Source organism: Myotis myotis, unplaced genomic scaffold (assembly GCF_014108235.1).
Source record: "Myotis myotis isolate mMyoMyo1 unplaced genomic scaffold, mMyoMyo1.p scaffold_m19_p_11, whole genome shotgun sequence".
NCBI lineage: Eukaryota > Metazoa > Chordata > Mammalia > Chiroptera > Vespertilionidae > Myotis > Myotis myotis.
The window spans coordinates 35502636-35574724 of record NW_023416315.1 but is presented as its reverse complement, the minus strand read 5'-3'; the positions used below and the strand labels follow the sequence as shown (position 1 = coordinate 35574724).

Sequence of the window (72089 nt, the reverse complement as noted above, 5' to 3'; positions counted from 1 at the left end):
GTAGAGTTTTATCTATTTTACAAATGGAAAAAGTACTTTTTAAGAGAGTAATTAATAATAAAACTAAAGAAAAATAACCCTAAAATTTTAATCTCTATTCATGGTGGTAGGATGGGAAAAGTGATTTATTACACTTCCATGATAAACACATTTCCTGAGAATTTCTTTTAAAATGCTGTTCTTTATTCATCCTTGCGATTTTTAAAGAAATGTGGAAGCAGAAGGAAAAATATATATATTTTAAGGAACGTATTCAAAACAAAATTTTACTTATATGCTCTTTTGTGTCTATTAATAAACTTTATTTTTTAGAAGTTTTATGTTTGTAGAAAAATTATGACGCTAGCGTGGAGAACCCCAAATAGCCTACACCTCATTTCCGCTATTATTACCATGTTACCTTAGTATGTATGGTCTGTTTGTCAAAATTAATGAACCAATATCAATACATTATTGTTAAAGTTTATACTTTATTCAGATTTCCATAGTTTTTACCTAATGTCCTTTTTCTGTTCCAGGATCGCATCCAGGATATCATACTACATTTAGTCATCATGTCTCTTTAGGCTTCTCTTGACAGTGACAATTTCTTAGACTTTCTTGGTTTTTGATGACCTTGGCAGTTTTGAGGTGTATTTTGGTCTTAGCTCTATCTCTATCTCTATCTCTACCTCTAATTCTATCTCTATTAGGTATTTTGTAGAATGTTCCTCTATTGATATTTTTCTAATGTTTTTCTCAGGATTAGACTGGAGTTACAATTTTTGGGAGCAAGACCACAGAGATAAAATGCCATTTGCATCCCATAATATCAAGGGTGCTATCAACATAACTTACCACTGTTGATGTTGACTTTGATCACCTGACTGAGGTAGTGTTTGTCAGGTTACATGCTCTTTTGAAATTTTATATCATTCTATAGAATTATCTCTTCATTAAAAATGTTAACTTTAATTTTAAATGTAATTTTTCCAAACAGCAGTAGAATTAGCACTAGCTATCACTGAACAGATTACAATACATAAGAGATGACATTGCATATTTCGGAGAGTGTCAGGAGGAGGAGTTACACAACAGAAAAACTGGTTTAGTGAACCTTAAAACTCATCATAAGTACAATTCCTATGGAGCAGGTCGATACTATCAGTTCTTCACTAGCATATTTTACTCTGCAAAACATGTTGCAACCACTCATAGGTTATTTTTCCCCCAACTTCCCTACGAGGAAGCAAAGTAGAACTTCCTTGGTTCACTTTCAACAGAGGAAAGGATTTGGAGCCAGAGACTGTGTTTGATTTTGAGCTTAGCCACTTTCTACTGTGCCATTTTGCAAAACTTTTCAGAGCACTTCATCAGTAACAAAGAGCAGTGGCCAAAATGTAAAAGAACAGAACAGGAGCAATGTGAAGTAGGTTGGGTAAGGAGGTATGTATTAGTACAAGGTGGAGAATATGAATTTCATGGCTCTTATATACCCATAAACATATTTATTCTTAATGCCCATATGCTTTATGGCACAATAGAAAACACAAAGCAAATATTTTGCTAAGGCCTCTTGATGTAGTGGAGACTCAAGCCCATTAAGTAATCATCTTACCATCTCACAATCAGCTGAATAAAATTTCAAGAGCTCAGGATTTGGAGTCAAAAGACTTGGGTCTGTCCTGAGTCTGTCACTTTCTACTGTGTGTCCTTGGGCACTTACTTAAGATCCATTAGCCTTCTTGTAGTTGGCTATAAAATGAGTAATAATGTGGGGATTAAATAAAAGCATCTAATACATCAATGAATGCTAATTACATCTGAATTTTAACTGACTTTGGAGAAGCTAGGGGTCAACATGACTCTGGGACAACTAGAAGAAAGCTACAGAGAATTCTCAGCTGTACTTTCAGTGGAGGAATTGGGCTTATAATATTCTAGAAGGCCAGTATTTTGATTTTTTGTTTAAGGCTAGTTCTTAATTTGACTCGGTTATTTTAGGCAAGACTGTTTTCAAAAGACCTAAGTGATGTTATTAACAAATGGGTTACATCTTCTCTTCACAGAGTTAAGCCTCTAATTATACCTTGAGCTGATTTATTAGTACTACAGGCTTAAACATTTCCTAACTATTAAGACTGACTAGAGACTCAGGATAACTGTCCACATGCAAGGGATCTGAATGGCGAAAACACCACAGAAGGAGAGGTGATATTTTGTGGATGAGTCACAAGGAAAGGCTCAGAGAAAGGTATTAATTAGGGTAATAGGAAATTATAACAAGTAAAATATGGGTTAAGTATCAGTGAATTTCCCTTAAGGACATACTTCCTAGGATAGAAGGGAAGAGCCTTCTAAAGGAGGCGATTAAAAACTCCAAGCTTAAAACTTTTTAAATGAGACTGAACAGAGTCCTATGAACATTATAGAGAAAAGAATCCTGCCCCAGTGTGGAATGGGGTGTGATGGGGTGATCTAAGAGATTTTTTTCACTGCTAAGGGTCTCAAGTCGCTGATCTGCCCAGTAATTGAATATGTTGCAAACCCTCAAGTACACAGTTTCTTCCTTTGAGTGTGTAGCTGTCATTTCTATGGATACTATTTCCTTTGGGGCAACTTTCCAATATCACTCATATTAATATAAAACTGTAACTCTGCCTTCATTTCATATATATATATATATATATATATATATATATATATATATATATATATATATATATAATTCTTCCAGCAAGGAAATTTCATTTCTCAAGATATAAAGAATAAACAGTAATTTTAGTTTCCATTATTTACTTTGCACCCGTATTTCATTTAATAGCCAAATCCACCTCCAAATATCTCTGAAATCACCTACTTTTCTCACTACCTTGGTTTGTCCTATACTCATCTATCTCCCAGATTATTATAACAGTCTCCTGAACTGACTTGCTTCTCGTCTTATCTCTCTTTCATCCATGATTCACAGAGCAGCTAAGGTGATCTCTTCAAACACGAATCTGTTCTAAAAGATTTAAAAAGGAGAGGATGTGAAGAAAAAGGAATCTTTGTGCACTGTGGTGAGAATGTAAATTGGTGTAGCCACTATGGAAAACACTATGTAGGTTCCTCAAAAAATTAAAAATAGAACTACCATATGATTCAGCAGTCTGCTTCTGGATATTCATTTGAAGGAAACAAAACACTAACTTGAAAAGATATCTGCACCTCTATATTTATTGCAGCATTATTACAATAGTCAAGATAAGGAAACAACCTGAATGTCCATCAGTTGATGAATGGATAAAGAAAATGGTGTGTGTGAAAGAAAGAGAGTACTGGGATATTATTCAGCAGTAACAAAAGAAGGAAATGTTGCCATTTGCGACAACATGCATGGACCTTGAGGGCATTATGCTAAGTGAAATAAGTCAGACAGAGAAAGCCAAATACCATATAATCTCACCTTTATGTGGAATCTAGTCTAAGCAGCAACAACAAAACAAACTCATAGATACAGAGAACAGATAAATGTTTGCCAGAGGCAGGGTGGGGAGGTGGGCAAAATGGGTGAAGGATACAAACTTTCAGTTATAAAATAAATAAATCCTGGGAATGTAAATTACAGCATAGTGACTATAGTTAATAAAGCCTTATTGTATATTTGAAAGTTAGTAAGAAATTAGAGCTTAAAAATTCTCATCACAAAAAAAAAATGTAACTCTGTGTGGTGATGGATGTTAACTAGACAGTGGTGATCATTTCAGAGCATCTATAATAATAAAAGCATAATATGCTAATTAGACCGGACAACCTTCTGGATGAAACCGGGGCTGCAAGGGAAGCCCAGGTCCCAGGTGCCTGCTGGAGGTTGCAGGGAAGCCTGGGTCCCGGGTGCCAGGGGGAAGCCAGTGCCGGCAGCCGGGGGAAGGAAGGCCTACTCTTGCACAAATTTCATGCATTGGGCCTCTAGTGCTGGGGTCCATTCCCAGCAGGTCCAGGGGTTCCCCAAAGGTGTGGACGGAGTCGTCGAAGAAGGAATGACATAGAGACAGCGTTCAGTTGATCAGCAGCCTAGCCAGGATCTCTAGCCAAGTTCTGGTCAGGATCTCCAGCGAAGTTCTGGTTAGGATCTCCAGCCAGGTTCTGTGTCCATGTTCTCTTGCTATGTTCTCCAGCCAGGTTCTCCAGGTTCTCCAGCCAGGTTCTGTAGCCATGTTCCCTCGCTAGGTTCTCCAGCCAAGTTCTGTCCAGGTTCTCCAGCCAGGTTCAGTCACCAGGTTCTAGTCAGGTTCTTTTGCCATGTTCTATCCAGGTTCTGTAGCCAGGATCTGTCTCTAGGTTCTTCAGCCAGGTTCTCTCGCTAGGTTCTGTCTCTAGGTTCTGTGGCCAGTTTCTGTCCAGGATCTTTTGCCATGTTCTCTCCAGGGAAGTTCTTCTGTCTCTAGGTTCTGTGTAGGTTCTGTGTCTAGGTTCTGTGTGTAGGTTCTGTGTCTAGGTTCTGTGTGTAGGTTCTGTGTCTGGGTTCTGTGTCTAGGTTCTGTGTCCTGTTGTCTTGTTACACCTGTATTTATACCAGTTGATTCCAATCCTATCAATCTCTTTTCCAAAGGTTAGGGCGTTTCTTATCTCCATTCCAGGGAGTAAAGATTATGTAGTTTAAGCATGATTGTTCATAGTTAAAGTGATTAATTACCCGCCTGGCACTTAGTTAAGGGGTTTTATTCCCTCCCTAACTTCAGGGGAAAATCCCTACCTGGGGAAACAACCTTTCTCAGAGAGGTGACCTTGGTTAAAACACATAGTGCCAAGAAGGTGAGCAAACATATTAAGAACAGTATGTCATATATGCCAGGTCCCTTGAAACAGCAAGGATGGACCGGCTCCCGGCACTCTAGTATACAAATATTGAATCACGTTGTATACACAAAACAAATATGTTATATTTCAATTATATCTTAATTTTGAAAAATCCAGACACGAATCTGATTATGTCATGCCCTTATTTAAACACACCACCTGTCTTCCTGCTGCCTTCATATGAGTTTCAGATTCTTTATACAGAGCATTCCTCTCCAGGCTTATCTCCCTCCTCATCCTGTCTCACATTCAGCGCCCCAGCCACCCTGGATTATGAGCAGCTCTCCAAATACACTGGCTCTTTCTTCCTTATGTTAGTTCCTTCTATCCTTAATGCTTTCTAATAGTCCTGTTTCACCTGAATAACTCTCATCATACAGATTTAACCACAGACAACTTGTTCTCCAAATATCTTTAAAGTGTCCCAAGACAGGATTAAGTCCCCCTCCTGTGTGCTTCCAGGCCCCCTATGTTCACTTCTCTGCAGCTCTATCGCACTCTAATATTCCTTAAGAGATTATCAACCAGCATGATGGACAGGGACTGGGTCTTTTTCACTGTGTTATCTTCAACACCTACAATGCTTGGCACCTAGTAAATACAATGTAAAACTTTGTTGACTCAATAAATGAATAGCAAATCTTCCCATGGGAGAAGTAACACATTGATTCAATAGCATAAAAAGGAGACTAGTTAGGGAAAATTACCTAGGGAACTTTGTAGAGGAGATGTAATTAAGACTGGGCAGAGAAGTTGGCATTTAGGGTGAGAGAATCTGAATGAACAAAGGTAACTAGATGAGAATAGGCATAGGAGGTTTGTGAAATATTTTAGTCTGGAGTCATTGGAGTGGCGGATGTATGTTCATAAAATGAAGAATGGCCAAACTGTTAAGGATGTTGAACGATAGGAAGACTTTAGGCACAGTACAGTTGGAAATTGAGACCCATTCATGATTTTAAGGAAGACTAATGTGGGAAATGCATACAGGAAACATTGGAGAAAGATAATTCTGCAGGTATCACAAGCAACTAAGAGGTTGGTGTGCCATAATATATGAATAAGGAGATGTGGTAAGTTAAATAAGTGTTTCAAATATTTACTCCCTTTCTCTCCCACTCTTCATCCCCCACCCTTTGGCTCTGGATAGAACGTTAGTGGGGACTTAAGAAGCACTTGTGTGATTGGACTTGCTTCTGTAAGAGAAAAACAGGTCCTAGTAGCCTAGAGAGAGAGAGAGCTGGGAGCAGCCAGCCCACAAATACATGATAAATGAAAAATAATTGCTTTAAGCCATTGAATTTTAGGGCATTTCTGATAGTAATAGTAACTGATACAGAGGATAAGGATGTGATAGTGGTATAGAGAGGAAAGAATTACTAGAACATACTTTGAAGGAAAAATTAATAAGCTGAAAAAGTTCTGGTCATAATGAAATTTAGATGTTAAAAATGCAAAAGAATGGCCCTGGCTGGTGTTTTTCAGTGGTTAGAGCATCATTCCATGCACTGCATGGTCACTGATTTGATTTCCGGTCAAGGGCACTTATCTGGGTTGCAGGTTTGATCCCCAGCTCCTGTTGGGGCATATGTAGGAGGCAACCAATCAGTGTGTGCCTCTCTCACATAAATGTTTCTCTGTCTCTTTCTCACCCCTTTCTCCATCTCATTCTCTGGTGATAATTAACAAAAAAAGAAAATGCAAAAGAATAGCTTTAAAAATGATTTTTTAATTGAGTAAATTGAGAATATCTGAACAAGAAAATCTGAAGTAAATGAATAACATCATTATTCTTAAGAAGCAGTTGCTCAGGTATATTCTTTCTCTTTGGGGGGTGATTTATTTTTCTATTCAGCAAGTGGATGCTTCATGCATTTGCATTCACTTATTTGGTGAAATCCTTCTTTTGGAAAGTATACCAGCCAGTTAATTATCTACTTAGAAAGGAGGGAGGATGATGTCATTGAAAACCATTTAATCTTGTGGATTTACATAAAGGTAGAATGCAAATAAAATAACATTTTCTGAATAGACCCCTGCACATTTCACTTTAGGAGAAAATAAAAATTGACTGCAGCTTTCTGGTAATTTTTTTTTTTCTTTTGTAGACTATAGGTAATTTGAAGTGACTAATCCAGCTGTCTTTACCCAATTATCTGGCGTGCTTCTGGCAAGAAACATGTTAGTGGTAGAATTCAGAGGGGACATTACAAATAGAAGAGCGAAGAACCATATAATTCTTTGCTTATAAGAGTCATCCATTGTTGTTGGAAAAATCTCATTACAACATTTGAATTTTGGAGTCAAATCAGTCATCCTTGTCTAGATTTAATCCTCTGACCATGGAGGAAAGTGTTTCTTTTTGCCCCTCGACCAAACTTCCTGCTGCAAATCTGCTTCACCTGAGTCCCACTGCATGGATTCACATTCCCGTGGGCAAGCAGCTTTTGATTATTTTACATGCAGAGAGAGGGAGGGCAGGCAGGAAAGAGAGAAAGAGAGAGGGAGAAGGGTAGGGAGAGGGAAAGAAAAGAAGCAAAGAAAGAGGAAAATGAATGAAAAGTTCTCTACAGGGTTATTGAAAGCCAGTAAATATGGCTGAGGTATATGTACTTGTCAAGAAGATCATAACATCTTCCCCTGGTTATATTCTTTGAAAAATATTTTTATTGATTTTTTTTTCTTTTTCAGAGAGAGAGAGAGGAAGGGAGAGGGAGAACGACAGAGAGAAACATTGATGTGAGAGAGACACATCGGTCAGTTGCCTCCTGCATGTACCCCTACCGAGGATTGAGCCCACAATCTGGGCATGTGCTCTGACAGGGAATCAAACCAGTGACCTTTCGGTGCACTATATGATTCAACCAACTGATCCACACCAGCCAGGGCTACATTCTTTCTAAAAAGCTACACACACTGGCACAAAATTGCCACCTCAAGTCTGTGAAATACCCTCTTCTCTCATCGTAGAGCTCAAACTTCCTGGTTGAAAGACTCAGCTTTAACAAATATGGCTGGGCATACATGTTTTCTTAGACACATTTTGTAAGTGAGGACTGGGATACAGCTGGTAGTACCTAGGAAGTGCTTGGCTGGTTCTGTCAAGAGAGTGAACTATCTCTAGATGCTGGCTTTCTCCTAACTCATTCCTGTTGATACCAAAAGAAAAAGAAAAAGAAAAAGAAAAAGGTCAAGGGATCCTAGAATCTGCCATTGAAACTCTGGGAAGCTCCTAGAGGACAGAGGAGGTTAGGTCCAAGTGTGAGGGGCATGGCAGCCCAGGGAAGAGGGCCCTTTTGTGCCCTGGATCATCAGTCTAGCTTGGGTGGAAAGTGATAAAAGCCACATTCAGTAGGTCAGCCCTTAAGCATTTTTTCCTCCCTCTCCCCTTCTCCTATTATCTTGGCCTATGTCACTACTCTTTGTCAAGAGCTGTCTCTTTGAATTGCAATTGCCTATCCCATGGGAAAGGAGATAGGAATTGCATTGAATCATTAAATTGCTTTGGGTAGTATGGACATTTTTATTTAAAAAAATAAATAAATAATAAAAGTGCTATATGTGTGGAAACTAGACAGATGGATAGTATAGATATAGATTACTAAATAACCTTTAGGTTAAAGAGGCAATCATAGGAAAGTATATAAAACAAATAGAAAGCACTATGTATCAGAATCTGGGATTTAGCTTGTGGTGTGAGGTCTAAAATTAATATTCATTATTATGTACTACCTTGACATCTGAAAGGGAGAGGCCTCAAAAGGCCCAACCATGAGTTTCCCTACACTCACCAGATAAGTTGCAATGGGAAAGGTTCCCCACCTGGCTTGTTCCCCTATCAGCTGGAGTAGCTGCTCCTCACCTTGTCCTCAGCCAGATGGGTTTCATTCCCCTGACAGCTCATGGAGTTATTCAAGGAAGCCAATCACATATCCTCCTTCCAGAACCCCTTGCTGCTACAAAGCCAGCCTCCGGCCGACTCTGCTCATTCACTCTATTACCAAGCACACCTCTACTGGTCCTCCATGGTGTATGGTACTCTCCTCTCCTGGAGTATGAGTATATGTGACTAACACACTGCTGTCAGTCTCATCTGTCCGATGTCAGACCTCCTGTATTCAGCCACATCACCAATGGGAGTGACTCTAAGTCAATCAAAACACAGCTAATGTGGAATGTAGAGGAACTAAAAAGATTTACATATATTTATCAAAAAATAAGAATGTCTGAAAACAAATGAGCTAAGATTTCAACCAAGAAAGTTATAAAAGGACAACAGAGTAATCTCAAAGAAAAAAAAGGGGGAGGGAGAATATTAAAGTTAAAATAAAACAATGAAAAAGAGAATAACCACAAGAAAACCAAGGTAAAATATGAATTTTGAGAAAAAAGATATAAAGAGTATAATTGGCCCAAGAAGAAATAGAAAAGTTTAATAGAGTAGTACAGTTAAATTTTCATAGTAATCGAAGCATTTCTACAACTTTATAGTTGAGTTTTACCAAGTTATTAAAGAACTGTTGAACTTTATATGAGTTATCCCCCCCAAAAAAGAAAACAGAAAAAAGGGAATGCTGCCTAAGTAACTTTATAAAGCCAGTCAACCCTTGATTTCAAATCCAGATGAAAACAATATAAGAAAGAAAAAATATGTAGGTCCACTTGACTCATAAATGTAAATGAGAAAATTCTGAATAAAATTTTTAGCTAATGGAATCAATCAGTGTATTTTACAAAACAGCAATATGATCTAAAAGTTTTTCCTGCCAAAACCGGTTTGGCTCAGTGGATAGAGCGTCGGCCTGCGGACTGAAAGGTCCCGGGTTCGATTCCGGTCAAGGGCTTGTACCTGGGTTGCGGGCACATCCCCAGTGGGAGATGTGCAGGAGGCAGCTGATCGATGTTTCTCTCTCATCGATGTTTTTAACTCTCTATCTCTCTCCCTTCCTCTCTGTAAAAAATCAATAAAATATATATATATAAAAGTTTTTCCTCTTGGAAACACATAGATGGTTTAACATAAGAAAATCTACACTTTAGTAAGTGACTAAAAGAAAAAAAGTCTGTTATTCAAATAGCTATGAAAAATAAATTTATAAGAAACTATTTTTTAAACTTACTAAAAATTTAGAAATTTTTTCCCTAGATCAAGCCTATCTACTAATAATTTATAGCCAATATTTTACCTTACAGAGAAACTTTAAAGGTTGGTTGCTATATCATAATATTTGATATAATACCAGAAGTTCTGGCCAAACAATATTTGAAAACAAAGTAAGAGGTATAGGATTAGAATGCAACAAACAACTGGCCTCTCATTGCCTCTTACCCACTCTGTCCCTCTGTGAAAAGGAAATGACTGGCTCCCCCTCAACCACTATGCAAAACTTAGTCCCACCCAGTGCTGCTGCAGTGGGCTGCCCAACTCTGGGATTCTTTATCAGTATCCCCACTTTGTTCACAGATCTTACACCATGACCTCCAATCTGGGCTCCAAGAGTAATCATGTGCTATCAAAACCCTCATCTTTTACTTTGCTTTTCAATTTATTCAGAACTGAGATGGGGAAGAGGGATATTCTGAATTGTGTCCCTTCAAAGATCCCTCCGCCAAGAGATGATTGGTAGTTAGGCAGATAATTGGGAGAGGACGGTCTAGGCAAAGGAAACATCAGAAACAGAAACAAGGAATTATGAGGTGGTGGATACATAGGAAACTCTAGTTAATTCAGTAAGCAGAACCTAAAGTACAGGCCTGGGAGTTTTAGGTGATGAGTTAGGCTGGACAGAACACAGAGGCCATATCCAGAAAGGCCTTCTCTGCTACCCTGAAGAATCTAGAGTTTCTTCTGACTGATTGTGGTCAGTGTGGAGGGGAATTTGAAGGGATTGTGGTGAGACAAGACTATTAGGGGGGCTGCTGTAGAAGTCAGCTCAGGGGAATCTGCGGACTGCGTAAGGACAGTGGTGGTACAGATGGAGCTGTTTTATAATATTTATGCATGTGCTTTTGGCATAAATTTAAAATTGTGTTCCTAGTTGATATAAAGCAAATTCCCAGTCATTGTATTAATTATGAGGTTAGATTGCGGTGGCAAATAAGAAGTTTTTCTCCATTTGTCTCACAAAAGTGCCCAAGAGAGAATTCCTCACTGAAAAGGATACCAATCTTGAATATAATTGACAGAACTGACTAAAGAGTTAGTGAATCCAACCTTGGAGGAGGAGTTTGATTTGGAGAAGAAAACAATTCACAAAAGTGCCAATTCCATCCATTTTCACTAAAAACAGACACAAAAAAATAAGTCTAAGTAAAGGCTTAAAGGTCTTAGTGCCTCAGTCCATTCAGACTTGCTATAACAAAATACCATACACTGTTATAAACCCAAGCACTTCCCAAACGCCCTACCTCCTCATACTATCACATTGGGCATTAGGATTGCATCATATGAATTTTGAGGGGACACAAACATTCAGCTCATAGCAAATGAGCTGGAATAAAAAGGAGATTTTGATGATGAGAATTAAATATTAGACTTACTAAGCAAATTGTGAAATTTTCTAATATAGAGACCTTTAAAAGTAGGACTTTTTGCATATGGTTGAAGTGTGGCCCTTTAAAAGATATAAACAGAGCCCGGCTGGTGTGGCTCCGTGGTTGAGCATTGACCTATGAACCAGGAGGTCATGGTTCAATTCCCGGTCAGGGCACATGCGTGGGTTGTGGGCTCAATCCCCAGTGTGGTTCGTGCAGGAAGCAGCCAATCAGTGATTCTCTCTCATCACTAATGTTTCTATCTTTCTCTCCCTCTCCCTGTTTGAAATCAATAAAAGTGTATTTTAAAAAATAAAAATTAAAAATACATATATAAATTAAAGTGCTATGCATATATGCTTTATACACCATTGATTTTTATTTTGTTTATAAACAAAAACAAAAATATGATTTTGAATTTACAGTACAGAAAATACGTTACACTCTGGAATTTTGTTAATATTATCTTAGATTTGTTCTATTCAAATATATATTGAGTGCCAACTATGTACTAAAATGTGTTCTAGGTCATACAGTATTGAACAAAAGAGATAAAATCTCATGCAATATGAAGCTTTCAATCTTGTTCATCAGCAAGTGAAATAAATTAGTAAAGTATACAGGTTTTTAGATAGATATCAATGCTAAGGAAAAAAACTGAAAGAGAAACGGAGATCAGATATATATGACTGGAGGGAGGGGAGAGGGTGTGTACAAGTTTAGTCAAAATGACCAGAGGAGGCCTAATTGAAAAAGTGATTGAGTAAGCTCTGAAAGTTAAGGAAGAAAGCCATGTGAATCTCTGTGGGAAGATTGGCTCAGGGAGAGGGATTAGCAAGTGCAAAGGCCCGGGAGGCAGATACATGCTCAGTGACTGAGAGGGTTATAGGGGAGAGCAGAATGAATGAACAGAAGAGAATGGGGGGGAAGGTTAGATTGAAAATGAGGGCAGATCATGAACATCATTAGAAGGCTTCAGTTTTTATTCAGAGATAGGGAGACAATGGAGTTTAAGTAGAGGGTTAACCCTGTAGCACTCTAGGTACCCCTAAAAGTAGACTGTAGGTGCCAGGGGCAGATGCAGGAAAATCAGTTAGAAGGGTATGGCAGTAACCCATGGGAAAATGATAGTGACTACAGTGTCATGGGACATTGATAAGTGGTTAGATTCTGGATATTTTTTGAAAGTTAAGTCAATAGGATTTCCTGATGGACTGGATATGGGATGTAAAAGAGAAGAGTCAAGAAGGACTTTAAGAAGTTTTACCTGAGCAACTGAAAGAATAGGGTTGACATTTACTAAAATGTGAGAGAAGGAGACTGAGGATGCACATATAGGTGGTTTGAGATGCAGCTTGGCATAGATGCTTCCACTATACTACAGAGTGTTAAGAGCACAACAGATTATCTAATTCTTCTCCCCCTTTTTTTTTTTTAAAACCCACTTAACACAACCTTCCATTGACCTATTGCTAGAAAACAGAACAAAAAACCTTTTTTATTTCAAGTTTTAAAATTCACACGACAATTCTGCTTTGCTTTAATTTTACTCTTTAGTTTTATTTTGTCTAATAAAATGAAATATGCATTAAAATGCCTGGCACATGGTACATATTGAATAAATATTTATTAAATGAATGAATGGTAGTGGGGAAGCCACAGGGCAATTACCCTTTCCTGAAAAGACCACACAGGAATTGGGGGAGAGCATGGCAATATTGTTAGAGTCTAAATAGGAAGCACTATTAATTTTGGGCATTTTCAGAAAATCAATGAGAGATGAGAAATCCAGAAATCCTTTACTTCTACAGACCCCAGATATTTGGACAAAAGCCTTCAAACAACATATTCCATTAAAGGAAAGAAAAAAAATTTGAAGAGACAAAAAACTATTTTTTTCTTTCTTAATTTTAGCCTTACAACTCAAACCAAACACAAAGGATTGGCAGTGCTTTCCTTCCTTCCCTCCCTCCCTCCCTCCCTCCCTCCCTCCCTCCCTCCCTCCCTCCCTCCCTCCCTCCCTTCCTTCCTTCCTTCCTTCCTTCCTTCCTTCCTTCCTTCAAAAAACAAAGCCTTCCTATGGTGAGAAGCTGAAAACTCAACAGTGTTCCAAAGCCAACAAGAGTGGTTTTGCAGCATAATGGGCAGAGTTATTAATTTAGGGGCTCTGCAGCTGTAAATTGACTCACAGGTAAAATAAAATGTAATCTTTGGGAAGAGAGCTGAGGATTCATGTGCAAGACAGACCCATTAGATAAGATTCATAATCCATGCATAAGGACCCTTCTGAGCTCCCCTCTAGCGGGAGTGGGGGGCGGCGAGGCAGAATCTCTCACAGGAGCCCCCTAGAATCTCTTAACTAACTGCATTCCCTGAAGATGAATGGGAAATGGGAAGCTGTTTCTTGAAGGGAGTTATTTAAGTAGGGAGCCTCCCTGGCTGCTACGCAAAATGCAAAATGTCGTGGGGTCACTGGGAGGACTTGACCTCTAGGCCAATTGTCTGTGAGGACCAATTGTGACTACAGTGGGAGAGCTACTATGCAGGAAACATCCCTATGCAGCAGGACTTGCTTCATTGGGGGTTGGGTGCTCACTGGGTCTTCCCCTTGAGTGTGTCGCTTATGGAAGTGTAGAGTTGTAATCTGGTATGGTCTGCAACTGACCACTGGCTCTTGGATCTCCAGGAAGGTGCAGTCACCAGATCTGCAGATTCCTCCTCTTTATATCAGGTTTGGAAGTGCCCAGATGAGGCTTATCTATGAAGCAAGGCAGGCTGGTGCTGGTGTGGGTCTGGGGCCTTTTATTGATAGGTTTGGGGCTCCCTGACCCAGCTGCAGCTTGTTGGAGGCATTTTAGTCTGAGCAAGGACAGGCCATTCATATGCAAAAGCCGCTGCTCACAGCTTGGGTGGGGTTGTAAATTGGATGAGGGGGGTCTTAGGGAATCACCAGGGCAGAGCAAACAGAAATGGCTGCCAGTCAGCCCTGCAACCGGGGAGGTCCCAGCATAGGAACAATGATCCCTGCAAGCACCTCCATCTGGGAGAAAGCTGTCCCCAAGTTCCTGCTCTGATGCCAGACAATCCAGTTCCTCCTCCTATGTGTCTGTGTCCCCCAGAGCCTTGCCCTGGTGCTGGAGCTCAGAGGAAGCAGGATCTTGTAAGTTCAGCTCATGGAGCCAGGCTTCTGGTGTGGGGCTGGGACCCCCTTGCTCCTTATGGATTTCCCTCCCAATTAAAAAAGCAGCACACATGGATGCCGGATCAGCTTGTTCCTCACCTCTGCTCTGCCTACCAGTCTCAGTGTGCTTTTTTCTTTACTTCTCTAGTGTAGGACTTCCATTCAGCCAGCTTTCTGGCAGTTCTTGATGATGGTTGTCCTATATCTCAGTTTTAACTTTGATGTGGTTGTGGGAAGCAATGAGTACGGGCTTTTACCTACGCCACCATCTTGGTTCCATACTATATATTTGCCTTTTTTAAAGGTGACTATTCAAGTTTTTTAAAAATTATCATTCTTTTAATTGTTTTTGTAGGAGCTCTTTCTATATTCTGTATATGACTTATTCATCAGATATATGTGTTACAGACTTTTTTCTCAATCTGTGGCATGTTTATTCACTCTCTTTTTTTTTAACAAATGGAATTTAAAAAAATTGTCACCATTAAAAGTCTGAATTTTAAACAGATTCTGCGGGGGGCGGGGGGGGGGGCGGTGTTCATATCCATCAGCTCATTTGACTTTGGCAGCTGTCTCATCCCCAGTAGCTTTTCTAGAACTGCTAACCTTCACCATGGAGTTTCATGAGTTTTCCCAGTTCAAACTTGGGCTGCTTCAGCATTTTGACTTTTCCAACACAGACATCATGGAGTGGATAAATAGGTTGACAAGTTTTTCTATGTCTTTTCCAATGCTATCTGGAGTCAATTTATTGACCATTTCTTTCAAATCACTTATCTGTACCTCTCTGGTCATGATTTCCATCATCTTCTTTTGGACTTGATGGACCTGTTGATGCTGACCATAAGAGGTCTTCCAAAACGAATTGTTGCATTTTTTTTTTTTAGTAAAATCAACACAGGATAGATGAAGCAAATAACCATCGATAGTTTTTACATCAACATGAGCTTCAATCATGGTCTGTCATTTTTTGACCCTGGAGCACATTTTGTCATGGGTAAGATCATGCCATGGAACATCCTCACTAATTAGCTTGAATTTTCTAAATGCAACTTCATTATTCTGCAGATCAGTAAAGCTCACTTCAAAAACATGACTCTTGAGACCATCAGATGCAATTTTGGTTTCTTGAGTTCTCGTGACCAGTGTTATTCTAATTGTTCTTACGTTGAACATAGCTAGTGCTTTCACATCACTCCAATCTTTCTTAGAAAATGGACCAACTACTTTCTTACTGGCTCCCATTATACCGCCTTTTGTGAGGTGCTTGTTCTTGCTGACACCATGGTGCTGCTTATTTATTCACTCTCTTAATGGTGTCTTTTGAGGACATTAAGTATTTAATTTATAAGTATTTTATTTTATGGTTAGTGTTCTAAAAAATATCTTTGTTTTTCCAAGTTTGTGTAGATATTCTTCAGTGTTTTCTTAGAGAAAGTCTGGATTCCTCATGTACTTTGAACCATGAGCCATTGTGAGTATATTTTTGTGAGTGGAGTAACAGAGAAGTTGAGGTTCATTTTCCTTCTCATGTTTATTTCTGAATATATATTTTAGTTGTTATATCACTATTTGTTAAGACTCTCCTCATTGTTGGCTTGACTAAAATTCAATTGAGGGATTTGTGAGTTTATTGCTGGACTTTCTCTTCTATTTATTTACTTATCTAATTGTCTTTTATTTATCTGATTGTCTATTCCAGTGTTTTTCAACATCTTTCATTATCACACCCCTGAAGAGCCTTTCTAGATATTTTTATTCCTAATTGCCCCTTTCCCCCATGAACTTTTAATATCGAAGGTATACTATACAACTGTTCATGTACTGTATGTACAAATGTGCTTCCTATATTAAAATTTTTTAAAAAATTTCCTCCAAAAACCAATTTCTACCCCCTTGGGGGTGATATCACTCCCATTGAGAAAGCATGGTTTATTCATGTACTATACCACATTGCAGATTAGCAGCCCATCTTGAAATATGGTAGTATAAGTCCTTCAAATTATATTGGTTGTTCTATATCCTTTGCTTTTACAATAAATTTTGGAATTAGCTTGCCAATTTCATCTTTAAAATGTGTGGTGAAATTTCACCTCTGGCCATGATGGAGTAATAGGAACTAGATTTACCTTCTCATCTAAAGCACATGGAAAACTTTACAAGATACATACACATTTTTTTCAGACAGTGGACAACAGATATAACAGCCCTATTATTTCCCCCAAGAGAACGGGAACAAACTGAGCCATATGATCACCTCAGCTTACTGCTTTGAGGCACATTCTGACTTGTGGAACAGGAAGAAGATTGTCAAGGAGAACACAACAACTTTGCTGAGTTGAAGAGATAGAGATGAGATTTTAAAGAATCTGAGGTGGCTGGAAGTTCCAGAGGGAGGCAGTTAAATAGAAAATGAACTTCAGAAATCTGTGTAGAGTTCCCCTTGGGTTTTTGCTGAACACTAAGACCTACACACATAGAGCAAAACTCTCCGAGTTCAGGCAGAGTACCAGAATCATGAGCCAACTGCTCATTACTCACACAGGGCTTGGAATTATTTGAGTTCCCACCAGCCAAATTGGAGATTCCTCATTGATTAATCAGATCATTCAATAGACATCCCAGAAGGTCACATTCTTTTTGTAGTGAGGGCTAAACTATCTCCACCATAATAGGTACTCTAGAACCACTCTATAAATTCTTTAAAACAATCAAACTAAAGTAACTTAACAGTTTATCAGAACTAATCCAACTGTCTTTAAAGAAAAGCAACAATCAAAATCACAATGAGATATCACCTCACACCTGTCGGAATGGCTGTTCAACAAGTGCTGTCGAGGATGTGGAGAAAAGGGAACCGTAGCGCACTGTTGATAGGAATGCAGATAGGTGCAGCCACTGTGAAAAACAATATGAATTTACCTCAAAAATTAAAAATGGAACTGCCTTATGACCCAGTGATTTCACCTCTGGGAATATATCTGAAGAAACCCAAAACAGTAATTTGAAAGAATATGTGCACCCCTATGTTCATTGCACCATTATTTACAATAGCCAAGATTTGGAAGCAGCCCAAGTACCCATCAGCAGATGAGTGGATAAAAAAGCCGTGGTACATATATGCAATGGAATTATACTCAGCAATAAAAAAAGGAAATCTAACCTTTCGTGAGAGCATGGATAGACCGAGAGAGTATTATGCTTCGTAAAATAAGACAGTCAGAGAAAGACAAATACCATATGATTTCACTTATATGTGGAATCTAAGTAAACAAACAAGCAAAATAGAAACAGACACAGATACAGAAAACAGACTGACAACTCTCAGAGGGGAGGGGGGTTGAGGTCTGGGTAAAAAGGTAAAGGGATTAAGCCAAAAAACAACAACTCATAGACACTAATAAAAGTATGATGATTCTGCCCTAGCAGATTTGGCTCAGTGGATAGAGTGTTGGCCTGCAGACCGAAGGGTCCCGGGTTCGATTTCGGCTAAGGGCATGTATCTAGGTTGCAGGCTCCTCCCCGGCCAGTGCCCTGGTCAGGGCTTGTGCAGGAGGCAACCAATCAATGTGTTTTTCTCACGTTGGTGTTTCTGTCTTTCCCTCTCTCTGAAAATCAATGAAAAAACAGTGCATGTCATAGCGACTGGTTGTTTGGTTGTTTGGTTGTTCCGCCGTTTGGTCTATTTGCATATTAGCCTTTTATTATATAGGATGTTACCTCAATAAATTCAATAAAAAGTAAAAAATAAATAAATGTATCACCATATTTGCCTTAAAAAAGGCAACAAAATCCAATGCTAAACAACGTAACATCCACAATAACCAGCAAACAAACAAAAACTCTTAGACATGCCAAAATCAAGAGATAGTGTACTCTGCACTCTGTATTGTACGTATGTTATAACTCAATAAAAAAGTAAAAGGAAGGAAAACAAATGTTTTGGTAAAAAATATTGTTGGAGGAAGCATAGGACAATGCATTGTGTATCAAACTTTCAGGATTATCCTGAAGGCTTGTATTATTAAATCACAGATCACTGGACCAACCCTAGAATTCCTGATTGCTTGGTCAATTTTGGAGCCTGAGAATGTGAATTTCTAGTAAGGTCCCAGGTGCTGCTGCTCCAGGGAACACACTGGAAGATCACTGGGATAGTGTTTAGTTTTAGATTCTAGGGTTATTTAAACCTACTCAGTCATATACTAACCTTGAGATCTTGGTTGCATTTCTTGACCTCTCTAAGCTTTGGTTTCCTTTTTTGTTAAATAGGGACAATAATGATACCTACATCATATGATTGAGTGAGATTAAATGATGTAATATAGCTATTATTGGCCCATATTAAGTGTGCAATAAAAGTTAGCTACTTTATCATTATTCATACTGTTATCCTATCTAAAAAAAGAGAAACGTGGTAATTAGCCGTACGTCCGCTACCCTTCCCATTGGCTAATCAGGGCAATATGCAAATTAACTGCCAGCCAAGATGGCGGCCAGCAGCCAGGCAGCTTGAAGCTAACATGAGGCTTGCTTGCTTCAGTGACGGAGGACTCCAACGTTCCCCGCCTGCCTTGCCGGCCTCTGAGCTTGCAGTTTAAGAAACATTGTTACAAATATAGAAGCTAAACAAAACCCCAGAAACCTGCTTTCAGCCAGCCAGGATCTCAGAGCTGGAGTTGAAACAGTATTTCGATTATAGAACCCAAACAAACCAGATACCTGCTTTCAGCAGCAGAGGCCTCAGAGCTGGAGCCAGAGCTAAAGCTGGCCCAGAATAAAAAGAAAAAGAAAAAAAGGAGCGGCTGGGAGCTTCAGTCACCTGCCAGCCTGAAAACAGCCCTCAGCCCCTCACCCAGACTGGCCAGGCAACCCAGTGGGGACCCCCACCCTGAAGGGTGTGTGACCAGCTGCAAACAGCCATCACCCCCTCATCCAGGCTGGCCAGGCACCCAAGCGGGACCCCCACCCTGATCCAGGACACCCTTCAGGGCAAACCAGCAGGCCCCCACCCATGCACCAGGCCTCTATCCTATATAGTAAAAGGGTAATATGCCTCCCATCACCGGGATCAGCGGAGCCGCGAGGCCTCCCATCACCGGATCAGCGGAGCCGAGAGGCCTCCTGGCACTGGGATCAGCGTGACAGGGGGCAGCACCCAAACCCCCTGATCGCCCTCTGGCTCTGTGTGTGACGGGGCGGGGCCACAACCTCCCTCTCTGCCCTGCTCTGTTTGTGATAGGGTAAGGCACCCCAACCCCCTGATCAGCCCTGCTCTGTGCCTGATAGGGGGGAGCTCGCCAACCCCCTGATTGCCCTGCAGCTCTGTGTGTGACAGGGTGCAACACGCCCCCCCCCCCCCCAAGGGCCCTGCTCTGTGTGTGACGGGGTATAGCCATAACCTCCCCATCGGCCCTGCCCTGAGTGTGACAGTGGCAGTGCTCCAACCCCCTGATCGGCCCTGCTCTGTGTGTGACATGATAGAGCCATAACCTCCCCATCAGCCCTGCCCTGAGTGTGAGAGTGGCGGTGCCCAAACCCCCTGATTGGCCCTGCTCTGTGGGTGATAGAGGGCGGCATGCCCCCCCACCCGCGCCCCACGGGCCCTGCTCTGTGTGTGATGGGGTGGAGCCATAACCTCCCCATCGGCCCTGTCCTGAGTGTGACAGTGGCAGCACCCCAACTCCCTGATCGGCCCTGCTCTGTGGGTGATAGAGGGTGGCGCCCCAACCCCCTGAACCGCCCTGCTCTGTGTGTGACAGGGGGCGATGCCCCAAGTCCCCTATCGGCCCTCCTCTGTTAGTGACAAGGGGGAGCTCCTCAACCCCCTGATTGGCCCTGCTCTGTGTGTGACAGGGGTCAGCGCCCCAACCCCCTGATGGGCCCTGCTCTGTGCATGACAGTGGGTGGTGCTGCAACCTCCCCATCGACCCTGCCTTGAGTGTGACAAGGAGCGGCGCCCCAATCCCCCAATCAGCCCTATCCTGAGCGTGACTGAGGGTGGCATCGCAACCTCCCAATCTGCCCTGCTCTGTGCATGACAGGGGGCGGTGCCCCAACTCCTCAATCAGCCCTGCTCTGAGCCCGACCAGGGGCTGCACCTAGGGATTAGGCCTGCCCTCTGCCACCTGGGAGCAGGCCTAAGCCAGCAGGTCGTTATCTCCCGAGGGGTCCCATACTGCGAGAGGGCACAGGCTGGGCTGAGGGACCCCCCCTCCCCCCCGAGTGCACAAAAATTTGTGCACTGGGCCTCTAGTCCTATCTAATAATAGAGAAACATGGGTAATTAGCGTACGTCCGCTACCCTTCCCATTGGCTAATCAGGGCGATATGCAAATTAACAGCCAGTCAAGATGGCAGCTGGCAGCCAGGCAGCTTGAAGCTAACATGAGATTTGCTTGCTTCAGTGATGGAGGACTCCAACGTTCCCGGCCTGCCTTGCCGGCCTCTGAGCTTGCAGTTTAAGAAACATTGTTACAAATATAGAAGCTAAACAAAACCCCAGAAACCTGCTTTTAGCCAGCTGAGATCTCAGAGCTGGAGTTGAAACAGTATTTCGATTATAGAACCCAAACAAACCAGATACCTGCTTTCAGCAGCAGAGGCCTCAGAGCTGGAGCCAGAGCTAAAGCTGGCCCAGAATAAAAAAAGAAAAAGAAAAAAAGGAGCGGTTGGCAGCTTTAGTCACCCGCCAGCCTGAAAACAGCCCTCAGCCCCTCACCCAGACTGGCCAGGCACCCCAGTGGGGACCCCCAGTGGGGACCCCCACACACCCTGAAGGGTGTGTGACCAGCTGCAAACAGCCATCACCCCCTCACCCAGGCTGGCCAGGCACCCCAGTGGGGACCCCCACCCTGATCCAGGACACCCTTCAGGGCAAACCAGCAGGCCCCCACCCATGCACCAGGCCTCTATCCTATATAGTAAAAGGGTAATATGCCTCCCAGCACCGGGATCAGCGGAGGCAAGAGGCCTCCTGGCACCGGGATCAGCGTGACAGGGCACAGCGCCCAAACCCCCTGATCACCCTGCGGCTCTGTGTGTGACGGGGCGGGGCCACAACCTCCCTATCTGTCCTGCTCTGTTTGTGACAGGGTAAGGCGCCCCAACCCCCTTATCAGCCCTGCTCTGTGCCTGATAGGGGGGAGCTCCCCAACCCCCTGATCGCTCTGTGGCTCTGTGTGTGACAGGGTGCGGCGCCCCAACCCCACCACCACGGGCCCTGCTCTGTGTGACGGGGTATAGCCATAACCTCCCCATCGGCCCTGCCCTGAGTGTGAGAGTGGCGGCGCCCCAACCCCCCGTATGGGCCCTGATCTGTGAGTGACAGGGGGCAGCGCCCCAACCCCATGATTGGCCCTGCTTTGTGCGTGACGGGGTGACGCCGTAACCTCCCCATCGACCCTGCCTTGAGTGTGACAGGGGGTGGTGCCCCAACCCCCCAATCGGCCCTACCCTGAGTGTGACTGTGGGTGGCATCGCAACCTCCCAATCTGCCCTGCTCTGTGCATGACAGGGGGCAGCGCCCCAACTCCCCAATTGGCCCTGCTCTGAGCCCGACCAGGCGCTGCACCTAGGGATTGGGCCTGCTCTCTGCCACCCGGGAGCAGGCCTAAGGCAGCAGGTCGTTATCTCCCGAGGGGTCCCAGACTGTGAGAGGGCACAGGCTGGGCTGAGGGACCCCCCTGAGTGCAGAAATTTTTGTGCATTGGGCCTCTAGTATATATACATATAGTTTGCTATTATTATTATTATCACTAAGATCAAACTAATATTCTCTATATTTATTTTGTGGCCCTAAGTTATCAGGCCTTGTTTATACAACTGTCTTCTAAAATATTCCTTTGGGGCTAAAATTTTTCATGCTGGGTTTAAGCCAAATGATGAGGTTGTTTTTTTTCAAGGTAAATGAATAGAATCTGTATGTCTTATTGAGTTACAGGAGAGGGGTGATTGGGGGGGAGAGAGAGGGAGCATGGAGGTAAGAGAGACAAATCAACTGGTTGCCTCCTGCATGTGCCCGAATGGGTATGGGAGCGAACCTGAAACCCAGATACATGCCCTTGACTGGGAATCAAACCCAGGACCTTACAGTGCACCTGCTGATGTTCTAACCACCAAGCAACACTGGCCAGGGCCAGCTCAATAGCATTTCATTCACTTAACCCCAAAAGGAGATTTTGATTTAGTTTTAAAAGATAAATTTTAACTCTGACACCTGAGTTTCCATGTGGTATAGTAGGTACATCACTGTTCAAAATACCCCCTCCCTATGGAATTTGATGTCACACCTGGCCAGGTGACTTGCTTTGGTCAATGAAACAGGTAAAACTGATATGTGCCATATCTTAAAAAAACAAAACAAAAAGCTTTAAGAGCCCCCCCCCCCTTTTTTTGTACCACAGACTATGTAATGTCCTAGGTGTGGAACTGTTCCTTCAGTTGGGGTCCCATAATGAAGACAATAAAGTTAAGAGCCACATGTGGCCAGTGACAAATGAATAGTTTAAGGAAGAAAGAAACCGTTCTTTTGGGGGGACTAACTCACTGAGATTTTAAGGTTGCTCTTTATTGCAGCATAACTTAAACTAAGCCAATACAGACAGGTATATATGCATTACACACAGACACAATGATACTCTCTAAAAAAATGGGGCTTTCGTTGGCCATTGCTAGGGTTTTTGTCTTCTCTCCTCAAAGTAATTAAGGGTGAAAGGCAGGGAAAAGTAAGAAGGAGGATGCTGTTGGTAGGTGGGAAAGATCAGATCTCTGAGTCTACTTCCAGATTACTTTTTGCCATTTTTGAGAGCCCATGGTTCATTAAAATCTCACTTAGTAAAGCCTGTGAGAAATTGAATGATTGTCCCTATCTGTGTACCACTAATAGGCCCAGCCCAATACTGAAAATGGTATATATTTAATTAATTATGCCTGGACAAATAGATGACTGATAATGGTACTGGATTGTGATATAGTCATGAAATTAACACCATGCATATTTTCCTAGAGAAAATATTCTAAGAGACTCTTTGGTTAGGGGGTACAAAAAGGGATGGGAAAGGTGGGGAAGGATAAGGAAAACTGGATGGTACCAGCCAAGCAATATGGATTAATTATGGGAAAATAAAAAGATGACAACAAAACATAATGGCTAACATTATTGTTTAACAAAGTGTCAAAATTATCTGGGAACATTTCTAATAATAATGCATGTCACTCAGCTTTAAAGAGGCTAAAGATGATCTATAGGTCTGAAAGGATTAAGCCACATGTACTTTTCTTGGGTTATAATTTCAAAGAATTTTATAAGTCGGTAGAATCCATTAAGTGGACTTTCTTAAAGTAAAAATAGTTAACAATATTTTATAGGTGAGAACTTGAGTATTTATATTAAATATATTTTTTGGCTTTTATTTTTTTAATCATATTTTTAATAACCATGGTTTGGGCTCATCAAGCAACTTACACTATTTTTTAAAAGTTTGAGGTTCAATAAAATCTAACTTGCTTTTTGTCAAGCACCTTTTCCTTCTGATTTTAAAAACCATATGTATTTTAAGGGAAATTTAACCCATGTGTTTTTTATTCATTTACATTTAAATAATCAAAATGGTGTTTTTTATAAGCTAGCTAATGTCAAAGAAGCTTTTTGGGCCTTTTAAAGAAACTTTTATTCTAAAAACAAGAAGCAATGATTTGCCAAGTGTAAATGCATTTCAACACCAAGAGACTTGTATTCATTTGTAACTGCAAACCTCTGGTTTCTATATCTGGCAGAGATAGATCATTCCTGTTCTGTAACGTATTGGGGCCTAGACTCCCCAAAGTTAGCTGGAATTGTGATGAAATAAATGTACTAAGCCTGTAAAAATAAGAAAAATGGCGATGATAGTTAAAACGTTTCAAGAAATCATTGGTGCTACAAGAGGCTGTGCGGCCAAATAGAAAATGTTTTCCTGCATTGGCTACACATTTACTGAGTTTCTATTATGGATATCTCACCGGGGTGGGGGGAAAGATGCTAAGGTAAACATTTTGGAGGCTCCTTACCCTCAAGTTAAGGAGAGTAAACACGGAAATTCACTTTCGTTATTTATTAAAATAGAGCCATAAAAGTCCAATTGAATGGTATTTTGATGGAAGGAGAACTGAAATTTGGGTTTTGGAATTTTCAGAGGTGAGGGTAATATCCTCAGGGAATTATATTAAGAATGAGAGGGGATAGACTTTATCAAGCAGATGGTACTGCATTTTTCTCTCTCCTACCTTTGTTTTTCCCTAGGTAAGTAAGTCACTCAAATGTCAGACCAAATCACAATGGTCTGTAAGCTGTTCTGTACTGAAGCTTAGTAGCCACTTATTTTAAATCTTCAGATATCCTCTTTAAACCTGGAGTTGACTTAAATGTCAGATGAATAGGTTCCTCACTACTCTCCACCCTGGTTCTCAGTAGCTTCTTTTTCAGGCCTATAAATAGGAATAGCTTCCACAATATGAATCTTTCAGGGGATAACCAAGATAGCACTTCACTCTTTGTCTCATTCTCTGGAAATTTGCTCTGGACAAATAATTATCTATTTACTTTACTGTCCCCCTCCTCTTAGAGAGATGGGGAGGAATGAAGGTTAGGAGGAGGAGATAGGAGAAGGTTTGCTCCAGAATTTGACCTAATCCAATGCAAAGACAAAACTCCTAAAAAAAGACAAAACTCAAGTTTCATGGCTTCTGCCTTGTCTGTTTCTTTTTAATTTTAACATTACAGTTGACATTCAATATTATTTTTCTGCCATCTTGACTGGAACTCATCTACCAATGTCTTTATGGACATCAGTGTGTACCTAGAGTAAGGTGGTTCTTAGGTAGGTGCTGCTTAGCTAGACAAAGTAATGAGCCTCATTTCTTAGACACACTGCAACTTTACATATTGTCAAAGGAAAAAATGACAATTTATTGTCTTATATAATTAGGATTGCCACATATAATTGTGCTGGCTGTGTAGTACACACCCTGTGCAATTCTATGGAGGCTCTGTGTGTAAATGAAATCTCCAGGGAAAGATTCCAGACATGCCTGGTTTCAGATGGTCATATGATGGCATAAATGATCTCTCAATTTCTCTCTCTCTCTCTCTCTCTCTCTCTCTCTCTCTCTCTCTCTCTCTCTCTACACACACACACACACACACACACACACACACACACACCTCCCAATGCTTTTTTCCCTTTATCCTTAGAGACACATGCATTTCTATCTAAAAAGGGCTAACAGATGGTTTTATTAGGAAATGAGCTTAAGAACCTCTGCCACTTTGTTAGATGAGCATCCCTGAGCACATCATCCCAAAAGAAAAGAATGTACAACTAGTAGCAGAGCATGGTGATTCTTATGAAAAATTGAACTTTTGTCCTTTGTCCTTTCCAACCTAGGGCACTATGATGGTTAATACAGTTTCATTAAAAATCCCGGCCTAATTCTCACTGGCCTGGCTTAGGTCATGTGCCTATTCCTGATCCAAATATAGAAGCTGGGAGGCTGGAGTGTTCTGATGGGCAAGGCCCAAGTTTTAGTAAATCCAGAAATTGAGGGGTGGACTCAGCCCCACCCTAACCACATCAAGTAAGAGTGGAAAGGGATAGTTCCCATAGAGAATCAATAATAGAAGGCAAAATGACAAATGTCTATAACTGCCACCTGATATTTTACATTTGTTACTGAGCTAAGTTGTCCCAAAAACTATCTCCATATATTCTTATTCAAATTCACCTGCTTAGTTTCCTACTAGCATTCAAGGATGTTGAGATAAATTTGAATTGTTATTCTGTCAGCTTGTAAATAACTTTCATTAAGCTATTGGAGAAGATGATCATCTATAACTAGGTTACAGTTATTGAGTAATAACTGACCAAAAATTATTGTGACACTCAACTGGCTTCATGTTGACATAATTTCATTCAACAATTATTTACCAAATACTAACTAGGTGCCAAACATAAAATTTACATTTATTAATACTCCTGGTTATTATTGTTTCATCAGCTTCAAATCCAGTTACATTTATTATTATCCAGCCCATATTCTTCTTATATTCTGTTTATATTCTATCCAAGGATATCTCCTGATTCAATTTACATAGACATTTTGAATGTGAAATTATGTACCAGAAATTGTGCTAGCATTGGGGCTACAAAGAAGCCTAGAGTGTCCTAGAGAAGAGAGATGTGAAACAAAAAAGATTAAAATAAAGTGTGATAAGAGGGACTATGATCATCTTATTATTTGGCATACCTACTGCTAAAAAAAATTGGTCTGTAAACTTACAATGTATTTTATCCTATTAAAACAGGATAGCCCTAGTTGGTTTGGCTCAGTGGATACAGCATTGTCCTGCGGACTGAAGGGTCCCAGGTTTGATTCCAGCCAAGAGCACATACCCAGGTTGCGGGCTTAATCCCCAGTGTGGGGTATGCAGGAGGCAGCCAATCAGTGATTCTCTCTCATCATTGATGTTTCTATCTCTCTCTCCCTCTCCCTTCCTCTCTGAAATCAATAAAAGTATATTTTAAAACAGGATAAATTATAACTGAGTTATCAGTTTTCCTAGTTAATCCAAGTTGAGTTCTAGTGATCCCTGCATCATTTTCCAAATGCTCACACATCATCTCTTTAGCTAACAACTTCAAAATTTTGCCAGAAATCAACCTCAGATTATATGTAATTTCCGAATATTATTTCCTCCATCCTTCTTTTAAATACCCTTTAGGGCTCTCTCTTATTTTCTATGCCCCCCCCCCCAAAAAAAAATTAATGCTGGCTTGAAGACCACACCAACAAGTTCTTTCACTAACCTTGGAAGATAAAGTATCTGGGAGTAGTTATATTTGTTTATCAAAATGGAGAGTTATATTCTTTTACTGCTTCTGTTACTTCTCAAGACCACTGGTCATCAAATTAGCATCATAAGAATCTTCTGCAGAGCTTTTTAAAGCACACTTTTCTAGGCCCTTCCCCCAAGTTTCTGATTCAATAGAATGAGTTGGTGCCCAAGAATTTGCATTTTTAACAAGTTCCCAGGTAATGCTTATGCTGCTAGTCCAGTGATCACATTTTGAGAACCACCACTCCATAATGTATATCTACCACTTTGTTTGAAAATCATTCTTGCCAAGAAAGATAAAAATTAAGAATAAAATAATTCTGCTTTCTTCCCAGAACTTAACATCACACCATCTTTTTTAAGTAATGGAACTCTCTCTGAATCCATTCATTCATTTAACAAACATTTATTGAGTACCTACTATGTGCCAGCACTGTAGTAAGCACTAAGGCAAGGCTGGGGAACGTCCAGCCCGTGGGCCGTATAAGGCCCCCAAAATCATTTGGTCTGCCCCTGCCAAGGCATTAGGGGTGAGTTAATCAAATGTTTGACCAAATATAGCAGGCTAACTTTTAAGTTGATAATTTTGTATGGCCTTCAAATGATGTTATAAATATCCAAATGGCCCTTGGCAGAAAAAAGGTTCCCCACCCCTGCACTAAGGCAAAAGATAAAACAAATTCCCAGCTTGTAGAAAAGCTCCTATGCAGGGATCTAAAGACTAAACGACAGATTCCCTCTGGGAAGTGCTGTGTTGGGTTTTGCTGGGGTCATATTACGGACTTAAGCAGTACCTATAATATAGTGATGCAGTGATGGCGAACCTATGACACGCGTGTCAGAGGTGACAGGCGAACTCATTTTTTTGGTTGATTTTTCTTTGTTAAATGGCATTTAAATATATAAAATAAATATCAAAAATATACGTCTTTGTTTTACTATGGTTGCAAATATCAAAAAATTTCTATATGTGACACGGCACCAGAGTTAAGTTAGGGTTTTTCAAAATGCTGACACGCCGAGCTCAAAAGGTTTGCCATCACTGACCTATATGTATTATTCTGAGTCTTTTGTATGGGAGGGGCAGCTCCCCCAAAAGAAGGGGCAAGGATTGTTCAGTTACCCAAGACAAGTGATGCTGGGTAGACAAAGCCATACTCTGCTGTGGGAATTGGGAAAGATTCTACAAAAGAGAGGACATACTATGAATTGTTCTTATAAGTCTTTTGTAAATTTTTTGTTGCACTAATTTTTATTATAGTAGTTTTTGTTTACCTGTCTTTTCCTTTTACGTTGAAATAATTAATAATTTTATAAATAATTATAATAAAATGACACCTGTATGACCAGGGCCTGGTTACATTTGTAATCTGGGAAGCAAAGACATAAGAATAAGGACAGTCATAGAAGATTGGTCTTCTCTATCCAGTGTGGTTCTAGAAATCCAAAGTTCAGAGGGAAACTGACTCAGGAACCAAGAAGAGTTAGGCAATGTCAGGAATTAAGTTTTAGGTGGTACCAAAGAATTTTTCCAGAAAACTATTCTTTATTCTCCAGGTAATTGGCGTTGGGCTCTGGCTCTACTGGGCCTTGTATACTGAAGATGAAGTTCAGCCTTTGACATAATCTCAGGCATCATCTTTATTGGGTGTGAACAAGCCCATAACAAGGTTGGTTGCCGTGTAGCTTCTCACACCATAGCCTCACCTTCTCACAGGGGTACCCTTAAGGCAGCCTTCTCCTCCCCCTCAAGAGTATCAGGAGAAGAGGCTATAGAAGAGAGGATTTCCACAGTTTTGTCTTATACATATTGCCCTTCTAAAGGTACAAAATTCAAGATATTGAAGCCTTCAGCTTCTGTAGCACACTTGATCTTTTCTCTCCTCCGCACACATGCACATGCATGCTCACACACACATGAGAATATATAATAAAAACTGCATTTACTTCTAGATCTAGAAAAGCATTGAGTCTTATCATTCAACAGCTAGTATTTAGTGAGTATTTACTATATGCCAGGCCCTGTCTATGTGCTCGGGATCCACCGAACAAAACAGACAAAAAAAAAAACCACAAAACTATCTGCTCTGCAAAGCTCACATTCTGGTGGAGATGTTATATTCCATGTGAATGAAAGTATCAGATTCTTCTCTCAAATGATACTTAACTGGGGGAGGCATGGGTAAAATGGGAGGACCACAAGCAACATGGTGTGGACAAGTGGCTTCTGTGAGTGGGAGAGGGGTTAGAAAAGGGATGTGACAGAGGTAGATTGAACTACTTTATAATTATGTTTGGATAAGACCATTTATCCTTTTAACAAAAATGGATAAATTCTATTAAAAAATCTAGGAAGCATACAAGTAGGCAAATTTGATAAATTAAGTGATTTTTTTTCCCTCCCAGCAAATCTATTTTTGCTTTTCCTGTTTTAACATTATCTATCCATCACTCAGTCAGCATTCCATCCTTATAGTTTTACAGTATGGCACTTCCCAGATAAGAATCCCATTCTTTTTCTTTTTTTACATGGTTTCAAGAGCCATCTGGCAGTCAGGCTGTTGAATTGAATTCAAGGATGCTTTCAGATTAGTGCCATGAAACAGGCAATTCACCATATCTCCATAAGGCACATTACTGTCCCCCAGTGAATGATACCTGACAGAAACAGTAAAGAACAACTTATCTAGCATCTAACAAGGATTGCTTTTCCCAGGATGGGCAGAGAAAGGGATGCTGAAGGGAGGCATTGCAGTAAGTCTTATCATCATTGAGTAATCACAATGAGTGCATTGTAAGTCAGTCAGCCCACGCCAACCATTGTAGCTGGAAAACTTATGCTGTGGCACCTGTCCTTGAAGAACTTAGACAGGTGAAATTCCATTTCAAAAGAAATATAATAAAAAAGTCCAATTCTCTAGAAAGTCCAAAAAGAGAGCACTCTGTAGGTTTATTACTGGGGAAAGGGAAGTGGTTCCTGCAACCATGTGTGAGAGTAGAGTAGATTTCTGTCACCTGACATTGTTGCTGAATCTTATGGGAACACAGAGCTAGAGCTGCTACCAAACATTCATCATGGGTCTCCTGTTCAGTTATGAGTGTAATCTCTCAGAAATGCTTACAAAAGTGCTATAGCAGAAAGACCTTACATAGGACAACACTGTCGCTCAACAGCCCTGTTGGCTGCTATTTTCTACTGGAAATAGATAGAAACCTCTGTGTAAGTAAATAATGATATCCTGAGGCAGAGGAAGACTTTTCTAATCCTTAACAGTGTCCTTTGGGACTTGTTTAGAGATTCATGGAGTCATAAGGTGGGTATCACTGGAAATCAGTTCCAGATTTCCACGGGATTCTGTATTGTGAAAATTGCCACATCAAATGAACAATGAGTTGGTTCACAGCTATTTTGGGGTGGATGGGTGGGAAATGTCATCACAGTGGTTGTTTCCCAATTTACAAACCAGTAGGATTTTTTTTTTCTTGGAAAATTGGACACACATGTAGCTGTAACTAGTATGATATTTAGTTTTCCATTTTTTAAGAAGTATGAGTAAATAAATGTCTACTATATACAGTGCTTTGTGTAACTAGCATCAGTGGATAATGGGTTTGAGCAATGCTAATAGGATTTTATAAAATAATTATTAAAAATCTCTATGAGGTGAACATTTAAAACAATTATTTTCCTGAGGTCATAGACTCAACCTAAAATTAAACCCACCGTTAGTCTACTGTGGCTAGAGGTGATCAAAGATTAAGTGGATTTGCTTCACTGGGGGTCCTCAGTTACCACCAAAGCACCTTTCATCTCTGGATTGAGGCCTGTAATGTAACTCATTTGGTTCTTTTACACTTTCTCCCCTTCAACCTCAATAGATTCCTGTGGCTTTTGTGTTATATTTTCATAGTTCTGATCAAATAATTATTCCCATCCCTCTTGCTCAGGCTTCTTTGCATCATCTCTTTTGTTGTGGATTTAGACTTGCATGAGCTCCACTCCTTCTTGTCTCCTCCCTGCTAATTCCACCCAGGAATTATTCTATGGGTGAATAGAAGGTATTGACTGTTCAATGTGTTTTTCGTGTATTGTCAGCTGCTTTATTGCTGCCTTTCTCCAGATTTTGCCACTAAAAAGCAAGGAAATGTTCTTTTAAATCACTAGGCTCCTGTCATGTCCCAATAGAATGGATGCCTATGATTGGATAGATACTATGAGTAACACTGAAAGCTATGTCTAACTTGTGTTAGCAGCAAGGTGGCAAAGAATACAGAAATACCTCCTCAGAGGATACAGAAAAAGCCTCCTCAGAGTGGAACCATTTTCCCAGAAAAAAATAAGCTTACCATTTTCTAGTGTCCAGAGACTTATAATCATGGCGAATGAGCATAACGTTTAATATTTCAGAGCAAATCTCCTTGAGAGCAGAACTGACCTCAGCTCCAACTCAGCCTCCACTGTTATTAAAAATAAAAATCCTAGAGCAGCCCTCATCATATCTACTTTGCTGGCTGGCTATTTGGAATTTTGAAGGATAATTTTTTTTTTCTAACCTCCCATGCAGCTGTAAATTCCACCACTTCAAACCCACCCACCAAGGACCCTGAATCTGTCCATCCCAGTCGAAGCAGGACCTTCTGGCTGGGTCCCCCTGATTTGGGCTGACTTTGTGCCTCCTAACAACCTTAGCATGGTGTCTTATCTTAAGCAACCACCTTACCCAGTCAATGGACTGAGTCTGACCACTTTGGGCATGGATTTGCTGCACCCCTCGGTGGGCTACCCGGGGCCCTGGGCTTCTTGTCCTTCAGCCACCCCCCAGAAACAGTGCCCGGAGATGACAACGTGCACCCAGGCTCAGCTAGATGTGCTGGAAGAACTGTTTGCTAAGACCTGCTACCCAGATATCTTCATGTGGGAGGAGGTGGCACTGAAAATCAACTTGCCTGAGTCCAGGGTGCAGGTAGTGGTTTCAGAATCAAAGAGCTAAGTGCCAAAAAAAAAAAAAAAAAAAAAAGATGGCTGCTGGCAGGATGGAGGTGAGGGATAGGAAGTGAGTGAGGGGATGAAAAGAGAGTGTGTGGATGTGTGTGGTGTGTGTGTGAGTGAGTGAGGGACAGTTAAATCCTGCAGGAGCAGCAGAGGCTGGCAGACCAGGCTCTCTGGGACAGGGAGAGACTACCATCACTGCGGGAACTCCCAGGACTGTGGGACTCGGGCACAGATCCCATGCCATCTTGAAGGGGAGAGTGGCCTCTTCTAGGAACTCATCAGCACCACCACCCAGACAGGCCTGGGACACTGCCCTCAACCCGGCAGCCACTCCAGCCAAAATCCTGCAGCCACACCAGAAGACTCGCAGACCCTGGGATCTCCACCACCAAAGGAACACTGCAGTAAGTGCAGCTCCCCTCCCCAGCGGCAGGCCTCCAACATCGCATTTGCGTGTCTCCAGCACGCAGGTCACCGAAGCACACCACTCCATAGATTTCTCTTGGGAGTCACTGTGGGCCCCAGCTGGGTGCGATTTTTGTACAGACACAGGCGAACTGCCCCCCAGTCGAAATTCTGAATTCCCTCTGCCTGAATAACTGCCCACACACACCCAGCTGCGCAACTTAAGTGCCAGGGCCCTTCAGCACCAGGGTTCCTCAGGGTGCGTCAGAGCTCAGCGCCTGGCAAAGGCACTGCCACGGTTGCTCATTCCCCCTGAGCCAATCTATCCACAGGGCACTTTGGGAAGCCGCAGTGAGGCTCCGCTAGGTCCGATCTTGGACAAATAGGGACGCACTCCCCTGGGCAGTAGAAATTCTGAATTCACCCATCCTGGATACCTGCCCAAAGACACCTCAATTAAGCGTGCCAGGGCCCTTCAGAGTGCTGCAGTGTGCCTGCGCTAGCAAACTCACTGCAGGTGCTCCTGTGTGCCACCACCAGGAACGTGCCCTATCCACCACAGGTGCATCAGCAAAAACTGAGTTTTCCCATCCACAGCTGCAGAACTCTGGACACTACAGTTGCATGCTTTTCCAGCATGCAGGTCTCCAAAGACCACCGCTCCACAGGCAGCCCTGGGGCCCCACTGCGAGCCCCGCTGGACACGCACTTAAACAAGGGTGCATTGCTTGGCTGTAGAAACACTGAATTCCCCACAGACACTGCAATCCAGTGGCTTCACTTCCAGGGCCCTTCAGAGTGTGTCAGTACACCCTGCTGGCAAATACACCACAGGTGCCCCTGTGAACTGCCGCTGGGATTGCGTGTATCCAACCACGGAGGCAGCAGCAAAAGCTGAGTCTGCCCACCCCACAACTACAGAACTCTGGACACCACAGTCACGCCTTTCCAGAACGCAGGCCTCCTGAGCCCCACCACCCCAATAGACGGTTCCTGGGGGCCACTGTGAGTCCCCGCTGGGCACATGTGATTTTAACCAGGGGCACAAGACAGAAAAAATTGGGACACCCCCTCCACGGCTGCTGACTTCTAGACACCTCATTTGCACCTTTCCAACTCACAGGCCTACATCAAGAGAACCAAAATAGCTAAAGTAGGGAGCTACACTAGACTACCAAGCCCAGGAGACCTGAAAGGTCACACCAATAGCACCATACCCAAAAGAAACTGGGTAGCAAAGCAATCGGAGCTACAGTTAAAACATTACAGCAAAACATGGGAAGATAAAAAAGCAATCCACAAAAGAAAGAAAAAGAGGAATCACCAGAAAGGGAGTTAAATGAAATTGAGGCTACTAACTTACCAGAGAAAGAATTCAGAGTAATGGTTATAAGGATGCTCAAATGGCTGGATGACAAATACACACAACTCAATGAGAATTATAAGGAGCTGAATGAGAATGTCACCAACATGAAAAGGAACCAAGAGGAAATGAAGAATGACATAGCTACAATAAAGAACACAATGGAAGGCTTAAACAGCAGACTAGAAGAGGCTGAGGACCGCATCAGTGAATTAGAAGACAAGGTAGGAAAAAACACACAAACACAGGAGCAACTGGAAAAACTTAAAAAGCAAGAGGAGAGCCTAAGGGACCTTTGGGACAATGCAAAACGAAACAACATTTGCTTAATAGGGGTGCCAGAAGGAGAGGAGGAGAAGCAAGGAATAGAAAATCTGTTTGAAGAAATAATGACAGAAAACTTCCCTGATACTGGCAAGAAAAAAACTACACAAGTCCAAGAAGCACATAGACTGCCAAACAAGATGAACCCCAAAAGACCAACACCAAGACACATCAAAATTAATTTGGCAAACACCAACGACAAAGTAAGAATCTTAAAGGCTGCCAGAGAGAGACAGAAAGTTACCTACAAGGGATCTCCTATTAGAATATCAGCTGACTTCTCAACAGAAACACACCAGACAAGAAAGGATTGGAATGAAAAAAAGTGATGCAAAGCAAGGAAATGAATCCAAGAATACTATACCCAGCAAGGCTGTCATTCAAAATTGAAGGTGGAATGAGGAGCTTCACAGACACAAAAGGGCTAAGAGAGTTTATTACCACCAAGCCAGCAATGCAAGAAATGCTAAAGGGACTGCTGTGAAAAGAAGAAACAGAAAGACAAGAAGAAACACAAACATTAAGAATAAAAATGACCACAAACAAGTACTTTTCAATAACAACATTAAATGTAAATGGATTAAATGCTCAATTGAAAGACACAGGGTAGCCGAATGGGTAAGAAAACATGACCCATATATTTGCTGTCTGCAAGAGACCCACCTCAGAACAAAGGATTCACACAGACTGAGAGTGAAGGGATGGAAAAAATTTTTTCAGGCAAATGGAAATGAGAAACAAGCTGGGGTTGTGATACTTATATCTGACAAAATAGACCTCAAAGTAAAGGCCATAACAAGAGATAAGGAAGGCCACTACATAATAATACTAAATGGAGGAATTCAACAAGAAGATATAACTCTGGTAAACATATATGCACCCAATAAAGGAGCACCCAAATATATAAAACAACTTCTGGATGATATCAAGGGAGAGATCAATAGCAATACAGTCATAGTAGGGGACTTTAATACCCCACCGACACCACTGGATAAATCCTCTAAACAAAAAATCAGCAAAGAAACAGGAATCCTAAATGGCTCACTAGATCAGATGGACTTAATTGACATCGTCAGAATATTTCACCCTAAAGTTATAGAATATACATTCTTCTCCAGTGCACATGGAACATTTTCAAAGATAGACCATATATTAGGACACAGGCAAAGTCTCTTCAAATTCAAGAGAATAGAAATCATAACAAGCATCTTCTCAGATCACAATGGCATAAAACTAGAAATCAACTACAATAAAAACATTGGAAAAAAATCAAACACTTGGAGGCTAAATAGCATGCCATTAAACAATGACTGGGTTACCAGAGAGATCAAAGAAGAAATAAAAAGCATCCTGGAAACAAATGACAATGAAAACACAACAATCTAAAATCTATGGGACACAATGAAAGCAGTCCTGAGAGGGAAGTTCATAGCTCTACAGGCCTACCTCAAAAAACAAGAAAAACTGGTAATAAATGATCTAACCCTACAACTCCAAGAGTTAGAAAGAGAGCAACAAGAAAAGCCCACAGTATCCAGAAGGAAGGAAATAATAAAGATCAGAGCAGAAATAAACGACATAGAGAAAACAAAAAAAAACAATACAAAAGATCAATGAAATCAAGAGCTGGTTCTTTGAAAGGATCAAAAAGATTGATGAACCTCTCACCAGGCTCACCAAGAAACAAAGAGAAAGGACCCAAATAAACAAAATCAGAAATGAAAGAAGTAAAGTAACAACAGACCTTACTGATATACAAAGGATTGTCAAAAAATACTACGAACAACTCTACTCCAACAAACTGGACAACCTTGATGAAATGGACACATTCCCAGAAAAATACAAGCTTACAAAACTCAATGAGGACGAATCAAAAAACCTGAATAGGCCAATAACTACTGATGAAATTGAAACAGTAATCAAAAAGCTTCCAGCAAACAAAAGCCCTGGACCAGATGACTTCACAGGGGAGTTTTACCAAACATTCAAAAAAGAACTAAAGCTAATCCTTCTCAGACTATTCCAAAAATTTAAGAGGAAAACACACTTCCAAGCTCTTTCTAGGAAGCCAGCATTACCCTAATCCCAAACCAGAAAAGACACCACAAAGAAAGAGAACTACAGGCCAATATTCCTGATGAACATAGATGCTAAAATCCTCAACAAAATTCTAGCAAACCGGATCCAGCATTACATTAGAAAGATCATACACCATGACCAAGTGGGATTTATTCCAGGAATGCAAGGCTGGTACAATATCCGCAAATCAATAAACGTGATACATCACATAAACAAATTGAGAGGCAAAAATCACATAATCATATCAATTGATGCAGAAAAGGCATTTGACAAAGTCCAACACCCTTTTCTGATAAAAACGCTCAGCAAAGTGGGAAAAGAGGGATCATACCTCAACATAATAAAAGCCTTATATGACAAACCTACAGCCAACATCATACTCAATGGGCAAAAACTAAAACCATTTCTCTTATGAACAGGAACAAGACAGGGATGCCCACTTTCACCACTCCTGTTCGACATAGTACTGGAAGTGCTAGCCAAAGAAATCAGAGAAGAAGAAGAAATAAAAGGCATCCAAATTGGAAAAGAAGAAGTAAAATTGTCATTATTCACAGATGACATTATACTGTACTTAGAAAACCCTAAAGACTTCATCAAAAAATTATTAGATGTAATAAATGAATTTGGCAATGTAGCAGGATACAAAATTAACGCCAAGAAATCTATGGCATTTTTATACACCAATAGTGAACTTACAGAAAGAGAAATTTAAAAAAAAATCCCATTTACCATTGCACCAAAAAAATTAAGATACCTAGGAATAAACTTAACTAAGGAGGTAAAAGACCTTTACCCAGAAAACTACAGGACATTGGAAAAAGAGATAGAGGAAGACATAAAGAGATGGAAGAACATACCATGTTCATGGATTGGTAGAATCAACATCATCAAAATGTCCATACTACCCAAAGCAATCTATAGATTCAATGCACTCCCAATTAAAATACCAATGGCATATTTCATAGTCTAGAAAGAACTCTCCAAAATAAAATAAAAAAATAAAAAAAACCCGAATAGCTGCTGCGAATCTGAGAAAGAACAAAGTAGGAGGGATCTCAATACCAGATATCAAGCTGTATTACAAAGCCACTGTTCTCAAAACTGCCTGGTACTGGCACAAGAACAGACATATAGACCAATGGAATAGAATAGAGAACCCAGAAATTGACCCAAACCACTATGCTCAATTAATATTTGACAGAGGAGGCAAGAACATACAATGGAATCAAGACAGTTTCTTCAATAAATGGTTCTGGGAAATTTGGTCAGAAACATGCAAAAAAATGAAACTAGACCACCAACTTACACCATACACAAAAATAAACTCAAAATGGATAAAAGACTTAAACGTAAGACGGGAAACCATAAAAATATTACAGGAATCCACAAGTAGCAAAATCTCAGATATATGCCAAAGGAATTTCTTCACTGACACAGCTCCTAGGGCAATGGAAACTAAAGGGAAAATAAACAAATGGGACTATATCAAAATAAAAAGCTTCTGCACAGCAAAAGAAACCATCAACAAAACAACAAGAAAACCCACTGCATGGGAGAACATATTTGCCAATGATATCTCTGATAAAGATTCAATTTCCAACATTTACAGGGAACTCATACAACTTAACAAAAGTAATATAAACAACCCAATCAAAAAATGGGCAATGGACCTAAATAGACACTTTTTGAAAGAGGACATACATAAGGCTGAGAGACATAGGAAAACATGCTCAAAGTCACTAATCATCCGAGAGATGCAAATCAAAATGACAATGAGGTACCATCTCACACCTGTCAGAATGTCTACCATCAACAAATCTACAAATGACAAATGCTGGTGAGGATGCAGAGAAAAAAAACCCTTGTTCACTGCTGGTGGGAATGCAAACTGGTGCAGCCACTGTGGAGAACAGTATGAAGTTTCCTCAAAAAACTAAAAATGGAACTTCCATTTGACCCAGTGGTCCCACTTCTTGGAATATATCCCAAGAAACAGAAACACCAATCAGAAAGGATATATGCATCCCTATGTTCATAGCAGCACAATTTACAATAGCTAAAATTTGGAATCAGCCAAAGTGCCCATCAGCAGATGAATGGATTAAAAAAAATGTGGTACATCTACACAATGGAATACTATGCTGCTGTAAAAAGAAAGGAACTCCTACCATTTGCAACAGCATGGATGGAGCTGGAGAGCATTACGTTAAGTGAAATAAGTCAGTCAAAGAAAGATAAATATCACATGCTCTCACTCATTTGTGGATTATAATGAACAACATAAACCGATGAACAAAAGCAGATGTAGAGACAGAGAAGCATAGGTCAGATGCTCAAAACTCAGAGGGAAGGTAGGGGAGGGTGTGGGTGAGGGGGAGAGATCAACCAAAGGACTTGTATGCATGCATATAAGCATAAGCAATGGATGTGGACAACAGGGGTGTGAGGGTGAGGGCAGGATTGGGGGGATAAGGTCACATTTGTAATATATTAATCAATAAAGGGAAAATAAATTTTTAAAAAAGAGCTAAGTGCCACCATCAGCAGCAACAACAACAGAATGGAGGTCAAAACAAAGTGAGGTGCAAAAAAAAAGATACCTCCAGCTCAGGAAGTGAGTTCAGAGAGTGGAACAAATAGCCAATTCACTCCCCCTCTAGCACTGCAGTGCCGGCCATTTCCAGCAGCAGTGCTCCTGTGTCTATCTGGAGCCCAGCCTTTATCTCCCCACTGTCAGATCCCTTGTCCACCTCCTCTTCCTGCATGCAGAGGTCCTATCCCATGACCTACTAGTATACTCAGGTTTCAGGTTATAGTCAAGGATATGGTGGTTCAACTTCCTACTTTGGGGGCATGGACTATGGATCTTATTTGACCCCTATGTATCACCAGCTTCCGAGACCAGCGGCCACACTCAGCCTTATGGGTACCAATGCAATCACCAGCCATCTCAGTCAGTTCCCAGCTTCTCTTTTCACCCAGGGATATAGATCTTCAAGCTTAGGTTTTAACTTAACCACTGATTTCTTGGATTACAAGGACCAAACTGCCTCTTAGAAGCTTAACTTCAATGCTGACTGCTTGGATTATAAAGATCAGACATCCTTGTGGAAATGCCAGGTTTTGTGAAGACCTGTAGAACCTCTTTTTGTGGGTGATTTTTAAATATACTGGGCTGGACATTCCAGTTTTAGCCAGGTATTAGTTAAAAGAGTTAGATGAAATGATACTCAGACTCATCTTCTGATCAATGTTCCAGGAGGCATAGAAGGAAATAAGAAGGTCCTTAGAGGGTCCCACTGACCAAGAACCTAAAATGGACAAACCAATCTAAGATCCTGTCATAGTTTTCGATCATTGGTTTTCTTGGTTCTCAAAGTGATCAAAAGCATTTTAGCCTTGTGCAACCAAACACCACCAAAATAAGCAAAACTAAATTGTGAAGTAAAGGAGGGAAGGACATAGCCTTCTTAAGCAGAGGTGTTCCAGTGGTTTAGCCAGTCCTTGGTTGAATCTTAGGAATGGACCGTGTCTCCAGCTCACTGACATTTCATGACCAACTGTTAGTTGGCACTGAAAACCTTTTCAGGGCTGTGTGAATTGTGCGACTGATTGTCCTAGATGCACTACTTTATTTAAAAAATAATATAAGGAGCAATATGTAGTCTAAGAGACAATCAGTGTGTGTCTTATATAAATGGTACATCCGAGGTTTTAAATCTGTGCTAGGCTTCAAAACTGTGATCTCCTGTTATTGTATGCAACCTTGAACTCCACCTCTACAGGGGTTCTTCTGTGATTAAATAGGTTATAATTATAAGCAAAATTCAAAGCAACTGAATATTTATCTTAAAAGATTACCTTTGGCTGGAAGGGAGCTGTACTGAAATTTTACAAAATGTTTGGACAACAAGAGTGAGAGAACATAAATGAAAGGACACTAATTCATCTGTAATTTACTGTTGGTAAGCCTAGCAGTAAAGAGACATTGGCCAATTGCTCTGACCCTGATGAACTTATAAACTGAGATCAATGTTAACTGGAAAAGTTATATATGCATAAACTTTTTCTTCCTGGACTTGGCAGATATGTATAATTACATTAAAATGGTTCTAACATACACACACACACACACACATACATGCACACACGCAAAAGATTTCATAGCTGTCATTCAAAGAATATTAGAGATCTAAGGTATATTCTCAAAGTGCAAGCACAAACTGAGCTCATCTCGAGGCCATTTCAGTACCCTCTTCTCTGCTAGATGTCCATCAATAGTATCTATTTCTTTCTCAGCATATTTCAGTTTTCAGTCCTTTGAAATATGTAGCCATTAATTGGAGAAAGTTGATTATGACAAAGAAGGTATCTCTTGATATCTTCTTTAACATAAATATAATGTGTATATGTTATATGATCCAATTTTGTCACATGCACACACACACAATTCAGGGAACAAATTATATATATAAAAGCCTAAACAACCATTACGACCGAACAACCAGAATGACCAGAATGACTGGTCACTATGATGTGCACTGACCACCAGGGGGCAGACACTTAATACAGGAGCTTCCCCCTGGTGGTTAGTGCACTCCCACAGTGGGAGTGCCGCTTAGCCAGAAGGCAGGCTCATGGCTGGCAAGGGAGCTGCGGTGGCAGTAGGCGCAGCAGGGCCCGGATGAGTGGGAGTGGTGCAGAGTCTGCCACAGCTCAGGCTCCTCCCTGGCCACCTGACACTTTGGCACTGCTACATCCCTTGGGGGATGTCTGACTGCCGGTTTCGGCCCGATCCCCACAGGCCATCTTCCTTCCAGGCATCCCGGATTGCGAGAGGGTGCAGGCCGAGCTGAGGGACCCCACCCATGCATGAATCCATGCACCAGGCCTCTAGTGAAATTATATACACCAAACATTAGCTGATATCTCTAGATGCTGGGATTACAGAAGATTCTTATATTTTTCTTTATGGTTATCTTTATTTTGACAATGAATGAAAACAATAAGTATTACATATTATAAATTAAACCGCAAGCAATTTGCCTTTATACATAGAAGGCCCCCAGGAGGAAAGGGCTTATATTAGAAACAAACAAGCAGAACAAAAAGTTCATGTTATAGTTATATGATTTCAAGAGGAATAACTTAGAAGTTTTCATAATGAATTACTAGTTCTAAAGGTGAAAACAAGTTCTGATAGATTTCAAATTAGTTTAGTTTTCACTGAGGCTTTCAATGTCCCCATTCAGTGTTTCAATGTGTGTTTTGTCTATGACTAACGCTATTTCCAGATGCTTTGGGAGGTAAAAAATTGCTTTAAGGCAGTGTTATCACATTTTATTTTCATATGTGGAAACAAACAATATTTTATTGTGCCCTTCTTTTATACATATATACATGCTCTTTTTTTGATATATTTTTCTACTTCCTCTTATGCCTTTGTGCAAGTTAGATCTTTTTTTATTTAATGTTTTTTGATCTCTCTCCAAAAGCTTTATGATAGCTGAGTTTTAAGTGGTTGCTTCAGGCTACAGAAGTCAAAGATGAAATTGAATTATGCTTCCAGGCTTGGAATACAAAAATCAAGAAAAATTTCATTCATTATGATTAATTAATCCAGAAGCACAGTGGTAGTATTATGATTATATTGTATCTGGAATTTGGAATATTTTCAGCTGACATTTACATGGTAAAGGAGAAAAAGGAATGATAACTCTATGCCTGACAAACTGTTCCTTAGTAGACAGGCTGGAGGCTGGGGAGAAAGTGAGTAAGAAAGAAAAGAATAAACAAGAGACCAAGGGGAAGAAAAGATGTTATATGTTCCATATAGGGGTTTAGGTTTTTTGAGATTCCTCACATTATTGATTATCTCCTGGAAAATCCCATAATATGTGTGGGATGATAAATGGCTTACAAGTCAGAGTTACCTTCAATACCATTTTTTATATGCCTTGATTTGTCATATGTGGTGTTGTAGTAAAAATTACAATGATAGTGACATATACAAGTGAATAATTAAAATATTTCAGAAATGCCTGCTAGAGAAGAGGCATTGCTAGTAAGATTCACCTACTCAAATCCATTTATATGGACTCCTTTTCTTTGTTGTGATAAACTTCAAATGTAGATCACCTGAGATTTATGTTACTACCTAGTGGACAACTGGTATACCAAAGGGACCAGGATCAAAGATGAGACATACAGGAAAAGACAGTGAGAGGAAGAGAAAGAGGGAGAGAGAGAAGTGGGGAATTGGGAGTGAATTCATTAGCCACCACTGCAATAATCCTATCTAATAAAAGAGAAACATGGTATTTAGCATACGACCGCTACCCTTCCCATTGGCTAATCAGGGTGATATGCAAATTAACTGCCAGCCAAGATGGCAGCCAGCAGCCAGGCAGCTTGAAACTAACATGAGGCTTCCTTGCTTTAGTGACGGAGGACTCCAACGTTCCCCGCCTGCCTTGCCAGCCTCTGAGCTTGCAGTTTAAGAAACATTGTAACAAATACAGAAGCTAAACAAAACCCCAGAAATCAGCTTTCAGCGAGCCAGGATCTCAGAGCTGGAGTTGATACAGAGTTTCGATTATAGAACCTAAACAAACCAGATACCTTCTTTCAGCAGCAGCAGAGGCCTAAGAGCTGGAGCCTCAGAGCTAAAGCTGGCCCAGAATAAAAATAAAAGAAAAAAAAGAGCAGTTGGGAGCTTCCGTCACCCGCCAGCCTGAAAACAGCCCTCAGCCCCTCACCCAGACTGGCCAGGCACCCCAGTGAGGACCCCCACCCTGAAGGGTGTGTGACCAGCTGCAAACAGCCATCATCCCCTCACCCAGGCTGGCCAGGCACCCCAGTGGGGACCCCCACCCTGATCCAGGACACCCTTCAGGGCAAACCAGCTAGCCCCACCCATGCACCAGGCCTCTATCCTATATAGTAAAAGGGTAATATGCCTCCCAGCACCAGGATCAGCGGAGCCGAGAGGCCTCCCGGCACTGGGATCAGTGTGACAGGGGGCAGCGCCCAAACCCCCTGATCGCCCTGCGGCTCTGTTCGTGACAGGGGAGGGCACCCCAACTCCCTGATCGGCCCTGCTCTGTGTGTGACAGGGTGCGGTGCTCCAACCCCCCCCCCCCCCCCACGGGCCCTGCACTGTGTGTGACGGGGTAGAGCCATAACCTCCCCATCGGCCCTGCCCTGAGTGTGAGAGTGGCGGCGCCCCAACTCCCTGATCGGCCCTGCTCTGTTGGTGATAGTGGGTGGCGCCCCAACCCCCTGATCCGCCCTGCCCTGAGTGTGACAGGGTCGGTGCTCCAACTCCCCTATCAGCCCTACTCTGTGAGTGACAGGGGAGAGCCCCTCAACCCCCTGATCGGCCCTACTCTGTGCATGACAGGGGGGAGCTCCCCAACCCCCTGATTGACCCTGCTCTGTGCGTGACAGGGTACGGAGCCCCAACCCCCCTGATGGGCCCTGCTCTGTGCGTGACAGGAGGTGGTGCTGCAACCTCCCCATCGACCCTGCCTTGAGTGTGACAGGGGGTGGTGCCCCAACCCCCCCAATCGGCCCTACCTTGAGCGTGACTGAGGGTGGCATCACAACCTCCCAATCTGCCCTGCTCTGTGCATGACAGGGGAAGGCGCCCCAACTCCCCAATCGGCCCTGCTCTGAGCCCGACCAGGGGCTGCACCTAGGGATTGGGCCTGCCCTCTGCCACGCGGGAGCAGGCCTAAGCCAGCAGGGCGTTATCTCTGAGAGGGCACAGGCCGGGCTGAGGGAACCCCCCTCCCCCCCGAGTGCACAACTTTTTGTGCACCGGGCCTCTAGTCTATATATATAAAAGCCTAAGTGACCCAATGACCCAACAACTGGTGGACCAGTCACTATGATGCACACTGACCACCAGCAGGTAGATGCTCAATGCAGGAGCTGCCCCCTGGTGGTCAGTGCTCTCCCACAGGGGGAGTGCTGCTCAGCTGACTGTCAGGCACCAGACACTAGGCTTATGGCTGGCAAGCACACCTGTGGTAGTGGGAGCCTCTCCCGCCTCTGCGGCAGCACTACCAAGTGGCAGCGGCAACAGGCGCAGCAGGACCAGGATGAGCAGGAGTGGCGGGTTGGTGGCCCCAGCTCGGGCTCCTCCCTGGCTGCCTGCCACTTTGGCACTGCTACATCCCCTGAGGGGTCCCGGATTGCGAAAGGGGATTGCGAGAGGGCGCAGGCCAGGCTGAGGGACCCCACCGGTGCACAAATCTGTGTACCAGGCCTCTAGTACCAAATAATAAACAATCACAAAATCTCAGTGGCATACAACAATAAGCACGTACTTACGCACATCTGTGGATCAGCCCTGCTCTTCTCTAGGCTTTCTCACACATATGCAAATGAGGAGGGAAGTCAGATGCCCCTGCCTGGCTGAGATCACCTGGGCTTCTCTTCCTGATGCAGCCAGGATGCTCTGCTCAATCAGCTTTTCTCATGGCCAAGACAGAGGCCCAAGAGAGAGCAAACTCCGCTGCACCAACATGCTTTAACCCTAAGTGTCCATGACAGGTGTAAGCATCCAGCTGGTCAAAGGAGGTCATATAGCCTGGGCATTGGGGGCCAGGGGAGTAGGAGATCCTGGAGAGAGTAAAGAACTGTAATCAGTAACACCATCATCACTGGAGGTGCAAGGGGAAGGGAAAGTGAGAGAGAGAGAGACCTAGAAATGAAGAATTTCCTTCAATCATCCCCAAACCCTGGCCAAGCAAATGAGGAATTCACATTGGTAATGGTTTCAGCCCTTGGTAACTTTGGGGAACACAATATGTTGTGGGTCACAATCCCACCTTTGGCAGCAACTTTATTTCCAGTGTCTTGGCATGAAGTTTTTCCTGAGCAGTATGGGAGAAAGTTTCTTTTCTGGGGGCCTGTGAATTAAGTTTAAATAACATTGTCATTGTGACAGCTCAGGGGCCTTACAGATGCAAACATCAGGTAAGGCAGGTAGGTGTAAGTCAGGCTGCTCTCTGAAATGTGCTGTGCGTAAGTGCTATATATGGATGAAGATCCAAAATACACTTCCTATATAAAAAAAGCTAGTTAAAGAACACTCTAATTATTAAAGCATGTAAAGGAACACTTCCAGAAGAAAGGCCTACATATATGGTCCCTATATTCATTTGTGTGATGTAATGCAAAGGAAACCCTTTATACTCCTAAAGAACTTCACTTTCTATACCTGTAAAATTAGATATTTAAAACATGTAGCAAAATTTACCTATGTAACTGAAAGATCTATAATTTTGACAAAACCAAGTATGTTTTACTTTTAGGGTTTTACAAAAGCTTTATGGCATAAGTGTTCATTCCAAAATACTTGAGGCAAGGATCAGACCAGTGCACTGGAACAAACAATTGATATATTTTGTTTTCCTGGCACTTTGTCCTTTGGACATCTACTGCTTCTCTACTTTAGGAGTTTCTGGGAAAGGTCAATCATGGGGCCATGCCCTCCCATGACTACCACCATGGCTGAAGCGGCCATTTGACCTTAACTGGGGCAATGAGACCCTCCCCTCTGTAAATTTGTATCTCTAGCAGTGTACCGATGTCATCAAGAATACAGGAGTAATAAAATTTGTCATAAGAATCCAAATTTTACAAGGAATCAAAGAGATTTTCTTATAATAATTTTTGTCTGATACTCATATAGCAAACAGTGTTTTAGTTGAAATGTTGATTTTAAAATATATTTGGAAGGATAAAAACTAGGAAAAGTCAAGATACTCCTGAAGTACTAGTAGAATAAGATATCAATTTATTCTAAAGCAATGATAAAGAAGGTAAAGTAATGGTGTTACTTTGGGGAAACCAACAGAACAGAATGGAATATCCAGGTAGAGATTCACTTCATGTATAACTGGGCTGGCAATCAGGACCAGTGAGGAAAGAGTGGACTAGTCTCTTCGATATGCTGATAAAACTAGTTATGGGAAGAAAAAAAAAAAAGCCCATTGCACTTTATTGTCACACACACACACACACACACACACACACACACACACCCCAAAATGGTTTAGTGATGTAGCTATGAATGGCAAAACTTCAAAATTTTAAGACTTTGAGAAGAAAATATAGTTTTAAGGCTTTTGGGTAGGGTTGCATAGGGAAGACATTCTTAAAAAAGAAAACAAACAAAACAACAACAACAAAAGATTGGCCTTGTCTTTGACTGCAGTTAGTTCCTGAAAGACAAAGTTACAGTTAGATAAAAGTCAGATGCCTCTGAGATTGGTCCGTCCTGATACTGCGCATATGACCACAGAGTCACATCCAAATGACTGGGACATAAAAGGAACAGAGTTAAGAACTAAAAGGTGTTGTGTAGAGCAGGTGTGAGAGTGCAGGTGACCAGGTGAGTGGCATATAAGGATGATCTTTTAGTATTCCAGAAGAAAGCAGGAGGGATGGGCAGATAAAATTCAACGCAGATTCTCAGCACATCCGATCTCATTGTAATGTCTTGTTATTTCCATTTTCTATTAGATTATCCATAGTGATAGGATAAAATAAAGTAAATCTTTATTGCTTTACTTATTATCTAATCTAATAAAATAAAAACATGCAAATTGACCATACCTTTGCTATGCCACAAGCCATGCCCACCAGCCAATCAGAGCGACTATATGCAAATTAACCCAACCAAGATGGCAGCCAGCAGCCATGGAGCTGGAGCAAGCAGGAGGCTTGGTTGCCCTGGTGATGGAGGAAGCCAAGCTTCCTGCCTGCCCTAGCCAGCTCTGGCCTCCGCTGAAGGCAATAAAGTTTCAATTACAGAAGATAAATAAACCCCAGATACCTGCTTCCAGCCAGCCTCCACTGGGAGCTTGGATGGCTGGAGGCCATAGCCAGCCTGCAAACAGCCATCAGCCCCTCACCCAGACTGGCCAGGCACCCCAGCAGGACCCCTCTCCCTGAAGGGGGTGTGGCCACTCTGAAAACGGCCTTCAGCCCCTCACCCAGGCTGGCCAGGCACCCCAGCGGGACCCCCACCCTGATCCGGGACACCCTTCAGGGCAAACGAGCCGGCCCATACCCATGCACCAGGCCTCTATCATCATATATAATAAAAGGGTAATATGCAAATTGACCCTAACATCAGAATGACTGGGAATGACTGGTCACTATGACATACACTGACCACCAGGGGGCAGACGCTCAATGTAGGAGCTGCCCCCTGGTGGTCAGTGCGCTCCCACAGGGGGAGCTCTGCTCAGTCACAAGCCAGGCTGATGGCTGCCAGTACAGCAGTGGTGGTGGGAGCCTCTCCCGCCTCCTCAGCAGCACTAAGGATGTCCGACTGCAGCTTAGGCCTGCTCCCCGCTGGCAAATGGACATCCCCCGAGGGCTCCCTGACTGCCAGAGGGATGTCTGACTGCCAGCTTAGGCCCAATCCCCTGAGGAGCGGGCCTACGCCAGCAGGTGGTTATCCCCCGAGTGGTCCCAGACTGCAAGAGGGCACAGGCTGGGCAGAGGGACCACCCCCACCCCAGTGCACAAATTTTTGTGCACCGGGCCTCTAGTACCAAATTAAACCACAAGCAATAATGTGTATATGGACCATGTTATTTTGTCTTACTCCTTGGATACTCCAAGTATCCTGCTAGTAAATTATATTAAATGAAAACCTTTTTAGAAGACATAATATCTCTAGTCCCCATATATGCATTTAAAACACAGGACAGTATTGATTTTTTTTTAAATCACTGAGAGTTTGTATTTTAATATAAGTTGTTTTCAAATGTAATAGACTTATCAAAAGGCTCTATGGATATGGTAAAGGCCTAGGGGGGAAAATGGTGAAAAATTCTTTCCCAGGAATTAAAGGACTGTTAAAATTGGGATGGAGGTGAAACATAGAAATTGAGAAATAAAATGATTAAGTTCTCAGCTAGAATTCATAAGCCAGAATAGCAAAAACCAAGTATTTGAAGTGGAAAAAGTCCTCATTTTTATACTACAGCAAAAATTCTTCTGAAGAAAAAGAGACCATTTTAATAAAATGGAGGTCTATCATAATATCAGTTTAGAAATGGGATAACTGATAAAATAATGTTAGCATTTTTTTAAATGTATTTCTTAAAACAATGAACAATACCCCCCCCCCCCATAGACTAATACCTTTGAACAAGAATAGGTATTTTACTTTTTATTTAACATTTTTAAGAAGCTAGGGGAGAACTTTCTATAAGATCTCTTGACATATTAAATAAAAATCTCTTGAAAGGAGGCACCTAATAACCTTAGCCAATGGTTCCAGTGATTAGTGTTGAGACCTTGGACACATCTCCCAACTTTCTTACATTTTGATTGTCTTGTCTGGAAAATGAGGGCATTGTACTACGTGATATTGAAAACAAAACTAAACATCCAGACGAGCAGAAAAGCAGGCGTTAAGTCCCAGACTCTGAGTATAATAGGAGGCCAGAGAGGAAATGTTAACAAGAGCTCAACAGGGAGTCACTTTTAAGAGAGGCTGAATATCGAGCAAGCCAGAAAGATAGGCAGCATCCAAGACAGGAAAACATTTACTAAAGTTAGTGGAGGCCGAGGTGGAGACTGAATCACAGGAACAAGGTAAAACTCCGGGTTACAGAGCAGGGGCCTAAGAACTAACTAGGCTGCTTTCCCTGAAATGATACATAGGCTGCTGAGTGGGGAGTCAGTGCTCCTTCAAGCACTCATATCCCTAGCCTAAAATTGGTGTTTGGGATTAGGAGAGCCTGGTCCTGGAGATGGGGACAAGGAACTCTAGAGGGAAGTGAGAGTAGAAACTGGGGAATCAGAATCCAGCCAAATAGCACTGTGGTTTTTAAGGCAGTAAGCTTCTCCCTGAAAAATAAGCAACAGAAGAAGAGAGATTTCATTAGCACTTTCATAGAACCAGAAAACATAGTCCTACATAGGCTGCATGGCTGTCAGCCCAGAAACTTCACTCTAAATCATTTGGAAAATCATGTTTGTCAACAGGAAATTAAAATGCCTTTAATGGTAGTTGCTTAAATGTCATCTCACATTTTCACCACAGCCTCCTTTCCTGGAGAGAAAATTTCAAATTTGTCATTATCCTCTCTTAGAAGTGGCTCAGGGCAGTTGTTGTATGAAACATAAACCAAAGCACAACAATCGACTTCCGAATGGGATGCCAGTACTGTGTACACGGAAGCAGCATGTAAACCACAAAGGGAGGCGGGTAGCAGCATATTTGTCAGATGGCCAGTAAAAGACAATATCTGAATTCCCATAATGAGATCAGCCTTTGGAATATTTTATGTTTTCCAAATCAGACCTGGGGTTTTCTGGAATGATGAACAGTAACACCCGAAGCAGCAAAGTCTTAATCAGTACCACTTAAAAATTTGTAACTGAAAATTACTCAGGTCGCCCTGTTGAGGCTTAAGAACATGATTATGTGATAGTGTAGCTCATTTCACCCATAGAAAAATCCCTGGGAAGTTAAGGGTCCTATTGAGCCATTTGTATTTTAAAATTGTTTATTTAGATTCGACTTTTTTATACTTGGTTTATATGCCATTGCTACTATGTGAGTTAATTTCTATATCTTCCTGCCTGGTTTTCAATACAATATAGTGGAGGGGAAAGAATGTTGGATTGTATCTCATCTTTGCTGTGCACTTGCTGAGAGCCACTGAGTCAGGCTTCTGAACTTTCTGAGACTCTTTCCCTTCTATAAGCAAAGATGATCGTGCCCATGCCCACTTCATGGTATGGCCAGTCTTGTCATGAAGAATAATCAGAGGGAAACAGTACGCAAGGCCTGGTACTCCTCAAATGTTAGTTTCCTTTGTCTACAATTGGCCCCACCCTACCTACTTAACCATGCTTCCTATTCACTTACACCTACAACTTTCACTCCAGCAAGGCAAGTTGCTGGGTTATGTTACTGTGGCCCCATGCACCTTACCTAATTTTTACTCATCTTCTAAGTCTTAAAGGTAAATATATTACCCAGCTGGTGTAGCAACATATTTATCTTTGAACATCGACCTATGAACCAGGAGGTCATGATTTGATTCCTGGTCAGGGCACATGCCCGGATTATAGGCTCAATCCCCAGTATGGTGCGTGCAGGAGGCAGCCAATCAATGATTCTCTCCATCATCGATGTTTCTATCTCTCTCTCCCTCTCCCTTCCTCTCTAAAATCAATAAAAAATATATTTAAAAAATAAAAGGCAAATATGTCTACACATAAGCATCAACAAAATGGAAATGGATCATGTTATTTTGTTTTACTCCTACTTCTTACATCTCTTCTTGGCTACGTATTTATGTAGATAGTCATTCTTAACTTGTAGGTATCATGGCTAATGCATAAAATAGTCTTACTGAAGTTCATCTATGTAACATTTATTTTCAATTCTACAAATATTTACTGTTTACTTACTATGCAGAGGATATAAAGTTGAGAAAAATCAATCTTTTCCCTCATGGGCCTATTATTCCCTTAGGAAGAAATTTGAGTGATGATGCGTGTTGTATTTTTTAGTCAGCTTAGATAGTTATTATGAAGTACCCTGCTTCTCTATATTTGGTGAAATTCAGGCTATAGATAGTCTTGTGCTTGTATTTTCTGAATGGTAAGATGAAACAATGTAGTAACTGCTTTAAATAATATGATATGTGATGAATTTTAAACCAGATGCAATAATTTTCATCTAGGCTTATTTGAAATTCATTTTAAGGCAAAAATGGTTTTTTGTTTGCCAACAAATTATGGCTTGATAGTTTGATTCATTAGGAGTTAAGCAAAGGGCTTACTGGTAAGGGTGTATAACCAGAACACAATCTCAAAAGATGAGTTACATTTATCTATCAAATGAAAAATATATTTCTGTACTGGAATACATGTCAATCCATGTAATTCTTGACCTTCAGTCAATGGAAGGTAAATTTGGTTAACTTATGTTTGAATGTATTTTGCCAGTTCTGTTCACATGATTTATAACTGAACTCAAAGCTAGTACTTTTGTTTATAAATTGTAGGCTGGAAGCTAATTCTGTCCTCTAATAGAACATTCTCCTAGTGCACTATTTTATTTTCTTAGAAAATAAAAAGGAAGGAATGACATACTTCCTGGAAATATTTAGTGTGGACAGGTATGGTAGGGAATTTTTATTAATTTATTCTTCTAATACTCTCCTTGTGTTAGAGAAAGTGGCTTATGGGTGATAGTCTTAGGCCCTTACAGTGGCCCATCTATCTGAAAGCTTGCTGAGCATGATCACAGATCACAAGTTTGGGCTTGAGTTTTCCCAAGCTGGCTGTAGAGACAACTTGTCTAGGCTCCCAGTGAACAGCGACAGCCCACAGAGAATGTGTGTTTACCCAGACCTTTTCCATGGTTTACTTCTAAAAATTGGTTCAACCACATGGGAATTTAGTTAGACTCTTAGAATTATAATCTTTGACTGGCACGTAACCCAAACTATTTTTATAGGATTTGGAAATCAGATTGGAGCTTTAAAAATTAGGGGAAATAGTAAGAGTCCAACTCCAAAGCTATTTCAAGTGTATCCACAATCCATCTTTTAAATCATGGGTCCCATCACCAAATCATCATGTTTACTAAATACAACAATAGGAAGCAGAATTTTAATGAGACATAGTAAAAGATAATTTTTCAGTCCTATGCATCTCACTTGGGAGATAAATGTATGTGAAAACTTACTTTGTGCATGATCCCTATTTAACTAGACATATTCCATCTAGATACTTAGGAGAATGAATTTTTGTACCATAAGATCAATTTTATATTATGCACCTGTGGTGTTTCATTCATGAACAAAGATCAGGCTATGGTTGATAAATTGAAGTGTAAGGTTGATAAATAAACTCTACCTTTAGGAATCTCCAAGCTATTATATCTGCATTTCTGAGTGCAAGAAAGGATTAAGATTGATGCTTTATTTGAAAATGAATTGTTTTTCTTGTTAAGAATAACCAGTTGCTAATAGAAAGAAAAAGCTTATCCATAGTAGAAAGCTAGCAAACAACTTACTATGCCATGAAGAACTTGCCTTTTCTAGTTCTCACATTCAGTAGCTGAATGCAGATCATTGCCATATACAAGTATTTACCAATTTTAAAAGGTCTTGGCCCATCATAGCTAGTGTTAGATTTGGAATATAGCTTTTGTTGCCAAGGTGACAAACACTTATAAATATAACACATCTTCTAATGTGCTTTTAACTTGTTATTTTTATGGCTTTTAAATCAGATACCATTAGCAAATATATTAGGTAATTTAGCTGAAAGACCATTTTCCTCTAACACTTTTTGTTACATTTCCCCAGGTATTTCAGTAAATGTCTGTTGTGACATTCTACTCCTGCTAGGCTTCCAATGTAAGGGGATACATAAAGTACATCTGGTAAAGATTAACATACATTACCCTGCCTTTTTTGTATTGATCACTGAAAAAATGTATAAAAGAGAGTTAAATTTGTAGTCTCCTTGAAGAGTAATCATTGTTTCCATTGTTATTTTGGGGTCCACACCCCCTCCTCACTCCAAATAACAACCTGGCTTTAAAATTCAATAGCCAGAGGAAAGGGTTTGGGAGACAGCATAATAACTATATATTAATACTTCCCCAAACCTCCACACCTAAATGCTTTCCCTTAGACATCAAAAAAGAAGGCTATGGGGGAAATAATTACAATAGATCATCTGGAGCCCTAGTATTTCCATGAGTCTTAGTTTATTGTTCCAAACAATAAACTAAACAGCCCAGGCAGGGAAGGAATTAGCTCTAAATGTATTCACTGGATTTTGAAAGGAAGGCCTGTGAGGTGGACATATTTGTCACAGCAAAGATAAAATCAGATGGGAGATACTTAGTTTAAGCTCAAATTCGCATTTATTGTTACCTTGTCAAGAATTCTTATTAGAAGATTGTCCATTCATTCATTTATTCTTTTTCTTTCATTCATTTAACCAACAGGCATTTAAGCAGCATCAGTCATGTTCCAAACACTGGAAGAACACAGATGAGCAAGTCCCAGACCTCAAGAAGAATATAACTTCAGGAAAGAGGTAGGTAAAGAAATGAAGTATTACAACACACTGAAAAGTGCTAAGGTAGAGATTACACCAAATCGAGGTCAGAGACAAGTCCCTAGAAAAGGAAACCCTGCAAATTGTGTTTAGAAAATCATGATGGAAAAGAGGAACATATACTTAAATAGCAAAACACTTGATAATTAATATTTTATATGCTAAGTCCAAAATTGCTATATCTTTACTGTGTGATTCTGAATGTTCTTCTGTGCCTCAGTTACTCCCATGTAATGTAGATAATTATCCTTGCCACCCGCATAGCTCATTGAAGATTGTTGATAGGAATAATGGGATATGGGTGGTGAAGCTCTTTGAATTCTTTGGAAAAGAAAGATGCAGTGTAAACACACAGCATCCTTATTATTCCAAGGGGTAGCATTTTGGATAATTACCGTATAATGCTGGACCTTTGTATGTGTGTGGTTTGTTTCTTTATAGAAAGGTAAGTGCTAATGTTGAGTTTCTCTAATAACTTTGGAAGCACTTTTAATCCAGCAGACAAAACATAATAATCTTTAGAGTAAGTTAAATCCCTTTGTATTTGAATAGATTTTGTTATTTACCAAGGTCTTAGGCATTTTACCACAATCATGCAAAGCAGTGCCCAGCAAGCCCAGGTCTCTCAGTGAGTATCTGAAAGGCACTGCTGCGAACAGGCCAAAAACTTTCTTACAACCAACACAGTTCTGTGTGTGTGTGTGTTGTGTGTGTGTGTGTGAGCCTGAGCCTCGGGCTTGCCAGAAAGAGCTGGGAACGAGCTGAGACTGGCTAGCATACCTGAGGCAGCTGCTACACCGTGGCGCCTGGATTCTTCTCTCAGACTCCAGGCTGGCTCCCCTTCTCCTCCCCTTCTCCTCCCCTTCCCCCTCCCCTTAGCGCGGGCCGGCCCCCCCCCCCCCCCCCCCCCCCCCCCCCCCCCCGTCCCTGCCTCCTCCTCCTTTCCCTCCTTTTTATAGTCTGTAAATCTGGATCTCTCATTGTCTTTCTTCCTCCTGTGACTGCTGAGAGACTCCATGGTCTGAGATTGTGCCCTAGTCCTGCTGCCAGTCATTCTGAGACTGTCTGGCTGGAGGAAGAACCCACACTAGTTAGGGCTTGAAGTCTCAGAGAAAAAGGACCCTCGGAAGCCTTATCTGTTTTATTTTTCTTTTCACCCATTCATTCTTTTTTTGTTCCTCCTTCCCACTTTCCCTCCCTCCCTTACCCCTGTCCTTTCCTCCTCCTCCTCCTCCTCCTCCTCCTCCTCCTCCTCCTCCTCCTCCTCCTCCTCCTCCTCCTCCTCCTCCTCTTCTCCTCCTCCTTGTTATTCTCCCCACCCCCACCCCCTCACTGTCTCTCTCTCATTCTTACCTTGATTTTCGTGCTGGAGATTAGCTACGAATTACATGGCAACCAAGGAAACTGACAGTTCAAGGCAGATCTGCTCTTAGGTCCTGAAACTTGCTTTGGGCTATCTTAACCAGACATTATTTATCAACTTTCCCTGGGATTTGCCAAGGCAGTCCAGCCATTCATTAATAAAGGAAGCAGGCTGCATTAAGAAGCCTGTATTAATCCCTCTTCTCCCCCTAGAAGTAGTGCTGCTCAGAAGGCTTCCTCCAGGAGATACCAACGAGCAGTGAGGTTACATAATAAATAGCCAAATAGCTGCAAGAATTTTTAAAAAGCTATTCAAGAAACCTTCCTTAGTTTCATATGGCGTCTCATGATTTGAGGCTGTCACTGGACTTGGACAGAACTAGTATAGCCAACCAGAATTAATTTTCCTAGGGAAAAATGCCAATGCTAAATGAGCATGGGAAAGGCAAAGAACCCTAGACCCCTGGAGGCCCCAGGGCCCTTGACAAGGGTAGAAGGTATGTATCACCAATATAAAGACCAATGATATTAATCCTAAGAGATGATCTCTGGTTACATTTCATGGACTTGGGACCAACCCACTGACAGAAAAGAGCAATTACTTATAGTCATATATTTTTTTAATTTGACAAAGATCCCAATCATGGTAGATTAGGTAAATTTAATATCTCAATTAATAAGCCTTCTACAATAGTAACATGTCAACTTTGGTTCAAGAAATCCACTCCAGTTGATAGTCATTCAGGAAATGTCTTTCATGCCCACATATTAAATTTAATCTGCCACCCCTGTTTTATAAGACTTTGTATTCATCTGCTGAAGAAAAAATGCTTATTTTATCATTCCAACTTAACAGCTTGCTTAGCAAAGCTGATAGGTAGGAGTTTAGAAGATATTCATTGAATGCCTATTTTGTATGTTTACAAAAGAGGTAGATTTAAGGGAGTTACCCAAAAGCAATATGTTTTTTGTCCCACTGTTATCCTATTGGTCTTCTTTTCATTCAGCAGATTTATCTGTCATGAAGAATTTAAATTTCATATTTTCCCCTGTCAGTTGTGAAAAGGCCTGTCAGCTGGGGCTTACACTACAGTTTGCCAAAGGCCTATAGCACACAATGACAATACAATCTTATATTTGTGCTCCAGTCTCCGGATAATCCCCCACTCTCCTCCTCTGCAGCCCAGTTATGATCAGGCTTAAGTTGCATATTCTGTATTTAGCCAGATTTTGCTGATAAATGCTATCAACAAGACTGAAATGAAATACAGCAGGTTTAGCTCTTATTACCTGTGTAGAACATGCCTTGGGAGTTGTGTGTGATATGGAGACGGTAGCTATATAAAACCATTTAATTTACAGACATTAAATAAAGGAATGTTAATGGTATTGACTTTATCTGTTGATTGTTCTGAGGTCCTTTATTCATGCATCTGAAAATATAGACCTTTGATTAACATTCTAGGAGATGTACCAGAGATACTGGACCATTTCCCATACGGTTTCCAGTGGGGATGTAATTTTTAGAGAAAACTTTGCAGTCTTAACATTATTTGATACCTTAAAATAGAAGATACTTTGTTTTGCCATTTTTGTTCTGAGTTCAGAAATACCCCTAATCTAAGAAAGATTTCTATCTCCTACATCCATACAGAAACTACCACATTCTCATTAAATGAAAATCATATAAATGGTTGCAAATCATTCTCTTTATAATCTACTGGGTCTGCAGCACATGTGAAGGACTAGTACATTAGAAAAATGCAACCTTGCCCCAGCCAAGGAGAGGGAAGGGTTAATCCTCATTCCTAGAACTCAAATGGAACAAAAGCTTGCAGCCTGACACCAAAATAACATCACAATGAAAAGTGAAATTGCTTCTAAGGCTAAATTGCTTCATTTGAAAATTGTAGTGATACTGAGAACAATTATGTCACTTAAACTTTCACAATTTTGTTTTTATAAATCAGTTATAAAACTATCATGTGGTTTAAATGCAATTATTTAATAAGGGCATTTGTAATTGTCCAATATAATCAATTATGCTTCAATCAGGTTCTTCTCTGTGACTGTATTTTTGTTAGCAGCTGAGTCATTCTTATTATGGTAATACGTACTTTTGAAAAAGCCAAATAGAATCATTGTTTTCCAGAAAAGTTCTTCCCTACCCCCACTCTGCTTGTAGAGCATTCCCCGCTGCAAACTGAGTCTCAGAAGTCTTTTCTCCCCCTTGTCTTAGAAATGAAACGGCTACCCAAAGCATGAGAAAGGAAAACACACTACTAACCAATAGGGGAAGTGAAGGTTGGTTCTTCCAGAGTCATGATAGTATTGTCAAGTATGCTTTCCAAGCTGAGAAAGGGGCCAGGACATGGGTCATTATTGTTTAATGATTATAGACTTTCAGTGAGGAAGATGAAAAAGTTCTGGAGATCGGTGGTAATGGTTGTACAACAATGTGAATATACTTAATACTATTGAACTGTACACTTGAAAATAGTTCAAGTGGTTAATTTGATTTCTATATATTTCATCATAATTTTTCAAAATGAAAAAATCAGATGAAAAATTATGACTTACAGGATTCCAACCCAAGAAGGCATGCTTGGTGAGAATTCTGGGCATCCAGAAGGTACTGTGCAAGTCCTAGGTGCTTGAGGAAGGTGGAGAGTGGGGATAGGGAAAGAGAGGAAAAGAGAAAGACCTATTGTTCTATCAGCACTGTCCAATAGTACTTTTTGTCCTGGTGGAAAGGTTCTCTATATATGCTGCCAAATGTGGTAGCCAACACCCACCAGCCACATGTGGTAATCATGCATTTGAATGTGGCTAGTATAACTGAGGAACTGAATTTTAATTTAATTTGATTTTAATTAATTTACATTTAAATGGCACATGTCTAGACCTTCTATTGTTGATGGTTCTCTTAAAAGTACTATACTTGTATTTCTGCTACTTCTAGCTCACTTTATATAAATTCAAGCATCATTTACTTTTTGTTCAGTGACTATTAGCAGATGTAGTACCTCTCCTGTGTGCCAGATTCTTGCTAGGCAAAGGGAAAAACAGAGCAAGAGGAATTCTCTATGCTGAGGAGCCTAAGTAAGTGTAATTATTGTGACCAACAATGTGGCCATATGTCCTGAGGTGAAAGATGCTCATATCCTGCGACCCAACACTTCTATACTCTAGAGAAACCATTGTATGTCCTCAAGGAGACAGATATTAAAAATTACAAAGGCCTAAAGATCAATGAAAAACAGATAAGTCAAGCTATGCTCATAAAACAGTACTATGTACTAGTTAAAATTAATGAAGGGATACCATATCTACCTATGTGGCTAAATCCCCCAAACAGTAATGAGTAAAAAGAAAAATTCAGTTGCAGAAGGGTACACACAGGATGATAGCATTTTTTTTAAAAAACTTTTTTTTAGAAGCTTGCAAATTTATTGTTTATGGATACACACATATGTGTCAAACATAAAAACGTGTGGGCATAAGAGACAGCACATTCAGGGTGGTGGATATTTATAGCAAGACAGGGAATGGGATGAGAGAAGGTACACAGAGGTCTTCAATATATCTGTAATATCCTATTTATTAAAAAAAAGATCTGAAGCAAACATGACAAAGCCAAAAGGTGAGTCGATAGGTGTTTATTATATTATTAACTATGCTTTTGTGAATATTCAAAATATTTTAGAATAAAACAGATGATAATAAATGGCCTTGCTGTTAAGAAGCACTCAAGCCTGGCCAGTGTGGCTCTGTTGGTAGAACATCGTCCAATGCATCAAGAGGTTGTGGGCTTGATCCCCAGTAGGAGGCATGCAGGAGGCAACCAATCAATGTTTCTCTCTCTCGCTCTCTAAAAATAAATCAGTTAAAACATTTTTTTAAAAAAAGAAGCCCTCAAATTAAAAGAGTATCATTAGTACAAACAACAAAATTTTCACAGTGCATTAAAAGTAATAATAGTACATATATGAGGTGGGAAGGTGAACACAGAAGAAGGTATAAATAATTCTATCTCAAGGAGTCAAGGAAGATCTCACTAGGTGATTGCATTTGAGTTCATTCTCTGAGGGTATGTAGACATTTATTTAGGAGAAAAATAAAAAAGGGATATTTATTTGAAGCTAAGAAGTTTGTATAAAGATTAAGGTGCAAAAAAGTTTGGTGCTTTTAATGAATTACAAGAAAAATTGGCTTTATTGTGGCCTAGAATTCTCAGGGTATAAATGAGTTTTTAAGATGGTACAACTGGCCGAAACCGGTTTGGCTCAGTGGATAGAGCGTCGGCCTGCGTACCGAAAGATCCCAGGTTCGATTCCGGTCAAGGGCATGTACCTGGGTTGCGGGCACATCCCCAGTGGGAGATGTGCAGGAGGCAGCTGATCGATGTTTCTCTCTCATCGATGTTTCTAACTTTCTATCTCTCTCCCTTCCTCTCTGTGAAAAATCAATAAAAAAGTAAAAAAAAGATGGTACAACTGATTGAAATCAACTCAGACAAGGCTCTATAATCCAAGCCAGGATAGCAATGTTGGGAGGTGGAATTAGGGGATGGTGAAATAGAACAGGAAGGGACTTGAGCCAGAGATTCCCATTAGGAAGCTCTTATTGTTCAAGTGATGAGTAGTGAGAGCCTAGACTGAGGCAATAGCAGTGAAGACATAGGAGAGGATGGTTAGGGGGATAACACAGGTAGACTCTATAGGACTTGGTGACTGGTTGAATGAGTGAAGTGCACTCAGAACTTTCTCTAGGATAGATCACATGTTAGGTCACAAAATGTCTTAACAAATTTAAGGAGATTGAAATTATACCAAGTATCTTTTCCACATTATTTTTGTTTACCACAGTGGAATGAAACTATAAATCAATAACAGAAAGGAAAACCAAAAATTCACAATATGTGGAAATTAAACAACATACTTTTCAACAACCGTTGGATCAAAGAAGAAATCACAAAGAAAATTAGAAAATGCATAAGACAAAAAAAAAAAACAATAACATCAACCATAACATGCCAAAATTTATGGGATGCTGCAAAAGCAGTACTAAGGGAAATTTTTTTACAACAAATACCTATATTAAAAAATATCTCAAAAAAATATCTCAAATAAACTTTATAAATAAAGCTAGAAAAAGAACAAACTAAGCCCAAAGTTAGCAGAAGGAAGGAAATAACAAACCCTGACTTAGACTAAGAAAAAAAGATACAAGACTCAATAAAATCAGAAATGGAAGAGAAGACATTATAACTGATGCCATAGAAATAAAAAAGGATCATAAAAACTACTATGAACACTTATTCACCAACAAACTGGGTAACCTAGAAGAAATGGATAAATTCATAGCAACATAGAACTTATCAAGACTATATCATGAAGGAATAGTAAGTATGAACAGACCTATAACTAGTATAGTGACTGAATCCATAATCAAAAACTTCTGAACAACAGCAAAGAAAAGCTGAGGACCAGATGGCTTTACTGGTGAATTCTACCACACATTTGAAGAAGAATTAATGCCTGGCATTTTCATACTCTTCCAAAAACTCGAAGAGAAGGGAATACTTCTAAACTCATTTTGTGAGACCAGCATTATCCTGATAAAGCCAGAGACACCACAAGAAAACTACAGGCCAATATCCCTGATGAATACAGATGCAAAAAATTATCAACAAAGTAATATAATAGCAAACAGAACTCAACAGTAAAAGGATTATACACCATGATCAAGTGGGATTTATCCCTGGAGTACAAGGATAGTTCAACAAATGAAAAACAATTTATGTGATGCACTACACTAACAGAATAAAACATAAAAATCACATGACCATTTCAATAGATACAGAAAAAGCATTTTACAAAATTCAACATTCTTTCATAATTAAAAACTCTCAACAAACTAGAGAAAGAAGGAAGGTATCTTAACATACTAAAGATCATATATATAAAGCCCACAGGTAACATCATACTCAATAGTAAAAAACTGAAAGCTTTTCTGCAAAGATTAGGAACAGGCAAGGATGCCCACTCTCATCACTTACATTTAACATATTTCTTGAAGTCCTAGCCAAAGCACTTAGGCAAGAAAAAACTTGTATGCATGCATATAAGCATAACCAATGGACACAAGACACTGGAGGGTATGGGAGGCTAGGGGAAGGTCAAGGGGAGAAGAAAAAAAGGAGACATATGTAATACTCTTTGTAATACTTTAAGCAATAAAACAATTAAAAATAAAATAAAATAAAAAAACAAAAACAAAAAAAAACTGGCATGTAAAATGGAAAGGAAGAAGTAATAATGTGCCTTTTTGCAGATGATATGATTTTACATGTAGAAATTTCTAAAGGCTACATTTAAAAAACTGTTAGAACTAATAAATGAATTCAATAAAGTTGCAGGATACAAAATCAAGGGAAGGATAGAACGTGAGTAATCAACAGGCCTAAAATTTCAATTAAGGAAAATGATTATCTTCTAGAGATCTGCTTTACAATTATACCTCTAGTCAACCGTACTGCAAACTTAAAAATTACTTAAAAATTTACGAGGCTAGTGCTTATGTTAAGTATTCTTACATAATAAAACAAAAAATAATGTTAGTATAGTGTTTAGTATATATTAAGGACTTAATAAATATTAGTTCCTTGTCCTTTTCTTTGCTCCTATCCTCAAAAATCCCTATACTTGCCTGAAAACATTTCATTTATGTAAATTGCTTTTTGCCCAAAATAAGCAAAGTATTCCTGACCACAGAAACTCTGGATTCCTTAAAAACAGGAACCCTATCTTATACATTCATCAATCTAATATATATTGGACATTTACTATTTGATTAAGGAGCTATAGATTACTAATAGCATGTAGCACTATGTTAGTAAATAGCAGGTGTCCAATAACTAAAGAAATGCCTTCTGAATTGAAGTGTATTACAGCACAACTAATAAAAATAAGCATGAAATGCTTTAGAATTTAGATTGATATATAATCACTTGATAACAACCTTGTTAAGCCTAACAGCATCCATAGGCAATAAGCACATCATTTTATAAGGAAAGGATAAGACTTATAACACTTATTTGTTCAAGTTCACAGAAAGAAAAAGTCATTTCAGATCCAGAAATAGACAGCAGTTAATCTAACTGTCAGTAAATATGGGGAAATCTCCCAGTGGTATTTCAATTATGGGCCCAGTGAGGCATGAACAGACCATCCCTTAGGATTTGTAATGCAAAAGAACAAACATAAAAATAGAAGATTGCCTTTCATGTAGTTAGTCCCAACTTCTCTAATCATATTCCAAGCAGCAACCAGAGTAGAGTGCCTCAGGTCAAAGATAAGTGAATTTGGCTCAGAGAGAGCCTGTCTAGGTTCAAGGCAATGGATAATACAAACTATGAAATGGGGACATATCTTTGAGGTTCTTTTCTATGACTATGCTGAAAAATAAGCTGATAGCATAAAGGGTCACCAAATAAGAAGGGGACCTGGTTTAATTTTGTCTTTGGGACTTTCTGTTTAGATTGATTGTGGGGAAAGCAGGGTTTAAGCCAGAGTCTAAGGTGGGCCAAAACTCCCCAGCTTTGGAATTAATTAATTTTGCCAATAAGTACTCAGAATGAGGTTGGTAGATTGGTAAAAAGCACCAGTGTCCAATTGGCTAATTGGGATGTGAAGGAGGAATGAGAGGTAACAAAGTGAAAAAGAAGAAGTGGCTAAATGGGGCAGACTTTAAGACAGATATATGTAGTATCCTGAGGTCAGAAGTTAAAACAAGAATAAAGCATAGAGGTGATACAACAGAAAAGTGGGAGTAGGTGTCAGGAAGACTTTCTGGGGAAGGAATGCTAGTATTCCAGGTGGCCAAAAGGTAAGTTTAGGGCCCACCCTAAATTTTACCTTGATTACATTTGCAATAACCCTATTTTCAAATAAGGTCAAATTTTTTAAAAGGATAAAGTGATGGGGAAAGAATTCATAAGAAGACTGAAAGTGAGTTATATATACTCCTCATGCTACAGAGTTAGAACTATAGACTCTTACCAAGAAGTATTGCAGATGGTCATAGAAAAGGAATGAGTTTGAGGCACAGATTCTTTAGGTCTTCAGATGCAGCTGGGCTTGGACTGCCAAGAAAAAGCATAATTCTTATCCTGAGGAATGTAATATGAAGAAGTGAGATAGGAACTATTCACATTAGTCAATGAAATCCAGAACTTGCTGGAGCACGTTAGACCTTAAGACTGAGGAGGATAAGGATTTTTTGGGATTGAACTGGATGTCCAGTAGGCTGAGGTTGTATCTCAGAAACTGGACTTTTGTCTGACCAAGTAAACACTTCCCTAGTCTACCTTGTAAGTTGTACTGCTGGAGGCTGGCCCAAACCATTCAGACATGCACGAAGTACTGGGCCAGGTCCTGTGAGTATATCAAGGTGATATGAAAGGGACCTTTTATAAAAACTGTTGGAGAGAGGCCAGTCTACTGTATCATTCCTAACAGCTTTCTACTCATAATGATTGCACCAAGTCCAAAGTTAGCTTCGCTTTCACTCCATGGATTCAGACTAGTTTGTGTTCCCCCCAGAGGTAATTTGGTGTAGACAATTAATTAGATGATGATGGTGTTGAGAGTCAGTAGTCTTACTTAAGAAGAATCTGAACCCAAGGAGGGAAGAGAGAATAGGATATGAGCCAGCACTGTAAATCTGCCTCAGAGAACTTCAGCAGATGCTTTGAATCTAGATTTTTTTTCTTCTTCTGGTTAACCCTTGTTGGATGTTTTGCTGTTTTTAAGTACTATATAAACAACTAAGAAAATATCTAAATATTATCAGTCTGGGATTCATCTAACATCTTATATAATAAAAGCCTAATATGCTAAGTGTCTGGTTGTCTGGTCGCCCGTTCAACCAATCAAAGCGTAATATGCTAATGATATGCTAAGGTTGCTCAACTGCTTGTGATGACATGCACTGACCACCAGGGGGGCAGACAGTCAACCAGTCGACCAGTCACTATGATGTGCACTGACCACCAGGGGGCAGACACTCCAACCAGTAGGTTAGCTTGCTACTGGGGTCCAGCTGATTGAGACTCAACGAGATGGGCTGGACACTCCCTGGAGCCCTCTTGCCATCCCACCCTGTCTGGCCAACCTCCCACATCCCTCCCTGGCCCTGATCGTGCACTGGTGGGGCCCTTCAGCCTGGCCTGCACCCTCTCGCAATCCAGGACCCCTTAGGGGATACTGGAGAGCCAGTTTTGGCCCAATGGTGGAATGAATGGTCACTATGATGTGGCAGACGCTCGATGCAGGAGCTGCCCCCTGGTGGTCTGTGCACTCCCACGGGGGGAGCGCCACTCAATCAGAAGCCAGGCTCACAGCTGGCGAGCACAGTGGCAGCAGTGGGAGCCTCTCCCACCTCCGCAGCAGCACTATGGATGTCCGACTGCCAGTTGGACATCTCCTGAGGGCTCCCGGACTGCAAGAGGGCACAGGGACGCCCTCTGAGTGCACGAATTTCATGCACTGGGTCTCTAGTCTATTATAAACTCCTTTTGAACATCACATCTTTTCAAAAAGGCATGAGTTAAAAATATAAAATGGGTCTTTCAGTGATGGTATTACATGTAACACTAGAGGCCCTATGCACAAAAATTCGTGCACTGGGAGGGGTCCCTCAACCCGGCCTGTGCCCTTTCACAGTCCAGGAGTCCTCAGGGGATGTCCTACTGACCGGGCAGGCGATCAGGGGACAGTGCTGCCCCCATCACCCTGCCACTACGCTGCCGCCTCTGGGCCTATCAGGGGATTGCACCACCCCTATCACCCCATTGCTGCCACTGCCCAGCCTCCTTCTGTGGGAGGTGAAGACAGGCAATCGGGATGGCACCATCCCCATCATCCTGCCACTGCCGCCACCCAGCCTCTCCCTGTGGGAGGCAACCGGACAGGGGATCAGGGGACAGTGCCAGCCCCCCACCATCGCCCCTCCACCGCCACTGGTTGCCGCCCCCCCCATCACCGTTCCCTCCTTCTACCTGCTAGCATGCACCTTGGCTGGCCTGGCACTGCCTGCTCGCCATCTCTGCCCCCTGCCGACTGGTCGTTCTGCCATTCAGTCGATTTGCATAATATGCTTTTATTATATAGGATATTGTTTCTTTTAAAAAAATATTTATACTGTTGTCTGTTTCTTATTTTTGTGACTGAGAGCACTGGTTCTCAAACTATTTTCCCTTGGAGCATACTAAACTTAGATTTTTCTACTTAGATTTTTCACTCTGAATGAAAAAATTACTCAAATTATTCCTTATTTATTTACTAATATTGTTTATCTGTTCATGAATGATGTCAAAAAAAGGATGAATATATTTAATAGATGAATTAGATAAGGAAAATCTAGTTTATTTATACAGAATGTAATATTATTCAGCCACAAGAAAGAAGGAAATTCTCCCATTTGTGACAACATGAATAAACTGAGGGCATTATGGTAAGTGCAATAAGTCAGACAGAGAAAGACAAATACTGTATGATATGCTTATATATGGAATCTAAAAATGCTGAACTCATAGGAACAGAGAATAGAATTGGTTGCTGGGGGTTAGTTGGGGAGGGAATGAGAGAAATAGGGAGATATTGGTCAAAGGATACAAACTTTCAGTTATAGGATGAATAAGTCTGGGGAGCTAATGTGCACCATGGTGACTGTAGTTCACAATACTTTACTGTATACTTGGAAGTTGCTGAGAATAATTCTTAAATGTTCTTAACACACACACACACACGTAACATGTGAGATAATGGAAGTGTTAACTAACCTTATTGTCATAATTACTTTACAATAGATATGTGTATTAAATCATTACTTTGGGCACCTTAAACATACACAATGCTATATATCAATTATCCTATATAATAAAAGACTGATATGCAAATCGACCAAACAGCAGGATGACCAGTTACTATGGCACGCACTGACCACCAGGGGGCAGACACTCAACGCAGAAGCTGTACCCTGGTGATCAGTGCCTGTGGGAGTGCTGCTCAGCCAGAAGCCGGGCTAATGGCCGGTGAGCACAGTGGCAGTGGCAGGAGCCTCTCCTGCCTCTGCTGCGGCACTAAGGATGTCCAACTGCCTGCTTAGGCCTGTGGACCTATGCCATCTGTCAGACATCCCCTGAGGACTCCCGGACTATGAGAGGGTGCAGGCCAGGCTGAGGAACACTCCCCTACCCCCAAGTGCACGAATTTCATGCACCAGGACTCTAGTCCTATATAATAAAAGACTAATATGCAAATTGACTGAACAGCAGAACAGCTGGTCACTATGATGCTCACTGACCACCAGGGGGCAGACACTCAATGCAGGAGCTGCCCCCTGGTTGTCAGTGTACTCCCACAGGGGGAGCGTGCTCAGTCAGAAGCCGGGCTCAAGGCTGGCAAATGCAGCAGTGGTGGCGGGAGCCTCTCCTGCCTCCGCAGCAGCACTAAGGATGTCCGACTGATGGACATCCCCCGAGGGCTCCCAGACTGCAAGCGGGCACAGGCCGGACTGAGGGATCCCCTCGAGGGCACAAATTTCATGCACCGGGCCTCTAGTATCTTAATAAAAATGGGGGGAAAGAAATAAATGAACAAGTTGCAAAACATTAGAAACAAAAATCCTCAGAAACAGGTGGTCCTTGTAAGCCACTTGACTTTTTGACATGTGTTTATCAGATCATCTACATAAAATGTTGTCATATCATATGATAAGAAAAGTGTTCATATGATAGAATTATCTTCAACAATATATAAGAAGGTTCCCCAAAGAGCACCGACACTTACAACAAACACCACCCACACCAAAGTTTGAGAATTATGGATTTTGTTACACACATGCGCTCAGACCCAGTTTTTTCACTTCTAAGTATAGGTCATATCCACTGCACAAAAGTATTTAAACATGTGCATATGGTGTTTATCATACTGTTGTTTGTAATACTAAAAAACTGGAAACAACTCAAACATAGGAGAAGGTTTTGATAAATTTTAGAACATCCATACAGTAGTTTTACAAAACAAAATAGAACTATTTATATTGATATGAATGATCTTCCCAATATAAGTATAAAAAAGCAAACAAAGAATAATATATATATTTGCATATATATATATATATATATATATATATATATATATCATCTTATACATGGAGGAGGGGAGGGAGAAACAAGGTCTTAGACAAAGGTCAGGAATGGTACACACCAAACTTTTAGTAGAAGTTTCCCCCAGGTGGGAGAGTGAGTTTGAAAGAGTAAAGGAGAACTTGAACTTCTTAATATGCATACTTCTGTATTGTTTAAATGTACTCGTGAATCATTTGTCTGCCTAAAAAATAATTTTGAAAAGAGAAATTATGTGCTGAAAGAAAAGCACATGGAGAGTAATTCCTTTAAAATTTAGTGCCAGAAAAACTTTGCCTTCAAAAAGGAATTTGTTTATATGCTTCTTCATTTCTAATTATAATAATTCTTGATGCTTCCCTTTGAATTCTGCCTTTCAGGAAACTCAGAGTCTGACTGATTCTTAGTCAAAAGAGCTCTATGAGCCTGTGAGGTTAGCATATTTAGCTTTTGCCCCTTTTCATGGATCCCATTTCTAATTCCTGGGTTTATTTTATCAAACTTATATGTGATCTTGGTTATAAACCACTTCATTTGTTTTAAGAAAGAAATGAGAAATACATAAGTAAACAAACAGCCTAATAATTATTTTCATTGAATTTGAAAGTCATTTCATGTTTCAGAATTTCTGTTAGTGATAGTTTACTTGTACCCAAGTGTAACTCAATTTTTGACATTCTTATTCTATAGCATGTAACTCACACCTTAAAAAAATAATCAGAGGGTTCCAGAATTTGCAGAAAAATATATACAGTATTTCACTTTTCCCCCTTGTACTGTCTGAGGTAATTGTTTAGATCTAGTGAGCCATCCAAGTTAATTATACCCAAAGGAAGTTTATAGACCTCAGAGATTTGATGGCAATGTACCTATTTATTGAAGTCCTCTGTGGGTGAAGCAATATAGCCCTTTAAAGAATATTCAATGTACAGATTTATGCAAGCAAAAGAAAATACAGTCTACATCAGCTAACTAATAAGGTTGTACATCACGCATCAAGAATACCAGTACACCTTTCCCCACCCATTGCCACCCATTGTAACACACACTCTACACCATTCTGTTTTACAAGTCTCAAAGTTGACTCTATCCCTAGTGGAGAGAAAAAAGAAGATCATTTTTGGTACTTTTTAACGTGTTCTTTATTTTGTGTGTCATTTGAAACACCCTCCTGTGTTCTAGAAATAAACTGGCAGCTCCTTCTCCTGTCCTGCTGAAACTGCTCACCCTTCCGTTCCCCATGCAAACAAAGGTATGAGAGGAGTACTTTGGACAAGGCTTTTCCCAAATAACAGCTTGAATGTGCTCTGGGAACACTAACATGATTTTTTAATTAACATTAATTCTGCTTAGCTTCAACTATGAAATAAATGGGGTTTCTTCAAACACCAATTAACAAAGCAAACCTCAATAAAGGGAAAATACTCTATCCCCACTTCCAGCCCCCAACAGGAAATTCCCCCTGTTGAGTTTTCCCCAAGGTCTCTATAAAGTTTTTCTGATGAACTTGCTGGAGCCTTAATGAGAATAAATCAACACAGATTTTCCATCATATAAACAGCAATATTTAATTTCATGAAAGGGGACAGCATGCTTGACTATGCCCAGCCCACCACATAAGGTCTTCAGTTTTCCTTCTTCCTGGTAATTTATTTCTTGTAGTATTTTCATTAGAGTAATTCCTCAGGGTTTCCCAAACCTGAGGACTATACCTAAACATCGTAAATGAGACAAAAAGACTTAAGCCTTTGCTTCGTTGCTGACTCCATTTTCTTACTTGAAGCAGAGGGAAAATATTTGCCCGCTTTGTGCTTGCTCAGAATAAACCGTCCTGCATGGGCCACTCCCAGGATCCAGAGGGACGATCATGCTTCCAGACATGCCCTCCCAGGGGCAGAGAGACATATCCAGAGATCCCACTAGGAAAACATTTCTCAAGCCATGTTCAGAAAAAAAGCACAAGATGTTATTTTGTGTTCTACCCAAGAAGGGTTCTGTGGTCAAATGAATTTGGGAACTGTAGCAAATCACATCCTTTTAGAGATTCACAAAGCATGTTAACATGTGAAAAGCTCTTAATTAATAAGAAACCTAAGTGCCCTGGCCAGTGTAACTCGGTTGGTTGGAGTGTTGTCCCATACACCAAAAGGTGGTGGTTTCGATTCCTGGTCACGGCATATGCCCAGGTTACAGGTTCAATCCCCTATCTGGAAGCATGGAGGAGGCAACAGATCGATGTTTTTCTCTTCTCTCTCTCTCCCTCTCTCTCTCTCCCTCCCTCCCTCCCTCCCTCCCTCCCTCCCTCCCTCCCTCCCTCCCTCTCTCTCCCTCTCCCTCCCTCTCTCTCTCTCCCTCTCCCTCCCTCTCTCTCTCTCCCTCTCGCTCTCACTCTCCTTCCCTTTTCTGTAAGATCAATTTTAACAACACCCTTCTTCATGAAACACTAGCATTCTACAAATCACTGCAAAAAAGCAGGATGAAAATGAATACTTACTATACACCAATGATGTGCATTGATTATTTTAATTAGTCCTAACAACCCTATAAGTATTACTATACCCATTTAACAGGTTAAGAAATACTTTGAGGTTCACAGTATTTTTAAAGCATATCCTGTTTTACATATATAATTTATAATAAAGAAATATATAATAAATTATAGAGCTAGCATTCAAATCCAGGTCTATCTGTCTGACTTTAAGGCCTTTGTTCTTTCTACTCTATTATACTTACTATTTAATACCCATGCTACTTGTGTGTTTGGGGGGAGGGGCAAAATTTGACTTACCTCTTGCCCTATATTAACAGATTGATCATATACAGGTGGCAGGCTCTGAGAGGGCAGAGGCTGTATCTGTTGTGTTTACCTGCCTCTCTACAATGTTCAGCACAGTGCCTGGAACACAGTAGACTCTCGGTAGCTGTCGATTGAACAAACGAATGAATGTGGTATCAAGAAAAGTGAAGGCACTACAAGTTGTCCAGACCATGATGTTCTAACATGAACTAGAGAACTTTCTAGGGACAAGTAACCCAGATGGGTAAGGAGATTTGAAACTGTATCACATGAGGAAAACTCATCAAGTTTAACTGCTTACTCTGAATTGGCATAGTCTTAGGGGAGGATGGCATAACATGATATCTTTGAATACTTGAAAAATGGGACTGGCATGTAAAAATTGGATTATTCAAGCATTAGGTGGAGTGAATCTATGACCTTCAAGATTCCATTCAGGCCTGTTATTGTATGAGCTTTGAAGCTGTAAAAGATGCACAAAAGAATGGAATAATTCACAGCCACTGGTGATCAATTTACTTCCCAGAGGCTCAACTATAGAATCAATAGCTTGGAATTCCTGTATTAGTCAAGATTCTCCATAGGAACAGAATCAGTAGGATATATAGAGATATATAAGAGGAGATTTATTCTGGGAACTGGCTCACAGGATTGTGGTGGCTGAGATATGCCATGATATGCCATCTATAAGCTGATGGTGTAATTCAGTCTTAGTCTGAAGGCCTGAGAGCCAGCAGAGCTGATGATCGTGTAACTCCCAGACCAATTACAGAGACCTGTGGAGGTAGGGGTGGTGCTGATACAAGTTCTAGAGTCCAAAGGCCCAAGAACCTGGAACTCTGATGGGCAAGGGCAGGAAAAGATAGACATCCTAGTTCAAGAAGAGAGCAAGAGAATTTGCCCTTCCTCTGCCTTCTTGTTCTATTTGGGTTCTCAACAGTTTAGATAATGCCAGCCTACATTGGTGAGGGTGGACCTTCTTTGCTCAGTCTGTGGATTCAAACGCTAATCTCTTCTGGAAGCACCCTCACAGACAGACACACCCAGAAGTAACGTTTTGCCAACTATCTGGGCATCCCTTAATCCAATCAAGCTGACATGAAATGAATCATCACAATTCCATAGGATGTCCTTACAACTTATTAATGTTGCTGAGGAAAAAAATTTCAAGGCCACCAACATGAGGTTTCAGTCATACAAAAAGAATCCCAATGGTTTTATGGTAAAAACAACAACAACAACAACAAAACCCAACGCTTTACTGCATCATAATTTGTTGTAGAATGAAATTTGGCACAATATGACATCTTTATAGGGAGCCATCCAATGGACTTTATTTAGAAGTGCTGGAAAGAAGTTTATTATATATAGTATGTATCCCTACACAAGGGGTACTACAAAGAACGTATTAAGGCATAAGGGGAATAACTAAAATTTCAGAATAGTAACATCTGGAATAGCATTCAATTACATAAATCAATTAGTTGCAGTATTTTTAGAAAACCTCCATAAGTTACAGAGGACTATATTGGATTTTGGTGGGGAAGCATGCTAGGAAAGTTAAACATATAGAGATAGAGACAGAAACATATTCTGACCCAGAAGAGAGTAGGAAAACATGTCGGAATTATATTAAATAAGAACACATTATATTGTTATTATGAGTACATGTATACAAACACCAGTAATATGTTAGCGAAGAATTTGAGAAAACCACCACAGACCATAAAAAGTAGCCATGTGTACTGTGCATACTGGTTCATGATTTTTTTTAAAGGCTAATGTGGAAACGTAAAAACTATTGACAAAATCAGCTCCATCGTTAGGTTCCTATATAATACTATGTAAACTGTTCTCCACTCTGGTGTCAAAGCTAATAATATCTAATTATTTACTAAGGTTTCCCCCCTTGCCTCTAATCCAATTAACTGGGGCTGTGTACAGTGTTTTATTACATCAGCTAGGAAAATTATTGGGAAATGTTCATATAAAAAACTACATGTGTTAATTTTTTTTAAAATATATTTTTT

At 40.7% G+C, this 72089-nt stretch overlaps 2 pseudogenes; one reads left to right on the top strand and one right to left on the bottom strand.

The window, feature by feature from the left end:
- Positions 1-11021: 11021 nt before the first annotated feature.
- On the bottom strand, positions 11022-17714 carry LOC118666577 (annotated as a pseudogene).
- A 14387-nt stretch (positions 17715-32101) lies between these two features.
- Positions 32102-39706, top strand: LOC118665708 (annotated as a pseudogene).
- The last annotated feature ends 32383 nt before the right edge of the window (positions 39707-72089 follow it).